We start from the raw sequence: 70821 nt of genomic DNA, 5'->3' as shown, positions 1-70821 counted from the left end.
TGGCAGAGGAAGGATACTGCAAAATCTCCATTCCCACCCCACTCTGGGGCCAGCAAGAGGTGGCATTTGCCGGTTCTCCAAACTACTCAAGATTTCTGTTAGCGGTTCTCTGAACTACTCAAAACTTCCACTACCAGTTCTTCAGAACCTGCTGGATTTCACCCCTGAGCCCAACCATTTTCAGGCTGAGGAAAAAAGCCTGGACAAGATTTATTTTTTTCTCTATTTAAGAGTCACCTTAACTTCAATCAGTTTTAAGTTTTATTAAAAAAAGCATCTGTTTTTCAGGCTTATGCAGAAGCCTAGGCCTTCCCCACCCAAGTCAAACTTCAATAATGAACAGAACTCCCAATTTTAAGGCAGGGGTGTTGCTGCCTGTTTTCCACATTTACCAAGGTAGATAAATCTATTTTAGTAGGCATAGGCAATTTGTAATGCAAAATTTCTAATCTGCCTGTTACTGGCTTTTAAAAGTAGCAGAAACAGGTCTATCCCATTAACAAAAATGTCAGTGTTTAGTACTGATGATGTTATCTAGTTTGGGTAATGAAACATCTGCAAAAAACCAACAACTTCAGAATCAAGGACTCCTCATTTCAACCCTGAGTTACAAATATTTTCTTTTATTAATATTGCTAGTTTTTTTTTAAAAAAAATCACCTCAGGAAAAAGAAGATGTGTTATGTATGTAGGCAGCCTTGAGTTGCAAAAAAGTAAATAAAAGTAGGGTAAAATAAATAAACTATAAGCAAGTTAATTATTTGCACGTGGGTGTCAACTCTTAAGAGACCAAAGTTTTCCTCGACTGCCGTGTTTCCCCGAAAATAAGACAGGGTCTTATTTTTTTACCCACAAAATATGGCTTGGGCCTTATTATCAGGGGAGGGCTTATTGTTTTGGGGTTCCAGGTGGCTGCTCTCTTGCGAGTGGGCTCCCAAAGAGCCGGGCACAGCCTCAGGGGCAAATGGCTGTGTTGCGCTGTCACAGCAGTGCAGCACAGCAGCCAGGAAGCGACCACGTCACGAGCAGCCACCTGGCAAACCCCTTTCAAGCTGGGCACATTCACTGACCAAGGAGTATCGCCAAGCCACATGAGCACCTCTTCGCCTCCCCCTGGCTCTCGCGGCTTGGCACCTTCGAAATGCCAGTGAATACTGCTCTGCATGGCTGGAGAGAGGGGTTGTGTGAGCAGCTGTTCTGCTTCCGCTCGCGCACCTCCCAGTCTCACGATGCTCTGGCCCAGCTCTCCCTGCAGAGCCAGAGTACCTCTGCTGCTGCCGCCGCCACCATCCCAGCATGGCTTTTTGGCAGCTTCCAAACTGAGTCTTCCGGCAGTGGCTGCTCTGGGCGTACGCTCTATGGTTGTGGGCCAGCTGACTGCAGAGAATACTCCCAGTGAATGGCTCTGTGCCCAACTGGAAAGGGGGTTTGCCGGGTGGCTGTTTGTGAGCGTGGTTGCTGCTGCGACAGTGCAACACAGCTGTTCACCCCTGAGGCTGTGCCTGGCTCTTTGGGAGCCTGCTCGCAAGAGAGCAGCTGCCCGGCAACACGCCTCTTCAGCTGGGCATAGAGCCGCTCACCAACCTAGGGTATCCTGAAGGCGACAAGCAACGTGATCACCTTCGCCCCCCCCCAGTTCCCGCAGCTTGGCACCTTCGGGATACCGCTAGGTTGGTGAGTGGTGCTCTGCCTGGCTGGAGGTGGGGGGTTGTCCAGGGGCTTATTTGCGGGGGAGGGCTTATATTGTGGCCCACCAGAAAAATGTGGCAAGGTCTTAGTTTCAGGACAGGTTGTATTTTCAGGGAAACACGGTATATTTTAAAAACATTACAGAATAACAGAATTGGAAGGGACCTTGGAGGTCCTGTAGTCCAACCTTCTGCTCAGGCAGGAAAGCCTATAACAGCGATGGTGAACCTTTTTTGGCTCGTGTGGCATACCTGGGGGGAGTGCAGAGGGGGTGGAGGTGGATGTGCCGCACTCATAGTGCAATGCATGACCCCCGTGCGCATACGTGCATTACAGGCGCGACCCCCCATTTTTTGCATGCTTTTTTCATCCTCCCTGGAGCCTGGGGAGGGCGAAAACAGCCCCCCCCCCCAGAAGCCCTCCAGAGGCTTCAGGGAGCTTCAGGAGGCTTCCCTGAAGCCTTTGGAGCAGTCAAAACGACCCTGCAAGCAAACAGGAAGTCGGTTCCCAAATTTACGGTTTGCCCGTAGGACTGTTTTTTTGCGTTCCAGAGGCTTCAAGGAAGCTCATGAAGCCTCTGGAGGGCCTCAGGGCTTTTTTTGTCCTCCCCAGGCTCCTATAAAGCCTCTGGAGCCTGGGGAGGGCGAAAAATGGCTTTAAAAAAGGGTGAACTCAGCTGGCCAGCGCACACATGCGCACTGGCCAGCTGACAGGGCAGCGCCTCGCGTGCCCTGACAAATGGCTCCGCATGCTACCTGTGGCACACGTGCCATAGATTCGCCATCACTGCCCTATAACATTTCAGACAATGTTGACTATGTGTCAGAATGGTCAAACAATTGGCAACTTCAAATCTCCACCAACAGATGCTCTGTCTTACACATTGGCAAAAAAAATCAGAACACAAAATACAAGCTGGCTGGACACAACCTTGTAGATGACCCTCACTCTGTCAAGGACCTTGGAATACTCATATCTAATGATCTAAGTGCCAGAGTCCATTGTAACAACATTGCCAAAAAGGCATTAAGAGTTGATAACCTAATCTTGCATAGATTCTTCTCTGGTAATATTGTACTGCTAACCAGAGCATACAAAACATTTGCTAGACCAATTCTCGAATACAATTCACCTGTCTGGAACCCCCACTGCATATCAGACATTAATACAATTGAGCAAGTCGAGATATTCCACTCTTCTGCTTGCAACAGAATACCTTATGCCACCAGACTTGAAATTTTGGGCTTCGACAACTTAGAACCACGCCGCCTTCAGTCTGACCTAAGTGTAGTACATAAAATTATCTACTACAATGTCATGTCAATGACTACTTCAGCTTCAACCACAACAATACAGGAGCACACAATAGATATAACTCAAGGTAAACTGCTCCAAACTCGATTGCAGAAAATACGACTTCAGCAACAGCGTGGTCAATGCCTGGAATGCGTTACCTGACTCTGTGGTTTCTTCCCCAAACCCCCAAAACTTTAACCTTAGACTGTCTACTATTGACCTCACCCCTTTCCTAAGAGGTCTGTAAGGGGGGTGCATAAGTGCACCAACTGTCCCTGTCCTAATGTTTCTTTTTATTCGTACTCATTTCATGTATCCAAAATCATGTTAATACTTATATCTGTTATGTAATACATGTTTGACGAAATAAATATAAATATAAAATAAAATGGTTGTCCAATCTCTTCTTAAAAACTTCCAGTATTGGAGCATTCACAACTTCTGGAGGCAAGTTGTTACACCGATTGTTCAGTCAAATGGCAACACTTCCACATTTTCCTGGAGAAATACCAGAATGTGGGGTGCCACCACCGGAAGCCGGTCAGCTATTTTATTTTTGAAGGTACACGGGGAGTTTAATGACCTGAGACTAGATTGCAAATCCTCTTTAAGCATTACTTCTGAACCAACATAAATTAAATCTATACAATAATGCTATTTGAAGATATGAACTCTCTTCAAAATTAGCCCTCCTAAATTTCTGTCCCTAAACGAGGCCTGGAAAGGATCAAACAATAACTTTTTTCTGCAGCAGGAAGTTTTTCCGAAGTTTTGTCCGCCAGTTAACAATTACTGTATTTTATACGTTGCAGTTAAGAAGCGATCAAAATCTCGCCACAGGCAGAGAAATTCTGCCGCAAACATCGCGATAAGTGAGATTCTAGCGCGCTAATTATCCGACTACAACTTCTACAGGCTTTATGGGAAGTCAACCGCTACCGGTTGATAAATCAAATATACCGACGTACACATTTTTGACTAATAGTGAAGTACTAGTTTTCTGCTAATAACGAAGTATCTGTTTTTATAAAATTTCCAGCTTAAATATGCAGGCGATCTCTGGAGGCAGCCATATTGTACGGTCCCGGCAACGGAACGCGTGAAAAGAAACCACTTCCGTTTCCGGAAGAAGCTGCTTCTTCCTTTTTCTCTGTAGGCCTGGGCGAGTTGGCAGGTCCGGGCGAAGGGCCTCCGCTGAATCCGACATCATCCTCCGTCCGCCGCGGGAGCTCGAGGTCTCTCAGCCGCCGCCATGACGGAGCAGATGACCCTGCGTGGTACCCTAAAGGGCCACAACGGCTGGGTGACCCAGATCGCCACCACCCCACAATTTCCAGACATGATCCTCTCCGCCTCACGCGGTAAGGTGGAGCAAGATGGGCCAGTCCACTAGGGGGGCAGAGAGGGCCCAAAAAATAGACTGGGAGAAACCATGACGGGGAAGAAGCCGTGAAAGATAGATTTTTTTTGCGTGGGCAACATGGCTTGCACGACCTGCTGAATCGGGATTTTGGGGGGGAGGAAACTGCTCGCGTTTGGGTAGAGGCAATTTAGAGGAGAAACCATGGTGTCTTAAAAAGGGGGGGGGTAGGAAGAGGATTACAACAACCCGAGCGATTGTTGAGTTCAGAATGCGGGATGGTTGCAAATCTTAGGGAAGAGACGTCCGTCCCAATGATTACATCTGACATTGTCTACTGATCTTTTCAATGAGATCTGAAGACACGTCCTGCAATTATGATGGGACAGGAGAGGATCAAGAAAGAAAATGGGAAGTTTTTGTTAGGGTTTTCTTCGTTCAAAAGCAGCATGTTTAAACTCTAGCAGCGGCCCACAATTCAGGAAGATGTGGCTGTTAGAAATCTAAGGCTTGTGCATTAGTGCAGGGAGGAAAGATTTTCGGGCTTACAACGCATTTTTTAAAGTTGGAATTCCAAGGGGTATGGTCAAAATCCGGGTGTGAAATGGTAAGCCTCCTGAGCATGTGCTTAGCCCTAGTAATTTGTGATCAAGTGCAGAACTGAAACAACAAGGATTTTCATGGACAAATCTGTTCCAGGTGTCCTCCCCCCCCTCCCCATTATATAGTAACTTTCTTAGTGGTTTGCTATAGAAAGCTTTATTTTCCAGTTCCAGCAATTATCAAACAACTGGGATCACAAGTGTTTACTGAGATCACTGTGTCTATTGTCCTGTCCTGGATTACAGGAAAACTCCAGTGAGTATTTCATATTAGGCAACTCCATTTTAGGGTAATTCATTTCTCGCTTGAGAGCAACTGAAGTTATATCCTTGGAGGATTTACAATAAGTATGCCTCTCCTCCAACAAAGTAACCTCTTTGACACTAGGTTATAGCAGTGTTTCTCAGCCTTGATGGCTTGAAGATGTGTGGAGTTCAACTCCCAGAATTCTCCAGACTGGGGAATGATGGGAATTGACCAATCCATACATTTTTGAAGTTGACATAGTTGAGAAATAATTATTCATAACTCCCTTAAGCATCAAGCTTTGCTCAGTGACTTTGGGCCAGTCACTCTCCCAGCTAAACACACCCCATAGGTTTGTTGTGAAGAAAATAAGTTGCTGGAGAATTAGTTAGAATAGAATAGAATTCTTTATTGGCCGAGTGTGATTGGACACACAAGGAATTTGTCTTTGGTGCATATGCTCTCAATGTACATAAAGAAAAATAAAATAATACATAAAAATCATAAGGTACAAGGTTGCCACCTTACCTTATATATTTCAAAGAGCTGAATAAAAATATAGTAACAAGAGTTTAGACAGCTGCAAAGATGGAAGTCCAAAAAACTGCTATTGAGGGTGTTTTTCTATGTTTTTATAATGCACAAAAGGAGGATGAAAAAGAGGACACTTTCACTGCAATGTAAGGAATGAGAGTTTCTTCTGCCCTGGATGTTAAGTTTTGCTGATTGAATAAGTAGGGATGTACAAAGACTTTCGAATATGAAAGTCCTTGATTAATTCATGTTGAAAATGAGATCAAGATAGCTTCTATTTAGAAAATCCCTAAATGGTTAAAGTCACCCATTTTTACTTGAAGATGCTTTAACTAGCCTTCTACCAGCAATGCATGGAAAAAGTCCTTTCCTGATCAAGGGGAGATCTTAATCCACTAAAACTGCTGTACTTGAAGCATGGACTGTGGAGTCCCCATGGGCTTTGTTGCCACCCTGAGAATTAAGCTTGGGAACAGGTTGGCATTCACGACTGAGGATGCAGAAGGTTGTGGGCAGAGAATCCATTGTTTTGCTTTTGTGGGTAATTTTCCTGGTTCGAGATTTAATGTAAGTAACCTTTTGTGTCCTCTTACAGATAAGACCATCATCATGTGGAAGTTAACAAGAGACGAAACGAACTATGGGATTCCCCAGCGAGCCCTACGAGGCCACTCTCACTTTGTGAGTGATGTGGTCATCTCTTCAGATGGGCAGTTTGCCCTCTCCGGCTCTTGGGATGGCACCCTGCGCCTCTGGGATCTTACTACGTGAGTGCAAGTTGTAAATAAACTTCTTGTTTTCTATTTTCTGATTGCTTCCTGCACTCCCAGTGATTAAATCTGATAGTACATATCTAAAGACTCCACTCAGCTTCACTGATATATGTTGCCATTGTAGCAAGAGGAGAAATAATTTTGATTTGTTTTATATATGTTGCATAATTCAAGTGCTAAGTAGCCTGAAAAGTAATACTGTGACAATGTATTGATAATAAATTAAAACCCCTAGGGATGAGTTTGGCCTTCACTTAGCACAGTACTAGGGTTTGCTCTTTAACAGTGAAATGGTGAAGAACAAAGTTTTGTCTATCAAGGGCTCCTCCTCTAGCACATTCCAGTGCAGGAAAATAAAAGTATCAAATTGACTTCCTTTTAGAGGCACAACCACTCGTCGTTTTGTGGGCCATACCAAGGACGTACTGAGTGTGGCCTTCTCTTCCGACAACCGCCAGATCGTCTCAGGTTCCAGGGACAAAACCATCAAACTCTGGAACACCTTAGGTGTCTGCAAGTACACTGTGCAAGTAAGCCCCTTCTTCCAGTTCTTGGATTGGATGCTCTTAACCTTCAATTAATGTGAGTCTTTAAATTAGGTGATACTAAAGTTGGTCTCTAGATACATTTACTATTGGCTCACGACCACATCTGACCCGTAAAGCATCAAAAAAATTAGCTGTTAATAGAAACAGGTCTATTCAATGCAGAATCAACCAAGTGAAGTCATATAACATTTCCTCAAAGGCTTCTCTGGGATATATCCTAGGGGGGAGAAATTTCGTTGGCATTTAAGTGGGTTGTTTTTGGAGAAGGAAGTGTGATGCTTTCAGTTAATTTTAGTCATCTTTTAGTTAATATTTGTGTAATGCTATGTTTACTAGAATTTCATAGATAAGGATGTGTTACCACTTGAGGAATGTATTCATTATAAATTTCTACCACACAGAAGGCAGGAATTGCAGGAGCAAATGTAATGGGAAGAGAATGTTGAAATACAATTAATTACTTGATAAGATGTACAGTTTAAAATAATGAAACAGGTGGAGTTAAAAATGATAGCTTTGTTAAGTTGCTAGTGAACTAGCCCCAAAGGATTGCTTTTCCATCCTTCTCTTTTTCTCTCTCCCATAGGACGAAAGCCACTCTGAGTGGGTGTCTTGTGTACGCTTCTCCCCCAACAGCAGCAACCCCATCATTGTTTCCTGTGGCTGGGACAAGTTGGTTAAGGTGAGGGGAATTTATGCTTGGGGATCTTCAGCCAGTGTTCCTTTTATTTGGGGCATCCCCCCCCCCCAACCCATGAAATCGTGAAAGTGAGACTCCTTGCAGATTTATAAACAATGTAGAATCTCTTCACTTCATCTGTTATATTTCAGAGGAGGGAGGCCGGAAACAAAGGTGGGGGAGTACAATGATCTTCTAAATCTATCAGATCTGTTGAAGAGGTACAACAGATCCGTTGAAAAAAGTAAAAATTTAAAAATAATAGCATGTTCCATTATCCTCCAAGAGTAAATGTTTACAGATTCTCCTTTTTTGTTAATCTTAAATAGATTTGAAACTTTTTGGGGTGCAATTTTCTTCACTTGAAAAGTTATCTTGGAAGGTGCTGGATTTTTTTTTGATTTTTTTTTTTGCATGAAGACAAAACTAGGGCATCTCCAAAATACTTTGCCTACTGACAATCATTTATATTATTTTATTTCTTAAATGCATAAATTTCTAAAATGCATATGCTACCCATTGCATTGTTGCAGCAACTCTGGTTGGCTTACAAAATATTAAAAGACAATGCAGAATGATTAAAATTAATAAAAGTTAAAAATATACTGCGTGTCTGCTTTTCTTCATGCCCTGAAATTAGGAATAAACCTTCCTTATGTTTCCTCTGACTTGTAGGTCTGGAACTTGGCCAATTGCAAGCTGAAGACTAACCACATTGGGCACACTGGCTACCTGAACACAGTGACTGTCTCTCCTGATGGGTCATTGTGTGCTTCCGGTGGCAAGGTAAGTCAGTCTGGTGATTTAAAAGACCATCTTGTTTTCTCCTTCCGATTTTTAAAAATGAGAATTCTAATGAAAATTGGTTAGACAGATAACTTTCTACAGAGAGGAAGAATCTGGTTAATACTTACGGCCTGTCCCTGTTTGACTCAGGAAACGTAAGGAGAAAGTACTCCTCCCAGTATTTTTAATTGCATCCTTGGAATAGATGTCTGCTGTTATTGGCTCAGAAGCTGAATTCCTAAAGAGAGAGATTTAGGTCTTCACTTGGGCCAATTCGTTTCCCTTCCCTAAACAAAGAAAGGAATCCTCACTCATATACCTCAGTCTGTCACACATTTTAGTTTTTGTGAATAATTATTTTAGTATGATCATGTTCTTAGAATGAGCAGTGAGAACCACTTCCTAGCTAAGAATAGGGAGGGATTAAGACCAGTGTCTTAGGTTCTTCCTTGATGATTTTCCTAGAAAGGGATATTTGGGGTGTACGCTCCCTTAAGGGGGAAGGCTGGACATTAGTGGCTTGCAAAGGCTCTGTGACCTTTTTCATCCTAGCTGTTTTCTTGGTGGTTGAGGATTACAGGAAATCTGGCTCAGCTGTGATGAAACACACGAGCGCCATCTGACTCCCATGCAGATAACCCACACTCTGTTTCTGAGCTGCCCAAATTCCCTCTTAGCGTCAGGGGGAATTTCTCAAGGGGTGTTGTATTATGACGGGGGATTATATGATGTATGGAGAACAGCTTTATTTCTGAAGTTGCGTTTTGAATCTTTGAATGGATGATGTGATTGTTAAATTTTAGAGAAAGTTTGCAACTTTATAAAGAAGGAAGAACGACCATTGGTTGAAGTGGGCTCTATCTATTGACTTCTTTCTCCATTCTAGGATGGACAGGCAATGCTGTGGGACTTGAATGAAGGCAAGCACCTTTACACATTGGATGGTGGGGACATCATCAATGCCTTATGCTTCAGCCCAAACCGCTACTGGCTGTGTGCTGCCACTGGTCCCAGCATCAAGATATGGGTATGTTGAAACAGCCAATAATTTGTGCAAGTAATAAATATGACTCAGAAGGCCCCAAAAAAAATCCACTCCCTTTGGAGTTTTAATTCTACATTAATAGAAGATTTTTCCTTCTGGAACACTTAGTGTCATATTCAGAGAGGTATTTATGTCTGTCTCTGATGTCTGTAGACATCAGGTGGCGCAGTGGTTAAATGCAGCACTGCAGGCTACTGCTAGATCAGCAGTTCAGCGGTTCAAATCTCACCGGCTCAGGGTTGACTCAGCCTTCCATCCTTCCGAGGTGGGTAAAATGAGGACCCAGATTGTTGGGGGCAATATGCTGACTCTCTGTAAACCGCTTAGAGAGGGCTGAAAGCCCTATGAAGCGGTATATAAGTCTAAGTCTACTGCTATTTTGTTTGTTATACCAGTCCCAAGAGTGGTGTAAATTTTGTCCCGGGCATAGAGATTGGACACATAGTGTAAACCCAATCTTGGCACCTTTTAAGACTTGTAGACTTCCAACTCCCAGAATTCCTCAGCCAGCTTTGCTTTGAATTCTGGGAGTTGAAGTCCCCAACTCTTAAAGTTGCCAAGGGTAGAGACCCCTGGTGTAAACAATGAGAGAAGAATGGGAAGGATCATCCAAGGACATGGGCATATCAGAATAGATATTAATTTTTGTTTTGCTGATAGGGAAAACCATCTCTTGAGTTATCATTGTATGCTTTTGAGCTATTGTTGTAACTATGTTGTCTGTTCAGTAGCTTACGGGCAAGGAGTTAAATTTTTGCTGTGATGAAACACCTAATGCCATCTGACATTACTTCCCATGTGGAAAACCAGAGGCTGTTTCTGAGCCCATTGCTCTCAGAGTTGGGAATTGAGGAAACCCAAGGTTACCACTCTGATCTCTATCTCCATTCTTATTTTCTCACAGGATCTGGAAGGTAAAATCATTGTGGATGAGCTCAAACAGGAAGTGATCACCACCAGCAGCAAGGCAGAACCCCCTCAGTGCACCTCATTGGCCTGGTCCGCTGATGGGCAGGTAAGAGATAAGATTCCCAGCGACCTCTGGGAGAATCATGTAATTGCCTTCTCCACTAGGTGAGGCTTGACCAACAGTTGGACTTTTGAGTTGGGAACTTGTAAGGATTTTGCAGCATGGGTTCTTTTTGAAAGGGAATCATTTAAGGGACGTTGTATGTTGGGGGTAAAAAAACCCATATGCTTGGTCTCTGCATTCCTAAATCATTGATATGTTTTCTATGATTCGTTTTTGTATACTACATTAAGTAAATAAAATCACTAAGTTATTAAGCAAGGATTGAAATCATGAGCATGCTTACATTGTATGCAAAACCCAGGAAGATGAGAGAACATTTGAGCTAGCAGCCATTCAAAGTGCTTTAGTTAGAATGCCTTGTCTTAACTGGGGGAGTTGCGAATGTTGGGAGTAACTCGGAGCACTAAGAGCTTGCAGATGTTGATGTAGACGGTGGGGATAGATGGCTCCTTTATGATTTGTGGACTTCAACTCCCAGAATTCCTGAGCCAGCAAGTCCACAAGCATTGCTGGCTCAGGAATTCTGAGAGTTGAAGTCCACAAGTTATAAAAGGGCCATCAGTCCCCACCCCTGAGGTAGACAATGGGCAGTTTTAGTGTTTCTTCCCTTAGTTTTGGGTGTGTTTTAAGAGCTGAGTGGTGGAGCTAGATCTCAAGAAACAGCCAGGATATTTATTGTAGGTTGCCAACCCCACAGGAGAGTTTAGCACACAGGATGCAGATTACAGGTTGTGTTTGTTTGTTTTCTCACTTTCAGCTCCTTTTAAGAGGAAGAATTGCACTTTTATTCCCCCCCCCCCCCCCAAAAATATTTCCTTCAAACTGAAGCAGGTCACTTCTGTCAGGCTTAAATAATGTGTCGTAGTGTATTCTCTGACTCATTTTGCTGGGTTTAGTGCAAGCAGTTGATATGCAACATCTGCATTTAGGATGTGTGAAAAGGGATTGAATGTTGCTGTGTACCACAGGAATGCTAAATCAGCCGTTCATTTCATCCTTTAGCCTTCTTCCTTATCCTGTGTTAACATTGTGTTTTTTTCTCTTTCTCTCTCCTTTCAGACTCTATTTGCTGGCTACACAGATAACCTGGTCCGTGTCTGGCAGGTCACTATTGGGACCAGATGAGAGCATGCAGTTGTTGACCCACAAGGCATAAACTATGTACAAATCATTCAATTAAAAACAAACAAGGATTTGTGTGTTGGAAGTGACGTGCTTTTAATAGGGAACTTAACAGCCAACATTTATTTTCTTTTTCCCTGCAGAGGTGGTTTTTTTGGCTAATCCTTACTGTATTTTGGAAGATCTGAAGGATCAGTAGGGACAGATCATCAAGGAGGAAATTTATGTCTTCCCCAAAAGTTAATACTGACTTGATGGCACATAATCATTGTATTAACATCTGCTTGAATAAGGCTTTTGTATTTACTATTGCAGTTGTCCTGAAAGGCGTGAATGGTAAAACTAAATCTGCAACACAAAAGATCTGCCCACTTTTTATATGTGTTTGGTTTCTCACACACATACAAAAAAGTGACTCTTATTTCAAGATAATCATTTTGCCATTTTATGAAAGTGTTGAGATTCTATACACACCTTTATTCACCACTGTTGTTATCCCTTCAGTTGGTCCTCACAACATCCCTTTTTTTATTAAACAAATGTGAATTCCTCTCATTCACATTCAGCAAAAGCCTGGTAAACAGTCTTTCAAAGGTGAATTTATAGCCACCGATCTTATCTAGCTTGGAAAGCTGCTGTGTAAATATTTTCCAAACAGTGCTGTGCAAGGAAAGACTTGGCACAGAGTCTTGAGATTCACGGACAGATCTTCACACTCCTGAAATGAGTGAAAAAATGAATTGTTTTCTGCAAAAGGCTATTCCCCTTTTGCTCCTTTTTTTACTTCCTATGGGAGGGGCCATTCACTGTCCACCTGTGGCTTTATTCCCAAGTTGACCCTGATTTCTTAGTTGTTCTTTTTTTCTGGCAACTCTGCACATGTGCACACTGGGAACAGGCTCTAGCTGTTCCTCTGCCTCACTGCTGTCTAACTCCAAAGGCAGCTGAGAACTACCAGACAGCCTTGGCCCCATCTCTGCCTGTGACACAGAGTCCTCATCAGAGCCTTCCCCAGCCTCCAGGATTGGCCCATGTTCCTCCCCAACCTCCTCACTGTCCGACTGCTGGCAGCCCTGCTGGCGGGCCACAACAAGTAGATGAAATCTAGTTAACCTTGGGTAATCATAAAATTAGGATTGGTACTAGTTAAATACCAGGATGATACGTGAGCTGGAATATGAAGTTGAAAAAAATGCAGAAGGCAGCAGTAGCAAATTTTGTCTATTAAACAAGAAAATTGTGACTGACTACAAAGGAATCGGGCGTAACTTGAAGGAGTCTACTGGTGGCTGGAGGGGATTCATAGATAATTTGGTATGGGATTTCCTTCCTTTTCCCATCATTTTCTATAGCTGCAATCCGATCCTGGCTACAATCATGCGATGGAACCTAATTGAACCAAGCAACCCTCACTGGCCTGGAATCAGGCTTGTAGAGTCCCTTCAAATGCCCAAGAACACCTCCAGTTCCTCCCATGCAGGCGGTTTCTCCAAGGAAAAGGCCAGAACCAGAACATTGGCTGTTTGCTCTGGTGCCGTATGATGCCCACCCCAATGAGTGCACTTGAGTGTGCAAATCTACCAATCCTAGAAAGTATGGGCAAGAGTAATGAAACTAGTAGCTCACTTCCATAATGAGAGCCAGGTCCTGATTCTTCAAGAGGACACATACTGGCATGAAATTAAGGAATTCCAAGGGGTGTTCTGTAAACTTGAACAAAACATTCCCTCTCAAGTTTGCTAAGATAGCGCATCTTCCCAAAAGACTACTTAAAGGGGCTCCCTCGGGTTGTCATGAATACATGGGAAGAGAACACTTGCACTGAAATTGGAAGTGAGCAAAAAATGCAGAAAGCCTTTGGAGCAACTGCTGAAAAAAGAAGCCCAAGGTCATCTTTTGTCTCTGCACCTCTGCATCTGACTGGAACCAGATGGGTGGAAATGCCAGTGTGGCAGAAGAACATTGGACCATGTGATGGATTTATGGTCGTGGGGACAAGATCATGAACTTTCAACTGGGTGGGAATCCCTGGAAGCTTTCAGATTCGGGATTCCCACAGATTTGCCAACATGTCTGTCTTATTAAATTGGAACTTTAAGGATAGCTTTGCCTTGGACTCTGATTTAATTCTGCATGATATTTGGAACACTGACATAACTACAATGCAGTGACAAAGGACATATCAGTTTGGCTTTGTTCTTTTTTTCTTTTCACCTAGGGAGTTCTCTGCACTTACATAACACTGGAAGTGAGTCCTCTTTCCACATAGGGGAAATGGGAGGCTTTTCCATTATAGAAAACCTTCATAGTAAATGTATGTCCCAATCCTTTTTTATAAAGCATATAATGGTGATATAATTTCTGACTAGCTTTAGGATATGAGTTTTGAACTTAACACAGTCCAACATATCAAAACATTTGATGGCTTCATTAAAAAGATACAGATTTACTGCGAGGCAACCTAACACTGATTATATTTAACACAATAAACAATTGTGTGTATTTTGAGATTCATACATTCAATGAGTGGATCGGATTTACATGTAGACTACGAATAAGGAGGAATTTCCTGACAGGACAATCAATCAATGGAGCAGCTTGCCTCCCAGAGAAATTTTCAAGAAAAGATTGGACAATCATTTGTCCAGGATGGAATAAGGACTTGGGCAGGAGATTGGACTAGAAGGCCTCCAAGGTCCATTCTAGACCTATAATTCTTAAAAGATGTTTTGCTCATTGCATTTGAAAAAATATTTGCCCTTGTCTGGGATCTGCCCGGCAGGTGAACAATCAAACATGCTGCAGAGACTCAGCCCTAACAGCAGAATTGCTAACAAGATTTACAGTATTCTACTCTAGACTTCAGGCTTGGTTTTAACTGAAACTATTGGATTGTGTAGTCCTTCCAGAAGAATATTCTAAGAATTCTTCATATCATTAAAAAGCAACAACCCTGAACTGCTTTATTAAATAATTTCAAAGAATCTTCTCATTTTCAATGTTCAAATAAGCCACAACAGCAAAGCTTTTAACATTTAATTGTTTATTACTTTATCTCGCAAGCTTTTCACAAAAAAGTAGATTTCCTTTTAATATTGTTAGCAAAAAATAGTTTAGAAGCAGCTCTGTCAAGCCAAAAAGAATTTAAAAATACCCAACATATGGCTGGCATAGCTAAAGCCTTCAGAGGTTCAAGGCTCCACAGTGAAGGCTAAAACTAGTGAATGACTAAAATAGGTTATTTAAAGCAGATAGTGAGAAGACAGGATGAGTAAGATAGCAATAATGGGATCTTAGCATCTGATGGGATAGCACACATACATCTACAATCATGACTGACATTCAACAGCTCAACAGCACTAGGTACTGTCATTGCTCCAAATGGCCAGCATGACATTTTAGAATAGATAAATGGCAGGAAAGATAGAAAAGAGCATCAAAGATTAAGAGACAGTTCAAATGGAACATTACATGAAACAAGCGTAAATAAGAACATGGGACAGAACTTGCAATTGGTTTTTTTTTTTTTTCAAAAGGCTATTAGTAAATTGCAAAAACAGGAAATCAGAATACTTGTATTGGAGCAATTGAAGAGGAATAGTAGCATTAGGAATCTCTCAAAAACGTAATAATTTACAGATCCTTACTTTAAAATGCAAAGCTATTGTGAGGGCTTCAGGAATCTGGGCTGTGGTGACAACAACACGGACGTAACACTAGGGCTATTGATTTTCCAGATGTTATTGAATCACAACTCCTATATCCTTCAACATAGGCTATGATTGCTGGGGCTCTTAGAAACTTTCCTTCAGTAACATATGGAGGGCCACATGTTCTTTATCCCAGTTGAAGCATGGACTTTGATCGAACCCCAAGAACATATTGGAACAGTCCTCTTGTCTGATCAGGGGAATTCAAAACAGAAAAGTTATCACACATAGGTCTATTGTTTAAGTTGTCAAAGCCTGACTATAAAGTTTTGAGTAATCTCAAGACAGTCAAGAACAAGCTTTGGCTTGCTTAACCCAAGTCAAAAAGCCATGGGAGGTCCCACCAATCATTATAATTGCATGCTCAATAAAGTCTAAGTTCTCTTTTGAGACATGGAAGGTCAGGGTCTCAGCTATCTAAAAATGAGAATAGTATAATCAGGTGACGTGTGATCATACCCCAAAAGTATAAGGAAAGAGAAAGAAGCAGGTCTCCCTCTCCCTCCCTCTCTCTTGCCAAAATGGATCTGAACCATAAGCAAGATAAAATCAGACCCATGACCTGGTCAAGTACCAGAGAAGTAGAACTGTGCAAAACTGAACTCACTGAAGGGAAGAATCCCTGTCAAAAGGAATCCAATATAAGAGCTAGATAAGGAATCTACCAAAGTCCAAGGATGATGGGAAACTCTTATCAGCATAATTTGGTGGGGAGTGGGGGTGGGATGAAGCAGAGGCCTCAAGGGATAAATTCAGCCATATGCAATAGCCGCAATGGCATCAATTGCAGATTTTTATGCGGGTCCCCTTAGAAAGAATGCGGAAAAAGGGGAAGATGCGCTCATGAAATGAAGCATTGAAGGTGTGAATATGAGCCATGTTTTCAGCATTGTAGAATCCTAGCTGGCCTCGTTCATAGTCAAGGTAGACACAAAAGCGCCGTAATTTCTCAGCTGGAGAGAGGGATGTCTGCTCAGTGCTAGTCAAAGCCTGGTACTTCTTACCATTGGTTCCTACACACCAGATCTCCCGTTTCTGGTGGGAACCACTGCTGGACTTCTCTTTTCGTCTGGCCGATTCGCGGGCTGCCCCTACAGCCCACCCTCGCCGGCCACCCACCTCCACTTCCCAGTAGTGGCGACCGTACGTAAAGCCCTGCAAGGCCAACACACAGTAGTCGGAATCAAAGCGTTTTGGGTTATCCGGCAGATCCCGCCAACGTTCCCCAAGTCGGACGCTGCGACAGTCTGAGGAAATTGTGAGCCGTGGATGAGCTGTTTCAGGGTCCAGAGTCAAATCCACTGTAAGAGAGAAAAAAAGAGCAAAACGGTTTAAGTAGGGAGCAGAACTTTGGTCTCTGTAACAGTGTTATTCAAAATTTGAAGATGTGTGGATTTCAACTCCCCAAATTCCCCAGCCAGCATTTGTGAAGTTTGAGAAACACTCATCTATTTGAACTCCTGCAAAACACTAGGGTAGGTCTAAAAAGAAAAGGTTTTCACAGCATGGATTATATGAATAACTATTTCTGCAGTTTCTATTCCTCTTCTAATGACATTTTTACAATAAATAAATTCTTAGCTTCCATTGCACAGTGGATGTATACATCTGTCAGGTCCCTTAGATCCCTATCAGGACACTGCCATTCTGGCAGGGAGGTGGGCCCTGGATGCTCCTTTACAAACCTCTTTCCTGTTTCTGGTCTTCCTGTCACTTGGGAAAAGCAGGGGGAGGGATTGGTCTGGGGCCATTTGTTTTATCTCAGCTCCAAAAGAATGGGCAAAGCGGCGCCATGAGAACAGCTTCTTATCCACCTTCTCAGCTCGAGTTGTTCTCCCAACTTTGCACCTGTGGATTAGCTCACCTTGGACTGGACATAGGTTAAACGTTGCAGAAAACCCCTCCCTATTGGGAAGGAACTTCAGATCCTGCCTTGCTTTACTTGCTATCACTTTCTCTCAATAAAAGTTTTCTTTTGAAATAATGCCTGATTCAAGAGTTCTGCTTTCTTGAAGAGAGAGGAGAGGCAAGTATGTACAACATGTCTAGGATCAAGTGTATTTTTCTCTGCATGTCTAACTGCAGTACAAAAGCATCTCAGTTACTTTCTTACCTTGAGGGGCTTTGCTAAAGACCTTCTCCATTTTCTTCATTAAAACATCTATAAGGAAGTAGTTTCGGTATTTCTTTCCTGTGTCCACTGGCAGCATCTCTGGATCTTGGAATGTGATATTCTCACACCTGACAAAGGGACCATATAGAGAGCAAACATATAAGACAAGATAAATGGCATGTCAGCCAAGTCATCCGCATCATCCAAGGCTGCCACACAGGTGTGCTGGGTTCCTACCGTTATCCAGCTGCTCCTCCGTTCTGGCTGCATGGGACTGCTGGAGTCTCGCTGCTGTCAGGCTTGAAAGCCATATTTTCCTTTTTGGACTTTAGGCCTGCCACACTTTCTATTATTCTATTATGCATTTTCTATTGTGGGAAAGTGGGAGGGGGGAGTTGGGTGATATGTAGCCATAACAAAATTCTTTCTAGAAAGCCAAGGACATCCTTTGTCTCTACACCTGGCTGGAACTGGATGGGTGGAAGCTACCAGCGTGGCAGGGGAAGATTGGACCATGTGATGGATTTGTGGGTTTAGGGGCTGGATCTTGAACTTTCAACTGAGTGGGAAAAATTGGAAGCTTTCAGATTCGGGTTTTCCCAGGTGTGACAACATGACTCTCTTAATAAATTGGAACTTTGAGGAATGTTTTGGTTTGGACACTGATTTACTTTTGGATGCTATTTGGAACCCTGACATTAACCCGAATCTCCTTTAAAATACTTCACCAGCTACCCCGAACCTTGGGGTGCTGTCCGGGGTCCTGAGCCCCATCATCGACCCGAACCCGGGCGACGCAGCGAAGATGGAGGAAGAGAAAAAATCCACCGAGGGAGCCGTATATGACGGCTCGGTGATCTATGTCGAGACCATCTACTCGCCTTCCCAAGCTGTGGGGGAAGTTGTGGAGCCCGCAGAGAGGGAACACCAGCTGGGATCCCAGCGCAAAGAGCTGGTTCCTGAGCAAACCTCGTAGCCGGACCATACCCTGCAGAGCGAAGCCGTGGGAGTCACCTCCCCTATGGAGATGCTGTTGGAGCCACAGACGGGTGCGATATCAGCCTCAGCCCATGAATGGAGGCTGCCAAAGCAGACACCAATCCGGCACTCTGAAGATTGGGGATTCCCACCACCGTCACACAGTCAGTCGCTGGCCGGCCTTCCAGATCAATTCAGACAACTTAACGTGAATGGGGCGACTGCTTGCTTTAGCACCAAGCCCCTCAGGTGGACTCTGGCCCAGCCAATGTTCACCTTCTCGGGTCGAGACTCCGTAGTGCTCCGGAATTGAGATACTTGCTCATTCCACACAGTGAAAAGCGGGTCAGCCCACAACCTTGCCACTGGAACAGGACCAATAGCAGCCCCCCTTAACCCCAGGGTACAGAGGACCCAACACCAGGGCTGGAGGGGTCAACCTAGCCAGCTGGTGACCAGCCCACAGCAGAGTTTTGGGCGGATTCCAAACCCAAACCAATTGCCAGCAAATGGGTTGCCGCCAGTGAGTAAAATTCCGGCGGGATGGGCTTTCTACCCCGGCCAAGGATGGTGCAGTACCAGTGGACACCAGCCCCTTCTGCAAGTGGCACCAATGCAGGCGTCTGGGGCATTCCAACCCCAAGCTGCTATTCCCCAGCAGGTCCCTGCCCAGCAGCAGCTGCCAGGATTAGCGCCGCAAGGGGAGAGGGGTTCATCCCCAAATGCCTGCCCAATTGCCTGCACAAATTCAGGCTCCAGCCCCACCGGCTCTTTCACCTCCCTGATTTTGGGCGACGTTTCATGAGACTTCTGGAAAGCTAGCCTATTTCCTAAATCGAGTTTGGGTACACATCAACCAATATGGAAGTCAATACCCTTCCGACCAGGAACTAGTTTTGGCCATAATGGAAGGAATGAATGAGGGGGATGTGTCCAAGTAGGTAGTGGAGGTCCACGATGAAGCAGCTCCTAAATTGGAAGATGCTGATGGATTTGTTCAACTGATGCAAATCAGATTTAGCAGTGTGGCTGAACATGTGGAAGCAGAAGCGGAAATCCAAGGGTGAAAGGCAAGCTTAGTGAAAGAACTAGTGCGGCAATTTAGGAAACTGGCTGGAAAAGTACAAGACTGGCCAGAGCGATTCCTAGTCCATATGTTCAAGAATGTCTTAGATCCCGAACTGAGAAGGGTGTGCCGTATCTGAGGGGTGCTGGAGCACATCCAGAATTGATACACCACCACAGTTATGCTGAACCACGACCTTCACCCTCACCGAAAGCCGACCACTGAAAAGCCAGCTAAAATACCCTTGGGACGCCAAACCCAAACGAAGCAAGCCTATCCAAAAATCGTCTGGAGCAATAAAGTGCTACAGGTGTCGCCAACATGGGCAGAGAGCGTCAGAATGTTTGGCCCTGGCCCCAGCCTCACAAGCACATACTTCAGCCACTAGTGGGATGAAGAGAGCCCCACGAAAACTACCAAAAAGAGTCATCTTGCTCACCAAATGGATGAAGCCTCTCCCCAGCCTGAGAAGAGAGTCCACCAGAGGGTGAAACCCCTCCAGGCTCGGAGAAGGAAAACAGCAGCAAAGAGGACCTGATGAACATGCTTTTCTTCTGAGGGGAGGCTGCCTGTCAGGCTTGAAAGCCATTTTTCTCTTTTTGGACTTTAGGCCTGCCACACTTTATATTATTCTATTATGCATTTTCTATTGTGGGAAAATGGAAGGGGGGTTATAAAGAATTGGGTGATATGTAGCCATAACAAAAAAATTTCTAGAAAGCCAACATCATCCTTTGTTTCTACACTTAGCAGGAACTGGATTGGTGGTAGCTGCCGTGTGGCAGGGGAAGATTGGACAATGTGATGGATTTGTGGGTGTAGGGGCTGAATTTTAAACTTTCAACTGAGTGGAAAAACCTGGAAGCTTTCAGATTCGGGTTTTCCCAGATGTGCCAACATGGCTCTCTTAATAAATTGGAACTTTGCGGAATGCTTTGGCTCGGACTCTGATTTACTTTTGGATGATATTTGAAACCCTAACAGCTGCCTTCCTCTCTGGCTCAGCATGGGGGAGTTCTGGAGTAGCTTCAGTGTGCCGCAAATCTGCTTCTGCGAGCCGCCGGACAGCTGGGATAGCAGCCACCATTAACTGCAAGATAGGACCACTAGGAAGCATGACTCAAATGTGATCAAGGCTTAAGAAGGAGGTGGGCATTGCTGACATTCCTGGAGGCGTGTCCGAATGCCAAAATTACACTATTCATTAATGGACGGAGGAACAGACCAGAGGGGAGAAGGTTGAATAGGGAGTCTTTGATTGCATGTATTCTTATAGGACACTGGTGATGGACTCAGGGGGAGGGAAGACAGAAACATGGGAGGGATTTGTCACAAGGGTGTTGGGTGGGGCCAAGGGAATTGGCTTATAAGGTGGTGGGAGCATGGAGCAGCAGCTCCAACAATTATTCCATTTTTCAAGAATTTAGTGGTCAGTTAGTACTGGTGCGATAAAGAAGCATTCAAACCAGGAATGGTGTCTTGGTTTTTTTGTTGTTTCATTGGAACCTTCAGCTCACTTTACTTCTACTTATGATGGCTGAAAGTACTGTCTTGGGACTGGAGGCAATAGATTTGGAGACGTCTGATACCACCACGAAGACAACTGTGGTGGAGGCTGGAACAGCAGAGGTGGTGGTGAAGGACATATGTCCAAAGGAATGCCCTGAATGCCAGGTTCCATGTGAAGATCCTGGGCGATTTGCTGAGGGTCGGGATGGTAAAGCAACATGGTGGCTGGGACCTTTGGATACTGGGAACTCTTGGGGGTTACCTGTCTCAGGACCTGTGCTGACCCCTTTGGGAACACATTTTTCCAATGGAGAGAAAGGCACATTTCAATTGATGACAAATGGAACTACTCCACAGCAGTGGGTAGCCAAACCATCGAGGCTTTATAAGAAATGTTTGAGGCTAGAGGGTTTGGAGGTCCAGTGCAGAGTAGTCTTTGGCATGATACACCCCCAGCATTTCGTCCTCCTTCGCCTAAGTCTCGCCAGTTGAGAGGGCGTCCCGCAAGAGAATTCCGGTCCCTGGGAGAAGGCATGAGGCGCAGAGCCTCTAAGAGCAGCTGTCCAGTGTCCATCCACAGAATCTGTACGGGCTGGTGAGGATACCCATGGGTTGGGGTCCGCTGGAGTGAGACCAGGAATTATAAGACCCATCCCTCACTTGGCCAACCAGCAGCGGGTATAGGCCCGATGCCAGGATCCTCCTGCATTAAGAGCAACATTTAATTGGAGTTTGGGGAATGTGGCTTTGTTTATCAAACAAGTATTAAACCACATGGACAGGTATGGGCACCAGTTCACCTCCCAATGGGACCGAGTGATGACTGTAACAGTAGTATAGGATGAGGTTGCGGAGTGAGTGGCCGATCTTTATGGCGACCACGTGGCAGAACTGGAGGACCTAGGTCTCTCCTTAACTGTGCTGCAGGAAAGGTTTGAGGACGGGAGTAGGTTGTTACAGGTGGATGGGGACCTGCTGGTTATCAAGCAAAGAGGTAGGCTAGTTAAGGAGTACATTCGAGATTTCCGACATTTAGTCGGCAAGGTACGAGGATGGCCTGAATGGTTAGTTATACATCAATTTAAGGGGGGGCCTTGACCGGACATTGTGACAAGCCTTCTTGTGTCAGGGGTTACCCTATCACTTCAGGTTGCAACTGAATTGTAGTTTTGAGATGACCGTCTCTAGGGCTCCAGAGGACAGAAGCCTAATCCTTGACCTATGGGTCCATTACAAAACCACCATCGAGTCATGGGATTCAGACTTCATTGGCAAAACCCCTGCCACAGCGCCGACTCAAACTTGGGTGGCATAAAGACTAAAGGAAGATGGAGGAAGAGAAGAAACCCACAGCGGAAGCAGCAGATGACAAATTGCCTATCTATTTTGAGACCATCTACGTGCCTTCCCAAGCCGTGGTGGAAGCTGAGGAGGCCTCGGAAAGGGAACGCCAGCTGGGAGCCAGGCACAAAGAGCCAGCTCCAAGGCACACCTTGCAATCGGACCTGGTTCCGAAAGACGGAGCCTCGAGATTCACCTCCCCTAAGGAGTGGCTGTTGGACTCACAGATGGATACAGGATCAGCCCCAACCCATGAATGGAGGAGACCAAAGCAAACGCCAACCAAGCACTCCTAAGATTGGGGATCCCAGCCACTGTCACGCAGTCAGTCACTGACTGGCCTTCCAGACCACTTTGGACAGTTTAACGTGAGTGGAATCAACCCTTGCCCTAGCTCTGAACCACCCAGGTGAACTATGGCTCAACCAACATTCGCCTTCTTGGGTCAAGACTACACAACGCATTGTAGTGGGAATTTATGCTCCTTCCATACAGCAAAAAGCGGGTCAGCCCAAAACCTTGCCACTGGAATGAGACCAATGGTAGCACCCCTTCACCCCGAAGCACAGATGGCCCATCAACCAGGATAGGGAGGTCAACCTAGCCAGCAGCAAAGCGTTTGGGGGATTTTTTCCCCTAGCCAGCCACCCATGTTTGGGTTGCAGCCAGCGAGTCAAGTTCCACTGGGGTGGGCTTTCTTCCTGGGCCATGGATGGGTGCAATACCAGTGGATGCCTACCCCCCCTTCAACAGATGGCACCGATGCAGACGATTGGGGTGGTTCAACCTTAAGTAGTGACTCCTCAAGTGGTTCGGGCCCAACCGCCACTGCAGGGGTAATCCCAAGCTGCAATGCTCCAACAGGTTCCTGCCCAACAACAGCCACCAGGAGCAGCGCCGCAAGGGCCCTCCCAGCCCCAAGTGCCTGCCCAACCGCCCGTGGAAATCCAGGCGCCAGCCCCGGTGACTCCCACGCCTCCCCGATTTCGGGCAACGTTTGATGGGACCCTTGGGAAGCTAGCCTACTTCCTAAATCGAGTCAGGCACACATTGATCAATTTGGAGATCAATACCCTTCCAACCAAGAGCTGGTTTCAGCCATAGCAGAGGGGATGCACGAGTGAGAAGCGTCCGAATGAGTAGAGGAGCTTCACGACGAGACAGCTCCTGAATTAGAAGACGCCGACAGATTTGTTCAACTGATGCGGATCCGATTTAACAATGTGGCTCAACATGTGGACGCAGAAGAGCAAATCCAAGGGTTGTGCCAGGCCATCTGTCCCGGAATTAGTTTGGGAGTTTAGAAGGGCGGCTGGAAAGCTACTGGACTGGCCAGAATGACTCCTTGTACACATGTTCAAGGATGCCCTAGATCCCGAACTGAGAAAGGCATGCAGCATTAGAGGGGTGCTGGAATGTATCCAGAATTGGTATACTGTGGCAGTTATTTTGGATCATGAACTTCACCCCCATTGAAAACCTACCACTTAAAAGCCTGCTAGAAGACCTTTGGGCCGCCAAACCCAAACAAAGCAAGCTGAAACACCTTCCCCAAAATAGTGTTGGAATGCTAGGACCCAGCCCCAATCCCACAAGCAAGAACCCAAGCTGCCAGTGGAACAAAGAGGGCTCCACAAAAACCACCTGAACAAATTGAAGGAGCTGTTCCCACCAGACGGTGACTCCACCAGACGGTGAAACCCATCCAAGCTCAGAGGAGGAAAACAGCGAAGAGGACCCGATGGTAAGTGCAGCGATCCGTCCCTTTGCCATCAAAGCCAAACTTATAGTGCCCGAGATGGAGGTAGAAGGGGAAATTGAGGCAGTTGTTGACACAAATTGCACCCAGTGCTTAATTAGCATGTCCATTGTAGAGCACCTGGGAATACTCTCAAGATCCTTAGCCCATCCCATATGGTTTGAGCAAATCGATGGGACGCTAATCGGAGGGACCCTGGCCAAGCTAATCCCCGAGTTGGTGTAGTTACAGATAGGGCGCCACCATGAACTCCTCAGAGTCATCATAGCACCAAAAATGAATGAATCAATCATCTTGGGGCTTGCATGGCTGGACAAATGGGCACCTACCATAAAGTGGGAGGACGGCTATTGAAAGTTGACCCTAGGCATTGGGCCGCTACACCCCATGAAGCCAGAAGGCCATCCGGGGACCATCATGCCCCGTAAAGCAGACAATCCAGAGCCTGCAGCCCCTGCAATAGACGCTAAACTTCCAGGCATCCAGCAAATTCTAAAATAAGCACCTTTACAAGGGGGTGCTTCTTTAGTTTGATGATATTCTTGTCTTTACGGAGACCTTAGAAGAGCATGTAAAACTGGTGCAGCAAGTCTTGGAAAAAATTCTGGCTGCCAAGTGCTACGCAAAACTATCGAAGTGTGAATTCCACAAAACCTCCCTGGATTATCTTGAGAATCGTATTTCCAGTGAAGGGATAGAAATGGACCCAGGGAAAGTGAAAGCTATGCTAGAATGGGAACCTCCACGCACCCGCAAACAACTACAAAGTTTCCTGGGATTTGCTAACTTCTATTGGCAATTCATCCCGGCTTTTGCCCTGACTGAACTGTTAAAACCAGAGCCATCCCCAACAAAGCCAAAGCCAAAGCCAAACCAATCTATTAGGTGGACAATGGAACTGTAAAAAGGAATTTGAGAAATTAAAACGGCTCTTTGCCTAAGAGTCCATTCTGCAACACCCCGACCCAGAAAAGCAATTTATAATCCAGGCAGATTCTAGTGAAGTGGATGTAACGGCAGTGTTGTTGCAGAAGAATAAAGAGGGACAACTCTTGCCATGCGCTTATATCTCCAAAAAACTCGCTGCCACGGAAAGAAGGTGGGCCATTTGGGGGAAAGAAAGCTATGCGGCCCGTTGGGCACTACTCACCTGGAGACATTTCCTAGAGGGAGAGGGAGTGCCATTTGAGGTCTGTACTGACCATAAAAACATCGAAGCCCTAAAAAGCCCCCATAAGCTGTCTCCAAAGCAAGTCTGCTGGGCACAATACTTCAGGAGATTTAACTTCGAACTGAAGCACATCCCTGCTGGGAAGAACTTGCTGGAGGATGCCTTATCTAGGAAACCGCAGTATGACAGTTGGAGGGAGGAGGTGATTCATGCCATAATTCCTCCCAACCAAATGGCAGCTCAAGTCACCACCTGAGGCCAGACCAGAAGGCAGCCTACTCTCAGCCAAGACAAGCTGACCGCAGCAATGAAATCAGCACTGCCAACTGACCCCTGGCTCAACGACAACAAAGACATCCTGACAATGACAGACAGCTTTGCCTGGAAAGGATCCAAACTGTACATCCCTGCGAACATGAGGCTGGAAGTACTACAGCGAAGCCATGACGAAAAGTTGGGAGGTCACTTTGGATTCCTAAAAACTCTCCACCTTGCCAGACGTCAGTTTTGGTGGCCTAAAATGAAAGTAGAAGTGGAAGACTACGCGAAAAGTTCTGCCACTTGCACAACCATGAATATACGGCCAAGCAAGCCCCCTGGATTACTGCAACAGGTGGCCAGCCCCAACTGACCATGGGAAGAGATTGCAATGGATTTCATCGTAGAGCTCCCAGAAAGTGGCGGAAATAAAATAATCTGGATAGTCATTGACTTATTTTCCAAGCAAGCTCATTTCATCGCTTGCTCAGGATTACCATCTGCAAAGAAGCTAGCAAAGATGTTTGTCAAACACATTTACCGCCTACATGGAGTACCCAGGAGAATCATCTCTCACTTCAGCGCCAAGTTCTGGAGGGAGTTCCTGAGGGCCATTGGGTCCACGCAAGGACTCAGCTCAGCCTTCCATCTGAGCACAAACAGAGCAGCGAAACGCAATAGTTGAACAATAAATCTGTTATGTTACATTACCAGCAGGACTATTGGTCGGACCTGCTACTGTTCGCCGAAGTCGCATATAACAACACTGTCCACAGCAGTACTGATTTAACTCCTTTTCAAGTTATCAGCGGCATGGAATTTGTTTGCTTGCCTAAACTGCCAAGAGGACTCCCTCCTCCATGTCTCTGACTGAATGGATGGACACTCTCAAAAAAGGGTGGGAGAATACGAAAAAAGCTCTGGCAGAGGAAGCAGAAAAGTACAAGAAACAAGCTGACAAGCACCCGTGTGGGGGATAAACTTTTCTTGTCTACCAAATACATAAGGTTAAGGATGCCTAGCAAGAAATTAGGGTCAAAATTTTATGTCCCTTCCCAATAGTGAAAATAATTAACCCAGTTACAGGTCAGCTACCCAGAATTTTAGGGAAAATTCACCCAGTCTTTCATTGTAGGTTACTGAAACCTGTGATTGGGTCTAATCTAAGACCTCTGACCCAACCAACCCTTCCTCCAGTGGTGATACAGGGAAAAGCTGACTATGAAGTGAAAAGAAATTTAGATTCTAGATTGTATAGAGGTCGTTTGCGATATTTAGTGCATTGGAAGTACCCTTTGTCGGAAGCCTTACACAGGTGAAAAGGTGGAATGTAAAAGCTGAAAAGTTAGTAAAACAATTCCATGATAAATTTCCCGATAAGCAAACGGGCCCCTCTGGGGGGAGGGGGGTGATTAGTTATGCTTATGTTAACCCCCACATTATTCTCTTTTCAGGATACACTTTTCTTCTGAGGAGAGGCCGCTTGTCAGGCCTGCAGCATCTTTTCTTTGGGATCTTTGGCCTGCTACACTTTCTATTATTCTACTATGCACTTTGTATTGTTGAAAAATGGGAGGGGGGATTGTATGGCGTTAGATGCTATGTAGCCATAACAAAATTCTGTCTAGAAAGCCAAGGTCATCCTTTGTCTTTGCCCTTCTGCACCTGACTGGAACTGGATGGGTGGAACTGCCAGCATGGCAGTGGGAGATTGGACCATGTGATGGACTTGTGGGCATGGAGACAAGATCTTGAACTTTCAACTAGGTGGGGAAAAATGGGAAGCTTTCAGATTCGGGTTTTCCCAGATGTGCCAACATGGCTCTTTTAATAAATTGGAACTTTGAACAATACTTTGCCTTGGGCTCTGATTTACGTTTGGATGCTATTTGGAACATTGACAGATTGCAGAGTAGAAATTCTCCCTGGACCTGTTCTACCAAAACCCAGAATGTATTCCATGACTCCGCAGCAGCTCAAGGAGATGAGGGCTTACATTGACAAAAATTTAAAACGGGGGTTTATCCAACCTGCCAGGTCAAGGATAGCAGCACCGGTCAGTCCTATTTCAGTAGATGAACGATGGGTGTCTTTGCTTATGTGTAGACTTTAGAGGACTTAATGCAGTGTGCATGGAACATTTCTATCTGCTTCCTTTGATGACGGATATGACCCGATTGGCAGAAGGGTGAGTTTTTACCAAACTAGATTTGAGAGAAGCGTATTACAGGGTAAGAGTGAAAAGCTGGGGAAGAAAGGAATATCGCATTCAATTATCCCCTTGGTAGTTACCAGTTTCAGGTAATGCTCTTCGGGCTACAAGGTGCTCCTGCGGTGTTCATGCAGCTTATTAATAAGGTATTGCATGAACACCTCGACAACAGAGTTTTGGTGTATTTAGATGATATACTTATCTACCCCAAAACAATGCAAGAACATGTGATTTTAGTGCTTCAAATCCTCAAAAAATTATTGGACACCCGATTATATGTGAAACTCCATATGGTTCAAATGTGAACTTCACCGTACCCAATAAGACTATCTTGGGTTTCATATATCCCAGAGAGGGATCAAAATGGACCCCCCAAAAGTCCAGGCAATGATCGACTGGCAGGCACCCAGAACACGAAAACAATTACAAAGTTTTATAGGATTCACCAATTTCTACTGCCAGTTCATCCTGTCGTTTGCCCAAGTGGCACTGCCACTTACTGACCTGTTAAAGACAAAACATTTGACTAAAAAATCTCATCCTAGTTTTCCACTACAATGGGCACTTAAGTGTCAACATGCCTTTGAGCAATTAAAAACACTGTTTGCAAAGGAGCCGGTGTTGCAACATCCCCAGCCAGATGAGTCTTTTGTAATTCAGGCAGATGCTAGTGATGTAGCAGTGGCTGCAGTCCTGTTACAAAAGAACAGGGAGGGAATTCTCCAGCCTTGGGCCTACACCTCAAGGCAATTGTCCAAGACTGAGAGAAATTGGCTGATTTGGGAGAAGGAGGCCTTTGCAGTAAAGTGGGCGTTGACCACTTGGCAACATCTCCAAAAAGGTTTTTTTTTTACCATTCGAAGTCTGGACGGATCATAAGAGCCTAGAGGCCTTACAGACTCGCCAGTTGTCGCCAAATTAGGTGAAGTGGGTGTTATATTTTTGTAGATTTAATTTCATGCTTCGGTACATACCAGCAAGAAATAATTCTCTGGTGGATGCACTGTGCAGAAAAATATGACAGTGCCAGTGAGGAAATAGTACAAGCCATCATACTCCCAGGTGATTCCTAGGGAGACCTTGAGGCTCCGAAGTCCCAAATGTAACATGACTTACCTCATGAGAGGACATTACCCAGGCTATTCAGACAGCAGTTTTATACGGAGAATCAGTCCTTATTTATTTACAGAGATGGATTCGTATGGAAGGGTCAGAGGTTGTATGTGCCCTTAACTGTTCGGATAAATGTTCTAAAACAATGTCATGCTATCCGGTCCTTTGGTCACTTTGGATTTGTAAAAACCCTTCATCTTGTCAACCGCCAGTTTTGGTGGTCACAGATAAAAAAAGATGTAAAGGATTATGTACAAAGCTGTATGGTGTGTGCCACAACGAAGGTTCATCTTGATAAACCACTCTGTTACAAGCAGTGGCCAATCCTGTAAGACCATGAGACCAGATTGCGATGGTTCATCGTAGGTTTACTGGAAAGTAAGGGTCATAACGTCATTGGGATCATTATAGATTTGTTTTCAAAACAGGCTCACTTCATAGCCTGCTCAGGTCTCCCTTCCGCTAAGAGGTTAGCTACACTCTTTATAAAACACATATACCACTTGCATGGCATCCCACAGAGGGTTATATTGGATCGTGGAGTCCAATTTATTGCCCGGTTTTGGAGGGAATTTCTGACCAGAGTAGGGTCAAGCCAAGGTTCGTTCCGCATTTCACCCAGCAACCAATGGGGCTGCAGAGAGAGCAAATGCTATGGTAGAGCAATACTTATGGTGCTACATACGTTATCAGAAGGATGATTGGGCAGATCTCCTCCCATATGCTGAAGTAGCTTATAATAATACCGTCCATGGCAATACAGGATTCACCCCATTTCAGGTAATTACAGGTAAAGAATTTGTTCCAATACCTGAGTGTCCTAGAACACCACTAGAGGATATAGGAGTCCAAAAGTGGGCTGAGCAAACACAGCAGGTGTTGGCAAAAGTGCAAAATGCCTTATGGCAATCAGCTGTGGAGTATAAGAAACAAGCAGACAAAAAACGTAGGATGCAAAATCTTTTCTATGTAGGACAGCTGGTATCTATCAGCAAAATATCTGAAGCTCGATGTGTCCTGCAAAAAGTTAGGCCCTAAATATATTGGCCTTTCCCTATAAAACAGATAATCAATCCCGTAACTGTACGGTTAAAGTTGCCAAAGTTGTTATGTAAGACCCATCCGGTCTTTCATTGTAGCCTCCTACGACTGCTTAAAACAAGCCGAATAAGGGGCCCTCCAGCTGAACAGCCCAGTCCTGTTGTTGATGGGGGGGTAAATATTACGAGGTAGAGGAGATCTTGAATGCCCGGATGCGTGGGGGATACCTGTAATATCTGATACTATGAAAGGGTTAGCCTCTTGCTGAGGCAACATGGGTGCCTAGCTATGATGTCAATGCCCCACGATTGGCTACAAGATTCCACCGCAGGTATCCAGTGAAGCCGGGGCCATCTACCCCTACTCACCGTTGTCTTTGTGTTCCAGACACCAGCTCCATGGTAGAGAGGGCTGCATGTCAGCCTCGTCGTCTGCGTTGCCGAGACTGCCACTCGGGTATGCTGGGTTCCTACTGTCGTCCAGCTGCTTTTCGTTGCCCTGTTCCGGCTGCCCAGGACTGCTGGAGCCTTGCTGCCTTTCTCTCCGCTCGGCTCGGCATGGAGGAGTTCCAGAGCGGCTTCGGCGTGCCGCAAGTCTGCTTCCACGAAACAGCTGAGATAGCGGCCGCCATTATCTGCAAGCCAGGACCGCTAGGAAGCATGACGCAAGTGTGATCAAGGCTTACAGAAGAAGCATCCATTGTTGATGTTCCCTGAGGGCGTGTCCGAATACCGAAATGACACTATTCATTAATGGACGGAGGAACAGACGAGTGGGGAGGGAGTTGAGTAGGGAGTCTTTGGTTGCATGTATTCTTATAGGACACTGGTGATGGACTCAGGGGGAGGGAAGGCAGAACCCTGGGAGGGATTTGTCACAAGGGTGCTGGGTGGGGCCCAGGGGATTGACTTATAAGGTGGTGTGAAGCACGGAGCGGCAGTTCCAACAATTATTTCAAGAATTTGGTGGTCAGTTAGTACCAGTGCAATAAAGAAGCATTCAAACTAAGATTGCTGTCTTGTTTTTTTGTTTTTTCATCGGAATCTTGACATGGCAACCAGCAAGAAAAGCATTTAGTAAGTAGAACAGAAAATACAACATACTGGGACCTGATAAGTCTATTCCTAGGGTAACTCTGCTGCTACAGTAGTACTTTTCTATTTGTATAAGTTCTCCATATTATTTTCACACAGAAATGGACAAGAAGCCAGGAGATTAATTCATTAAAACTGTAGGAGAATGATAAAAAAAACAGGGGAAAGATTTGTTGGCCCTCATCAAATCTATTTGCAGTATTGCACTCAAACTCTGCCCAATGCTTGAAGTTCAGTTCTGACAGGGCTTAGGCCTTCAGCCTTCCATCCTTCTGAGGTCAGTAAAATGAAGACACAGATTGTTAGGGGACATATGCTGATATTGTAAACCCCCCAGAGAGTGCTGTAAAGAATTATGGGGTAGTAGCAATGCCTTTGCTATTGTTCTCTCTACAGAATCAAACCATTCTGAACACATGCATATGAAGATTTTTTCCTGGATCTACTTATTCTGTTCTCAATAAGGGAACAGTTGATTAGCGGCCAAGTCAGGTCTACCACATTAACAAACTAACTACTTTGCCACAAATACCATCCTTGACCACAATAGAGAGAAGTACTGAAATACTGCAATTCCTCTGGATCCTAAATTAGCTAGGGGTAGAAATTCTCTGGATAGTCCATGCACACAGAAAAGATATTAAGTGAACAGGTTTCCAGTAAATATTCTAACAAAATCTTTGAAAAGCCACAATTTTAGCTTCTTAAATTAACTTTGCTAATGATGTTTTAATGTAGTCTAATAGCCGCAGCAGCTAGACACAGCAAAATAATTATAGCTGCATGTTACCAGTTACACAATCTTTTGAGCTGAAACTATTAACATACTTCCACATATATTGCCCCCCCCAATGGCCAAGCATAAATAAATGGATCTAGGTTTCCCAGGCAAACTGCCATACATGCATTAACCAACCTCAATGCTATTTAACTTCGAACATTGATCTATCCCAAGTTTTCATACCATTTTTTGAGGTATGTGTCTTCCTGTTGATGGGCAAATAGTAAAAAACCCTCAACTAATACTAAACTCAAACCAAGTGAAAATATGATGAGATTTTCCAGATATTCTGAAGTACTCAGCCTGGTCATTTGCAGAATTGGCTCAAAAGTATTTGTGAAAAGCCATTACATTCTAAAGAGACTTTCAGATACAACCTGGCTAACAGTGAAGCACAAATTTCAGGAATGTAAACCAGAAATAACCAAAAGAAATTCAACCAACCTGACTAAAGTGCCTTTGAAGTCCTAGGGGGGGAAAAAGAAGAAAAGAGGTTAGGATGCTTACACACCTAGATGTTATAAAACACAACAAATAGATTGAAAGAAGACAACCAATTTTCTGTACAATTTCCTGTAGATGTTTTCTGGAAAGGGGCTTCTTGCTTTTTTGGGGAGGGGGTAATTTTGTGGGATTCCAAATCTTGTGTTTGTTGTCAAAAAGCTTTCTTTGAAGAAATACTACTTGTCAGGCTTCCTGACTTGAATGTGACAGATGCTACCCAGATGCTTGACACTGTATGGCTAGATCAGGGGTCGGCAATCTTAAACACTAAAAGAGCCACAAAGGTCCTACCCGGAAGCCCCCCATTCAATTCTGGAGCCGACCAGAATTCCGGTTCCCCCACCAGAGAGTCTCCTCCTAGCGCGACATCCCTTTTCCTCTACCGGTCCTGAGAGTCCTATCAATTGTGGAGTTGACCAGCAACAGGGAGCCACAGCAGAGGGATGAAAGAGCCGCAGGTTGCTGACCCCTGGGCTAGATATATTGCATATCAGGAGGATTCACTTTAAACAGGTAATTGCCACCTTAGTATGAAACTGCTCATAGAACTTTGTTATTGCACCTGGGATAAGAGCACCCCCCCCCCCCAAGATCTGGATGGTTAAAATCCAGTTGCCCTTTCTGAAGGCATTAAAATTTTTGATATTACTCCCAGCATTAACCCTGACATCAAGCTACATTGCTTGATAGCATATTGTTGTTCCAGTGATCTGAAGTGGAATGGTGTTTTTTTTTAACTCCAGGTATGTTCTACACTATAGGTTTTGTTTATTTAAAATATTTGTATAGATAGCTGTTCATCCTAAATCAAATTCTGGATGTCTTATAATCAAACATGTACATAATGGAAACAAAAAAGAATAAAATCAACCATCAAAAAACAGAAAAACATTCTACTGCCATACTTCCCTGATGCAATCCACACGTTATCTTCCACTTTAACATCACACTATCCCAAAACTTGGGAAAAAGCCATGCCTTAAGTGCTCTCCTTATGCTATATACTGATTTTATAAACTTTAGATTTGGGGATTTAAAAAAAATCTTTATATGTCATCATCCTTTGGTGAGTGGGGCAAATATATAAATTATTTAAATAAATATCTCTTGCTGTTGAAATCTAAAATTTCTCTTTCAACCTTTCCTAAGCTTAAAGGAAACCTAACTTAGTGCTTCTCATAGTGTCAGAGGCAGTAAGGACTGTTGACACAATCAGCATTCTTGCCCTCCCCTAGGAAACTAGCCTCCACACTTTGAGCATCATTTAAAAGTTTCATGAACTTCTTATAGGATATATAGGTATTAATAAATCATGGGGACCTCTGATCCAGCCAGTCTTTCTTTCTCTCTATGGCTGCTCATCTCAAATTTGGCAGCTGACAATATGAAAACAAAGAATAAAAAACAAAAAGATCAGAAAAACACACAGAAGCAGCAGAGGGGATAAAAAGGAATTCAAATCATAAATCAGCATAACAAATGCAGAGGCTCAGTCACTCCTCCAGACCCCCATTTCTTTAAGGCCTTATGGAAGGCTGAGAGGATCCCTGAAAATATCTTTGTGGCTCTAGCCCACTTTTGCTACCAGAACCACTCCAGCTTTGGAAAAATATTACCTGCTATCTAAATTAGCATAAAAATGATTTTTGTTATCTCCTACATTTAATAGCTCTCACCTCCTAACCTGTTTTAATTCAAACATAGATATAAAAAAGCCATTTCCACATATGTGTAATACCATCTAAATCATACAAACTAAAGTGTGGGACATCTAATTTAATGCAATAATCTGGACAGGTTACTAAATTCTGGTTCTCTCCAGTTGAACAGAATATTAATCAAAACCCTTTCCAAAGTGAATGTCTGAATATCTACAAACCCCAATATATTATTCATCTGAGACTCCAGTTTTCAAACATATAATGTATCACATGTACTAAATTTCACACATTGCAACGTGAGAAACAATCATTGTAGGAAATAGTCCTAAGCAGCTGAAAAAAAAATCCTTAAAATCCACAGGCATTTTAGCATTCATATTATAGACCATTTCCTATTAAACAATTGAGTGTTCAAATACAGTAAGAGGTGTTGTATCAGATACCCAGACATACTCCTGAAATAAAAATGGGAAATACTGAGAGGTCAGATTTTCTGTAGAGGTTATCTAATTATGCCATATTTTGGGCCCTTTCGTTAGGCTAGCAATAATGGAAATGGAACATCCTTAGAAAAGAAACTACTTTCGCTAGTATCCTTAACTATCCCTAAAAAGCAGCCCGAAATCAGGCTGCCAAAATTCAACTGCCAAATGTCAATAATACAATCTGAGGGTTCTAAGTTCGAAATCTCTGTTTCTCAAGGCTCAATTTCAACATTGCTTTCTTTAGGCATGTCTTTTAGTTAATTGTTATGCTCTTATTCTACAATCAGGATTGTTAAAATCATGCTTGATTTCGAAAACAAGCAGGATAGCTTTTAAAGCAATGCATATTCCACAGGGTACATTCTTATTTTTAACAGATTAAGCAATTCCAGGGCTTATATCTTTGTGTTTGTTCTTAATATAAATATATATATAACAGGCAAGTATGCTTGGAACCAGTCACAAAAAGGAATCCAGGCAACTGGGAAAAGAGATTTTACCTTGAGCAGCTGCAAACCATCTTGCTTGCTCTTGTCTTCTGCTTCTGTAATAAGACGGCTTAGTGCAGCACCTTGCTCCTCCAGGTGAGAGATGTTGCTACTCTGGCTGCCTAGTAGTATCTCATAGCGATCTTCCAACTGGTGAAGCAGTGTAGCTTGTTCTCCAACCAGGAACTGATGCAGCCGCTCAAAGTCTGACTCAAACTCTTTCATATCAAGTTTCATCTTGTTCTGGGGCAGATGAAGAAAGGAACAAGAAGGCAACACTAAGAAGGTACACAGCCAAGATTTGGGATTATACCACTTTATGGCACAGAACATTAAATCTATTTCAGCTTCCTTAACGGGCAGCAGGACCAGACAATCCTGCCTGATTTTATAAATAACAGCAATCATAGCAATCTGTACAACTGGCAGATGCCATATCTGTGCTTGTCTATGATGGAAAGACAAAAAAATCTATTCCCACTTCCAAACTCATGCTTGAGGCAAAATCACAAGGAATAAATCAACCCTCACTGACTTTATTAAAATTCTTTCTTCATAAATGCTGTATGAATGTTTTAAATCAATAAAAACAATTTCAATCGTTATACAGTTTACAAGGAAAGAAATAAAAAATGACTTTCTACAAAGGAAGAGAGCTCTGCTGATTTCAACTATTTTAAGCATTTTCTAGGCAGAACCTGAAATTCTACTTAACGTCACCTCTGTTTAGACCATGAAGAATACTAAAGAAATTAGAAGACGAGACCAATTCTAATACTGATGGACCCATATACCCTCAGACTGAGAGGAAATATGAGCAGATCCTCTGAGATATATTTAGAAGAATGGGATTGCACAATTCTCATGACTGGCAGATAAAGCCATCTATATACTTTATAGTTAAAATCAGGCCTCTAAAATTCAGACTGAATCCTAGGCACGTCAGTTAAGAATCTGGGATTTCTACTTCTCTAAATCCTTTACTTCAGGATAATTCCAAAGGAATCATTTGCTTAATGCAAAGACGACCACACACTCTTAAGACCAAGACATTTCTTCACCAATCTTTATTAATAAAAATATACACTAAAAATAAGGTGATCCTTCAAAACAAGAGATTGATTGGAAATGTAAGAGAATTAAGGAAATATTGAAGTTACCTTGATATCTGTTATCTTCTCCTCTTCACTTGACTTCTGCTTCAGAACTGACTCAAGTTTCTTTTTCAACGGATCCAAGTGACCCTGGATTTTAGCCTAAAACAACCCGAATAACAAGAATGCCACAACTTAATTGTATTTATGTTTTACATTCATAAAAAAAGCAGCTGGCAGAAACTTTTTTTGAAGTTCAAATCCAACGTCCAGAGAAATAAGTATTAAATCCTGACGTCCTGGTAACATAGTTACCTGTTCTGACCCCCCACCTGTGAACAAAATAGAACACAAGCGTGGCGGTTTGCCACTGTTCAATTACTGAGATAACGAATCCTTTGGATGGGAGCCCAGGCAACTCACGTTCAAGAGAGTAGCTCTGCAGCAACCCAGATAGTTCAAATGAAGCAATGCAGATAGTCCCAAACGAACAGACACCACTAGAATACAGAGATAGATTTTCTTAACTACAAATTTGAACGGTTGTGTCCTGCAAATGTCCCCTCCCAAAGCCTCACCTATAATCTCTCTTGGGATGGGCCAATCAACCACCACCTGTGCTTAATCATCTGTGAGTCTGCCTAGGAGTTGCTGCTTCCCTTTCTCAGCCCTTCTCAATCTAGCATCAGGGACAAACTACCTTTGATCCTGCCCACTGCTCCATGCCTCAGGCACCTCCTGGTGGCCAACCAGTCTCTCTGGTCCCTGCTCTGAGTCTGAACCCTGCACAGAGTCCTCCACATCGTCCAGGGCAGACTCATATGGTTCCTCGCTATCCGAGTCCATCAGCAGCTCAACCAGATCCTGCTGGGCCACAACAGTTACCACACTGTATTTGGATATTTCTGATGCAAACAGATTTCCTATCTTTAGAATACAGCTTTTACACAATTCCATATTTCTCTTATATCACTTAAAATTGTAGCTTCTATGGTTAAACGGGGAAATGAACTATATTCTGTTTTGACAAAAAATTACAGAGCAGCTAAATAAGAGAATGCTTACTAAATATCTTTTAGTGATCTATTTATATTTACATATTTAAATAAGCACATCACCCAGAGTTTTTTTCTGTAGGCAAAGCAGGGACTCCATATATATACTAGTATGTCACTAATGTTTCTCAAAGCCTGGCAAAATTTATAGTACTATAAATGCTTTTATAACACAGAAGGCTCCAACTTAACAAGATTACATAGTAGTATTTACACCATCTGGTTGTTTTCCATACCTTATATTCTTGCACAACTTCCTCTAGTGGCATAACACTGTGGTGTTTATGGGTTCGTGACTCTCTGCACACTACACAGATGGGCTCTTCATCTGCCTCACAAAAGAGCTTAAGTGGCTCCTGGTGTTTTTCACACAGCGCTCTTGGAGCATGACTTGCAGCTAAAATAGATGGCACCCCTGAGGAATCCCCTGCTGCCTCCATCTCCACCACATCAGCTGAAGTATTGGCAGGCTTCAGTGGTTGTGGATGCATCTGTCGGATGATCTGCACCATATTAGCCAGCTGAAGATTGGGTCGGAAATTGCGATGAGGAAAAGTTTTGCGGCACTGAGGGCAAGTGAAAGATTGTCGTTGTGGAGTAGGCGGAGTTGCCGGCACTGCATATTCTGCCATTTCATCTGGCTCTTCATCCATTACTTCCTCATCCTCATCATAATTATCAAAAAATAAATCATCCCCCATAGTAGAATCCCATATGTCCTGCTCCCAGTAGTCTCTGTCATCATCCTCCCAGGCATCTTCATCTTCATCATCGTACCCGTCCCTGGATACATCATCATCATCATCTTCCTCGTCGCCCATATCTCCATCATCTAAATAATCATTGTCCTCCAGGTCGTTCTCATCGTCGTCGTAATCCCCGTCTTCCTCAGGGCCCAGGTCATCGATCCCCCTATCATCATCATCATCATCATCATCATCAGCCCTCTCCGAGCCAGAGGCTCCCACGTCGTCGCCTTCTTCCTCGCCACCCGCACCCCAAAGCTGAGTGATGCACACGCGGCAAAAGTTATGGCCGCATCCAATGGACACCGGGTCTATGAAGTAATCCAGGCAGATGGCACAGACGGCTTCCTCGTGGAGGGTAGCAACGGCGTTCAGAGGGGCGCCGGAGGTCCCCGCAGCTACTGCGGCTGCCATGGAGACCTCCAATGTCTCCACGCCCCGAAATACCAGAAACGCCGAACGGCCTAGTGTTTCCTCTCGGCCCTACCAGGGCTTCCAGCCCCTTCCCTGCTTGCTCGCCGCCGAAAAGCTCCCTCCCCAAAGATACTCGGGAGGAGGCCGCGGCACTCCACTTCGGCCCACGCAGCCCGCTCGGCCAATCCCGGGATCTGCCAGTCCTGCGAGGCTCCCTCCCTGCTCCCCAAGAGCTCGCGCCTTCCTTATCCTCGCTCCCCCTCAAGGGTCCCAACCGCCGGAACCAGGCTGACAGTCCGTACCCCTCGCCACCGACCGAACTATATCAAACTATGACCTCCCCCCACCACTTCTCACACCGGAACTGAAAGAGAAAACCCGAGGCGTTCTAGACCGTCTGTTGGCTCCACTCTATGATACGGCGCCTCCTCTCGCGGGTGTCCCTAACGAATGCGCTGGGCTGAGTTTCGCGTTGCGAGGTCTGCCTGCCGCCCTCGTTGGGTTTTCGCGGCCCGTTTTAAACGAGCCCAATTGAAGCCCGTATCGATCTTCACAATCCCGATGTTTCCATGTCGGACGTCGCTATGGTCATACGCCGGAAAATCCGGCTTTACAGGTTTCCGACAAATGGCACTGGAAGTCTGGATGCGCTCTGTATTGTTATTATTTTTAGTCTCTATGGTTGCGGAGGGTTCAGCTTTCGAGAGAGGAAGTATCGCGTGAAGAACGGGAGCCCTCCCCCAAATGCAGTGGCATTTGCTCCGTTCCTTTTTCTTCTTCCTCCTCCTCCTCTTCGTCTCCGCCTTTTTCTTCGGCCTCCCCTCCCCCTCTTCTTCCTCTTCTTCCTCCCAGTGGTAAATTTCCGAATAAAGGTTTATCTTTGGGTTACAGATTTAAAGACAACTTCTTTCATAAACATTTTTTATCTAAATACTTGGTTTTTCCTTAATCTTAGAACAACTCATTTAGCGGATAAAGGGAATTACATCTCCTTAAAGCTGTGTAGCATGTGACAACAAAGCAAAAATGAACTGTGAGGAAGCAAACATGGAAGAGAGAAATCTAGGTGGCAAAATCTTTCTCTTTAAAATTTCATGTTCCTTCACCATGTTTTGAACAAAGCACATATATGAAGGCAGATGGATTGATTATGTGCCACGCAATTAATGTTGGCTTAACAACCGCATAAATAGGTGTTCATATGGAGGCAGATCTGATCATTATTATGAATAAAAATGGAAGTAAAGCATATTATATTTTGGTGATATGTACAACAATCTTGGCAAGCCATCTTTCAATGTTGTTTCAGGTTAAAGGAACAAAATTGTCACACTCCAGATACAAATTACATAGTATGAATATCTCTGGATATTGTTGCAAGGCATACTAAGAATATACTATGAGATAATGTAGTTCATCTTGATATGTCATTATTATGACATGCCAGTTTTACTGTGTAGGAAGTTATCACCCAGCCCTCTCCCAGAAAAATGACATATCCTAGGAAATATTGAAAAGGCAGAATATTTCTCTGGATGTGAAAAGAAAGAAACATGTTTTAAAAGACAGAATAACTGCCTATAGCTTCCTGCCCATCCCCACTTTGTTAATGGGTCATTAAGAAGGCCAAGCTAGTCCACTTTACATAATAAAGACTTCTCCACTTCAGCTACAGGAAAGCATGATAATATTGGCTCTTTACTCAACTGACCACATGGCATCTGGGAACTCAACCAAACCTGGATTCAAAACACAGCCTAGAGAATTGCCCCTGCATGGCCCCATGGGAGTCTGACAACCAATCAGAATACATTTCTTACACAGGAACAGAAAACAGAGAGGTGGGACTGAACAGGTTATAAAAAGCCTTAGCAAGCTCCTTCCTCACCCTTCTCTTCTTCTCCACCAACATTGAAGCATGTGATCACCTTTTCTGTTCAGGGCTCAAGCCATGGGGTCCTGTCCAACAATAAACCATCTTTCCAAGCAGCCTCCATGTCTCCAGTGTCTTTTTCCCCACTTGGAGCCGAACCCAGAAGGAGATTTCTTTCATCAACTGCAAGCTTGTACTGCAACAGGAGTTGTAGAGTTTTAGGCTTGAATGGCATACAAGGCCTTCTAGACAAATATAGATGGCAAAACCATGATATACAGGTAGTTCTCTACTTATGACCACAATTGAGCCCAAAATTTCTGTTTCTAAGTGAGGCATTTGTTAAGCAAATTTTGCCTCATTTTATGATCTTTCTTGTCACCTTTGTTAAGTGAATCATTGCAGTTGTTAATAACATGATTGTTAAATGAATCTGGCTTCCACATTGAGTTTATTTGTCAGAAGATTGAAAAAGGGGATCACATGACACTGGTATATTGCAACCATCATTAATATTAACCACTTGCCAATCATCTGAATTTTGCTCATGTGATGCTGCAACAGTACCTTAGTAAGTGTGAAAAACATAAGTCATTTTTTTTTCAGTTCTGTTGTAACTTTGAATGATCACAAAGCAAATTGTATGTCAAGGACCACTTGTAGGTGCTTTGAAAATGTAACATATTTTTGGCAGTTTCAGGAGGAAAAAAGGCATTTGAACTTTATTATTAATTAATTACCATAATTATTCCCCCACCATTATGTATCTTAAGCCCAGTGGATGCCGTCAATTTATGAAAAACTCTTTGTAAATCACTGTTCCACTAATGCTGCCTATTTTAACCTATTTTTTTCACATGCATTTTAGACTGGAATGTTACAATATTAATTACTCTACTGCATTTATTGTATTGGAAATACATCAGTGTCTAATAAAGTCTGTAAATAGAGTAATAAAATAAAATAAAATGGAACTGAACACTGATCCTACAGAAATAGGCATGCTGCCAGAGAAAAGCAACAGCTTGTGTAAAGAGGAGGGAGTAAAACAGACTGCTGTTTTTTGACCCCATGGCTGCTTGAAAACTATGTGGATTCCAGTTCTGAGAGCCCTCTGGGTGAGGTAAAGGGGCAAGCAGCTTTGCTAACTAATAACCCCTCTATTTTATATAATATTTGTGGATACCTGCGGATTTTATTGGAGACTTAATAAAGATGATTATAGCCTCTATATTCCATCTTGGCTGGCTGCTTCCCAGAATTGTTTTGCAGGATAGTTTTAAAAATATCGATTCGCTCTGCGAGCTGACTATAATTACAAAAAACCACTAAAAAATTAGGAACGTCTTAGTTCCAGCACTAAAGTGTTGTAGGTTGTAGGGGAAAGGAACGAAGCAGCGGGTTTCTGTAGTGTAGTGGTTATCACGTTCGCCTCACACGCGAAAGGTCCCCGGTTCGAAACCGGGCAGAAACAGCTACATTCTTTTCTTTCACTTTTATAATTTAAAAAAAAACAATACTTCGGATGTCTATTACTTTAGTGGGAACTCTTTTTTTCCATAATGTCTATAATGATTAATGGTAATTCAGAGGAAAGTGCTCCAATAGTCTTTTGCTGGTTTTACGCTGCATTCTAAACTTCGGCGCAATTTTTCCAAACAAGATAAGATTTACTTGGTCAAGATTCACATCATCTACCGAGACAATAGTAACATAGTAGTAGTACAAATGGTAAAGTATAATGTACTAATAGAACGAACTCAGAAATATAGAATTAATACATTTTATGTTAAGTAAAACTTTGGAAAGCAGGTTTTCCAACAGCCCGGCTAGCTCAGTCGGTAGAGCATGAGACTCTTAATCTCAGGGTCGTGGGTTCGAGCCCCACGTTGGGCGCAGTGTTTTTCCTCCCCCCCCCCTCTTAATTTCACTTTTTAGAAGCAAAACACCATAAATGAATGCTGTCGTTCTTTATTTTTCCATCCTAGTTCAATCATTTGCAGCTCAAGCAACAACGGTGGGAATTAAAGGAGACGAAGAGTGCATTATTCTTTTCTCTATTTTGGTTTTCTTCACTTTTCCATTCTGCCCTGAGTATTAGACTCTGCTTGGGTACTTAATTTTGCTTCACCGTTTTTCAACAGTTAAAAAAAATTATTCTTGTGTAAGCCTCAGGTCTGGAATATAACCCCCAAATGCTCGAAATATGTGCACCTGGGACAAGAGCAGATCATGCAACATTACTTCCTACTTTTCAACGGTAGATACACAACAATCTTGTTATATAAACGGCTCACATCAAGTTGAGGTAGAGAGCTGTAGAGTTAATCTTCCTTAAAACTGGACCCTACAGATTTTGGATCTATTCTATTTTCCTAACCAAATAAATCACTTTATCAAGGTATGTTATGTTTGTATATTTTTCCCTTGGATGTCACATTCAAAAGATGAAGAAAATAATCACTGCTAAAAATAATCATTTAGCATAATCATTCACAGCAGATGAACTTTGAAAAGAAAATATTGTGTCTTATTTCTTTTTGTGCTTTTGTCCTATTTTCTAAAGTGAATTTTTAGGCCTCATAATACTAGAGTTCAGTGCTGAAACTTTTTTTCTTTCACAAGATTCCCTTCAGAGGCTGCAAAACCGTGCACCCATATGCAAGTTCACACAGCAATTTATAGGTATATACAGTATAAGTCCACCACACAGACATATATCTGCGCACAAACACGTTGGACACATTATGCCAAGACCCAACTTTTCGGAGAAGGTTCTGGTGCCGGAAAATGTGGAAAGAAAGAGGAGCAGGAGATGACCAGCAACAAGGATATTTATGTGATAATGATTGCACTATGTTAGGTTTAGATTGTTATGGAGTTGCTAGGAATCAGAAAACAACTGAATGGCACACACTTTGTGTGTGTGTGTGTGTGTGTGTGTAAGAGAGAGGGAGGGAGAGTGGGAGAGAACGAGGAAGGAAGGTAGGGAGAAAAGGGGAGAGGGGGAAAAGATTAACATTAATAAATATGTTTTTATTTCAATATTCTTTCCCCACAGTTTTCTATTCCTATCTTTTTTAAATCACTGGCATTCCTCGTTTTAAAAGAAGGCAAATTGTTGTTTGCTGAAAATTTTAGAAAATGGATTTTCTAATTGATTGCAAGGGTGGTTCCCTATAAGGAGGTTTTTTGGGGGGTACATGGGAGATCTGATGAGCCAGTTTTGCAGCGACTTGCTGAGATGGGTCTTTGTCCCCAAGTCCTTTGCTTCACTATCACCACCATCTTCCCACAATAGGATTCCTAACACCCCATCTGCAAAGTGCAATATTGTGTGGGTACCCTCTCTTAGTCAGCGGCCAACGCAGAACTACACTACCCAGAGGGCCTTCCCGCGGCATCCCACTCTCCAGACTACATTTCCCACCATGCTTATCGAGGCAACACAAAAGGCCGCAAGAATTTGGACGGAAAGTGGCTCTGAGATGGGCATCGGCGCTCCGGCGCTGCGGTTTAGAACCGCCTCGGGATTGAAAGTCAGCTAAAGCGGCGCGCCTCGCTTGGGCATGGAGCCCGGTAAGTTTCTGCGATGGGGCTAGAGGAAGGCAGGGTGCCTGGACAACTTTCCTGGTGCCTCCCGAGGAATGGGGTGCCCAGAAAGAGATGGGCATTGCGCTGGGGTGAATTACTTCTAGGCTGCGCGGACGACAGGAAAGATTTAAAAGCTGGGGAAAGTGTGTGAGACCTAGCCGGGAGATCCTTTTCTTTGTAACATGTTTGCTCGCTTTTCCATTTTAGGAAAAATAGAACCGGAGTTGGTTTCTTTCCCCTTGCATGAGCGTTTCCAATGAATTTTGGTCCTTTAATTTGGATGAGATCATCCTTTATTTATTAAATTTAGATAGCCGTTTATCTCACATACCTGACTCTCAGCGTCATACAATAACACAATCAAGTAAATAATATAATCATTAAAAATGTAAAACATTTAAAACACAGGTATAACTAAGACTGCGGGATTATGGATTTACAGCTGTACAGAGATAGCTGCCTTGGGAGCTCCCTACTTCCCTGGGATACTAAGCCTGTTGAATTTAAGATATTTAAGATATCCTAAATATCTTAAATTTAAGATATTTCCTAAATGTCATTCCAACAGTGATCTGCCAAAGGTGACCTGTGATTCAGTGAAATCCGCATAGGAAGCAGGTTGGGCAATCAATCCCGTATTTTTGATACAATTAGATGGGGATTGAATTTGGAGATGAGAGCGATTTGCTTCCCAGAGATTTCGTGAATCCATTTCCAGCAATATTGCAATGTTTTCATTCCAGAAATAAAGTTCTTGTTGCAATGTGCCATTTTTCTCACTACATTTCAACATCATAGATCATTTTCAAAGTTGTTTGGACACTTAAAGTGTAGAAACAAGTATGTTTTGTCGTAGATTTTCCAATGTTATCTTGGACTTTTTATGCCAAAATTCATCCCTCTTGAGTGTCAGCAATTTTGCCACTGAATTTTGGCAACATGAACAATTATTGGTGTATAGAACAGTGGGCTGGCTACCCCCACTATAAACTACATTATTATAGACCCACAGAGATTCATACATGCTGAAAACAAATACATTACATGATATGTAAACTCAATCAAATATTTCTTCTAAACCAAGAGAGGGGTGTTTTTTAAATGCCATACAGTCATACATTCTCACAGATAAATTTAAAGCATTAAATTCCTGCATTGCACTAAGCTTGTATATTTGGTTGTTTTGGCTTAACACATTGGGAGTACCTAGCAAGGTATAATGTTCTTTCTGTTATCTAACACAATAAGAACTAATAGGCTTGGTAATAACTAAATAAATCAATAATACATGCATGGGCAGGGCCAATCACATACACAAGATGTAGGTAAGATGCTAGACTAAAAATAGGGGGAAAGGTAAAGGTTTTTCTTGCCCAGTCATGCCTGACTCTATGGAGCAGTAGTCATCTGTTTCTGTTTCAATGGAGCCTAAATTGTCGAAAGACACTTCCATGGTTATGTGGCTGGCATTATATGCCGAGGTGCATGGAACTCTGTTACCTTCCCATTGAAGTTGTACCTATTTATCTACTCGCATTTGCATACTTTCAAACTGCTAGGTGGACAGGAGCTGGGGCAAGTAATGGGAGCTCACCCCATCGCACGGTGCTCAGGTCTCAAACTTCCAGTCGACAAGCCTGACTTCTTAACTGCTAGGCAATCCCCCATTCAAGAATAGGGAAATCCAAATTCTAAACCTCCCTCAAGCATAGAAACCATTTGGGTGAATATAGGCCAGTCACTCTCAGGTCTAAACAGCATCAGGCTCTGCAACACAAACCCTTGTCTCATCATGCATTGATGGCTTTGCCATGTGAATTAGGCAAGCAGACCCTGAAATCAAGTAAGACAAATGCTAAATAGAAGAACAATGTATAAACATACTCCTTTTACCATAGTTATATGTCTTTTAGTCTGTGATTCACTGAATTTCCCTTCCATCCTGTCTTAAGAGTTTACATGAATCATTGCCTACCTCCAGAATGGAATTTAGTACATGTACAGTAAATGGCTTTAATTTCCCCTTTGCATGCACAGAACCAGCAGTTCAACCATTGTCTCAACCTTGCAGTTGGGTGCTAAAGGAACTAGAAAAGGAATAGAGTACATATGCTGGAGCTAGACTTTGTAACTGCCTTCAGGACGGTGATGTTTTTTTTAACATTTATGATTTTAACAAACATAACACTATCTCCATCAGGAATAAGACGTACAAAGCCTTGAGTGCAGGGAGAGATTTAAATTCCCCTCTTTTTTCACACTGCCTCCCTATCTGCTCCTCTAGGATCAAAATCCCAGATTCGTTTTGGCCTCCTTTTGGTGGAGAATAAATGACCAATGGGCAGCTTCTCTTCCTTTTAGCAGGTGAAGCCTGGATCAAGAGAGAAGGTAACAAAGGATCTCTCCAGTCCCTGAGGGATGCCCTGCTGGTTGATGTGGAACAGCCACCAAAAAAACTATCTGAGCAAAGTGAAGATTTCCTGGAATCTAAACCATTGAAAACGCTGAAGAGGGATCTGGGCATGCATCAGAATCCTTTCACAGAGGAGATTTGTTTTGACTATGAGAACAGCCCTCGGAAGATGCACCTAAACGACCGTCCGTTTAAGTGTGACGTGTGCGAGAAAAGCTTCCGCCACAGTTCCAGCCTCTTAACCCACCGAAGGCTGCATACTGGGGAGAAACCATATAAGTGCACCGAGTGCGGGAAGAGCTTCAACACCAGCTCAGCGCTGATCGTGCACCGCCGGACCCACACCGGAGAGAAGTCCTACGTCTGCTCAGACTGTGGGAGGTGTTTCAGCGAAGGCTCGGTGCTCATCAAGCACTGGCGGATCCACACCGGGGAGAAGCCGTACAAATGCGCCATTTGCGGAAGGGGCTTCCGGCAGAGCTCCCAGCTGCGGGCCCACGAGCGGACCCACACAGGGGAAAAACCTTACGAGTGCCAGGACTGTGGGAAATGCTTCAGCACCAGCTCTAATCTCTCGGCCCACCAGCGGACCCACACGGGGGAAAAACCATACATCTGTCCTGAGTGCGATCGACGATTTGGTCACAAGTCGCATCTCATCTCCCACCAGAAGACACACACCGAGAAGCTGCACGCTTGCTCCGACTGCCCAGCAACCTTCCGCATGCTCCATCAGCTCCTGGTCCATCGCAAGTCACACCAGGAAGAGAGGCGATACAAATGCCTCCTGTGTGGGAAGACTTTCAGCTACAGCTCAGCCCTCTTGGCACACCAGAGGATGCATACAGGAGACCGGCCATTCAACTGCCTGGAGTGCGGGAGGAGTTTTGTCCGGAATTCAGACTTGAACAAACACCAGAGGATCCACACAGGGGAGAAGCCCTATGAGTGTCCGGAGTGTGGGAAACGATTTAACCAAAGCTCCCACCTGGTTAGCCACCGGAGAGTCCACATGAAAAGCGCTGCGAAAAATCCTGGCACAGATATCCCTGCTCCAAGGGGACGACAAATAGTGTCTTCCCGATGAGCTCTTTTGCATCATTTCTTTGTTGAAAGTCTACTCCAGAGGTCTCCAAACTTGGCAACTTTAAGATTTGTGGACTTCAACTCCCAGTTCCCCAGACAGTATGGAGAATTCTGGGAGTTGAAGTCCACAAGTCTTAAAAGTTGCCAAGTTTGGAGACCCCTGGTCTACATTAGGAAGGCTGCAGTACTGTGCTCCTTACAGGAGAGTAAACTCTCATCCCATCCCGTGGGACTTCATTGATTATAGGTAATAAACCTGTAAGACTGTTGTAGGTTTTTACGCCACACACTATCAAAGAAAATTCTGCTCCAAGTGACTTCAAATTATTCATTAAATGACAATAGGTTACATGGCCAGGATATCTTGTGAGATATACATTAGTTGTTGTAATTGGAGCTGTTTCTGTAGAAAAGAGCAAAAACATCTGCAAGACCAAGATACTATTATCTGGCTATTGCTTAGCCCTTCTCTGACTTCTGCTGTCTCATGAAGCATGTTTTTAAGCTTATCATTGCAACAATGAAGGTTTATAAACTTGCGATATTGTTGCTGTTTAATCATGCTATATTCTTAAGCTGCTACCATGTATGACCAGAGGCATTTATCTCCTTATGGGAATGCAGAATGCTGATACTGTTTAGGACAACTGGGGCAGAATAGCGTTTCTTTTTTTTTCTCTCCCTCAAGTTGGATTCCCCCCCCCCCCCCCCAGTGTTTTTAGATCTGAAGAACCTCAGTGGTTAAGATCCACTGGTTAAAGTTTAAAGACAACACACTTTCCTTGAAGTGGGAAAGAAGAGCTTTAATCGTTTTTTTCGCTGCCAAAGGTACAGAGAAATAATTTGAACTGACACTCATCTATTTTCTATAGTTCACATAGTAATGTACTATCAGCTATCTACTTTCAGAAGAAATAGAACTCCAGCTGGCTTTTAATGACAACATTCCATTAACCACATTCCCCTTGTTTTAATAAAACTTTAAAGCTGAAGAATAGTCTTAAAGGAAAGTTATTGTATTTTTAACCAAATGTATGAATGCCCTGGTTTTTGTTACTCCTTTATCAAACATAGTGGCTGATTAATTACTACTTACTTCTATGAGATGTAGTATCGGTAATTATTACAGACATTGATCAATTATGAATAATTCCCATCATCTAGATAGCTGCACTACACTCTGGATGGCTTATTTAAAAATTGTGGCATCTGAATTTTCATGTATGAAATCTACATATCTCAAAGACCTCCATGGCTTAAGTCATCCATTTTGCCTCTTGAAACTTGTAAACTGCTTCACCATTGTGGAAATACAAGCCAAATGGGTTTAAAATTGTAGTTTTATTGCAGGGTCCTATTTTACTCAAAAGTTCTTGCCATTTAATCTTGAGTACTGGTTGACTTCAATCTTTTTATTAGAGTTCCATAATTATATTTGCTCTATGACAACTGAGAGCTGTTTGGTTTCTTAATGTTGAATTCATTTTGCCAGCAGAAGATTTCACTATATACACTATATGGGCCACTTCCATGACTGCTTCCTGTTCTTGATAAAACAGATCTCTGGAATAACGAGTATATGCTGCAATAAATATATTAGTCTTTAAATTGCAACAGATGTTTAGGCCCAATTAAATATCAATTGGATCATAGTTTCAGTTAAATGGTGTTTTTCTTGACAATAGTCAGTCTGGAAAGCCTTTACAATGCAATAAAATAACCATACATACAATGAGAAATGCTATTTTGAATAAATACGTTTATGATTTTACCTCATGGATCAAATTATCTGTCGCAAAATCCAAACCTTACTCTATTGCACTGTATTTTGCACTTAAGGTAAGTCAGCCTTTCTTACTCATTACTTGATATATGAAACCAGTGACAATGCCTCTGAATTTTTATTGGTCTTATAGGAGAACTCCTTTAGAAAGTGATACAAAAATGGTCATTCAAATAATAGTGAATCAACACTGCAAAATTAAACACAAGTAGTTGCTTTGAAGCAATTTGGTGTTATTCACAGTAGTGACATGGATTTTTGTTTTAAAGTAAGTGTGTCTTTGTGCCAGATGAGTCACAAAAAATGTTAAACTTTGCAACCAGAAAACTCCAATCAGATGTATGACAGTACAACCCAAATATACGCATTGTGCAATGGAATAATAGCCTTACATAAATAGACATATGATTGTATTTGCTTGCATGATTCATTTTTAAACTTTACATGTTATTTCCAACTCAGTGTGGAGATAACTTCCCTAAGAAACGGTGGAAAAAAAACACAGCAAATTATGTTGTAAATTGAGATGCAACTTACTTCACACAGAAATCTTGGCACTGGAATAGATATAGGAAGCCTTTACAGCAGAAGAAAATGAGTGGATGGGGAAGGGTGTAGGAGTTTCAAGATACAAAGCTCTTCTGCCCCCAATGCAGGAGGAGAGGGAGATGGGAATATAAATGATCTACAATGTCCCAGAAATTTCTCTGTTGAAGGCTTTGACTTCAGATTTGCCAAAAAGACAAGTAGCCATCAGTCTGATTCTAAATTAAAAGTGCCACCTCACAATTTTTCCATAGCGCAGCCATGAGGACTAGAAACATGTTTTATATTTTGACTAGGTATCCACTCCAGTACATTTATTTTATTTTGCACTCTGTTACAGAAGTGGCATGGGAGAACAACTCTCCTGGGAGATAAGTGTCCAACTATGTAAGCATTTTAAAATCGCCATTCCCCCCCTCCCCCTCCCTTCCATCAGAGCTGGTTAAAAGCCATTTTATACCATCGCAACTCCTTCCATTAAAATATATCCCTGAGTGGCACTTTCAGTGATCTTTAATGCCTCACTAAAAATTCGAAAAAATAATTATTTCTCTGCTGACATAGTTAAACCTATGTGGTTCCGAAGCAATTGTCACATCGCTGCTTTACGTCCAATATTACACAAGGCTGCTCAAATTGCTGAAATCCCAAATGCCTGGAATAATCTCAGGGGCACAAGGTGAGCTGGGATCCAGACGCCACCCAGAACCAAGGGTGAATCCTCTCTCGCTTGAACGAGGTGGGCGGAAAAGTAAAAATGGGAGCATCCAGCTCTGCATCGAAAAAGGCCACCCACCCTCCCTCATAATCCAGATGTACTCTGATCCTCTTGGGCTTCCTGAGCAGAAACAGGGTAGTCCAGCGAGAGGTCAGCGCTTGCAGCTGGCCCCAGCACTGCTGTACTGCCCAAATGCCTTGCTGTGGGCTGAGGCTGAGGCTCCCCTTCCTCCTCACAGACTCCCGGGCGATGCCAATGGCCCAGTTCTGCCCCTGCTCGACGTTCACCACCCAGGAGTGCTTCCCAGAGCAGAAGCTTTCGCAGCCCAGCACAAAGAACTCGGCATCAAACCTCTCAGGATTGTCTGGCAAGGTCTGCCTGTGATCCAGGTGCGTGACTGTCTTCCGATCCGATCCGAGGAGGAGATGGGGATTGGCCGTACGTGGATCTAGGGTCACGCTGACTGGGGAGACTGAGAGAAACAGAAAAAGAGTAATGGTTCATGCTGTCTTCTCGGCCCCCAACCTGCCTTCTCAATTATCCAATTAAATCCAAACCGATGTTTCCTGCCAGGAAAGCGATACAAATGCTCACACGCAACAGCGAGTGTTCATTTGCCCAACAGCTTAGCTTCAGCGTCAACCGCACAATCTCGACATCCGTTGGTTATTTTGGAGATCACCTATTGACCTCTGCACCTTTGAATCTTTCTCTCCATCATCTCTTAAGCAGGGTGAGACTCCTGCGAACACTTATGCAAGTTGCATAACATATGTGTCGGGTCTATGCATAATTTTGTATTTATTTATTTGCTTATTTTGTCATGTTTATGTAGTGTATATTGGAGGTGGAGGCCCTTTGAGAGCTGTGTGCAATGAAATTTCATTTTAAGGTATACTGATTAGTGTACATTTAAAGTGACAATAAAGATATTCTATTCCATTCCATTATTTCTATTATGTGAAAAATAAACCATGTGATTTTTAAAGATTTTGTTTATCCCGCCTTTATTATTTTTATAAACATAGTCCTTGACTTACAACTGTAATTGAGCCTGCAATTTCAGCTGTAAAGTAGGTCATATCATGTGACCGCACCCAATTTTACAATTTTTGCATGGTTATTGAAGAAACACTGCAGTCGTTAAGCAAATGCCATAGTCATTAAATGAGCCGACTTTTCGCTATGGGCCATTTTAGTTGGATACTGGAAGCAAATGCCGGTTAAAACATCATAAATCACAATCGCAGGACTGCAAATGGCCATAGATCAGAACCAGTTGCTGAGTGTCCAAAATATGGTGATGTGATTTGTAAGGACAGATGTCAGAACTTTGAATCAGGGTTGCAACTCCCCTTTTCAGGACCGGTTTAACTTCAAATGGTCACTAACCGACCCGTTGCAAGTCGAGGATTATCTGTAATTCAGGGCGGTAAATACACCTAATACTTCTTCTTCCTTTTATTTTCCCCACAACTACCACTGAGGTGAGTTGGGCTGAGAGAGTGAGACACCCAAGGTTAAGGTGGCTTTGTGCCTAAGGCAGGACTAGAACTCACAGTCTCCCTGTTTTTAGCCTGGTGCCTTAACCCCTTGACTAGCCATCTATAGTAGTGATGACGAACCTACGGCCCGCGTGCCAAAGGTGGCACACAGAGCCTTCTCTATGGGCACGAGCACCGTTGCCAACTGGTCTTCGTGGGTTCTGGAGCAGTAGAAAATGGCCTGGAAAACAGCCAACAGGCTGTCTTCTGGGCTGTTTTTCAGCTGGTTTGGGGACAGTTTTTTGAGCCATTTGTGGCCCTGAAATATGGCCCCAAATGTCTTGAAAAATGGCTCAAAAACAGCCTGAAAATGTCCTGAAAAATGGCCTGAAACCACACCTTTTGTCAGGCCCTTTCTAGGCTGTTTTGGAACTGTTTTTCGAGCCAAAAACGGTCCAACAAATGACTCAAAAATGGCCTCAAAACAGCTTAAAACTGGCCAAAAATAGGCAGATGCACACTGGCCAGCTGGTCTTTGGGTTTTCGGTGCTCTGGCGTGCAGACATGCACGCGCATGCACACGCATTCTGGTTTGGTCTCTCAGTGCTGAAAAAGTTCTCCATCACTGATCTATAGACTAGCCATCTATACCTCTACAACATGAAGATTCTCCAAAACTTAGAAGCAGCAAACTTTTAATCCTACCCAAGTTGCAAGTTCCAAAGGTATTGTATGCAAGAGTGAAAAAAAAAAAACAAATTAAGAAAAGGCAGCTTCACCTTTCTTGTCTGCTCTCACGGCATCATTATACAATCGTGGCCAGAAGATTTGGGGCTGATCGGGCTGAGCAGTCTGACTCAGGAGGACAGCGTTAAGCCCTCTGGTCTTGCTTTTTGACAATTCATCCATCAGTGATTCTAGGCAAGAAAGAAGAATGAAGATTTGGTCCTTCTATCAAGAACACACAGGAGAATTTGCACTTTTTACACACACACAAACACACCTGTTTATCCTTCCTTCCTTCCTTCCTTCCTTCCTTCCTTCCTTACTTACTTACTTACTTACTTACTTACTTCACAGTGGAAAGAGTTTAAAAATTTATCCCCATAGAGGCCTAGGACCTATAAAAGAAAGAATCTAAAAATTAGAAAGATTCAGAGAATTTCTGCTCAAAAAATTGCCACATTCAGAAGATATTGCTAGCTGCTTCGGCAATAGAATTAAGAATCAAATGTGACATCAGGAGCTCTGAGCATGTCTTTAAAACTGCCTTGTTTAAAGGTAACATAATCCTACACACCATGCTCCAGAGCTGAAGTGGGATACCTATGATTCTCAGCATTCCCCATCACTGGCCACACTGGGTAATGCTGCTAGGAAGTTTAATTCAGCAACATCTGGGTGGCTTTAATTTTTTCTGTCTCTGCTCCAGAAAAGGAAAATTGAAATTTGTTTGCACAACGTCTTGCCACATGCTTGCCACAAGTTCATTAGTAAGAAGTGTATAATCTCTTGTTTCCTGAAGTGTAACAGGACCCATAGATCATCCTCAAGGAGATGTCTGCCTTGGACCCACTCCTCTTTTAGAATTTCAATTTTTCTTGTAAGTGCTGTTCGTTCCAATCATCTTTTTCAAATGGTTGTTTCTCAGGTTGAGCAAAATATTTTTCTTGGATATGTTCTGAGTATAAAACAAGTAGCAAAACTTTTTTTTTTCAGCTAAGAACGGTAGTGAAATGCTTAAAACGGCATTTTCATAGTCAAAACAGCAGATCCATTCATTAAAATGGACCTTTTGGAAAATATCTTGGGTAATGGCAAGTCAATATCAGGAGTTGCCATTTAAATTTCCCATAATACCCTCAACCAATGTTTCTCAACCTTGCAAACGTTAAGAACTGTAGCCTTCAATGCTCAGAATTTCCCAACCATCATGTTGGCTGGGAGCTGAAGTCCACACACCTTAAAGTTGCCAAGGTTGAGAAACACTGCCCTCAACATTACCATAATACTTCCGGACAATGTGAGATGGACATTTCAATGTAAATACTTCTGCCATTCCTCCATAACTTCTTTCGGTATTCATGAAAATAGAAATTCTCATCAAATCTAGAGTAAGTCCTCAGAATTAATCTATTCCTTCTTTCTACCCTCTCTACTTTTTCCCCATTTGGAAGAGATCATTTCACAGGAACAAGGTTTACCCTACAATTACAGAAACGTGCATTTCTTATGTAGCTTCCGTACCTCTAAATTTCTTGAAGTTTTCCATTAATAGATCACTTTGCTGAGAGATGGCCCTGAGATCTTTTTCCAGGTTAACAGGTTTCTCATGGAAGCAAAGGAGCTCACCCTTTTTACACCTAGATCAGAGAAGTACCAAACTATTTTAGTTCTGTGGCTTCCTCTGTTGTCTGGCTGCCTCCAAGCATCTGGTAAGAGAAAAATCAGAAGCAAAGCCAGACTGTTTCCAGATTAATTTCCAGCTCGCCTTTTTACTTTTTCCCTCAAAAAAGAGGCTGAAAATCTGGGTGCGTCTTATATACTGAATACAGCATGTTTTGCCTCCCGAAACCCCGTTCCCTTCACCAAAATAGTCCTGCATAGCTTTTAGGAGGCTTTCAGAGAGCTCCTGGGGGCTGGGGAAGGCAGAAATCCCCCCCAGCCCCCAGGAGCACTCTATAAGCGTGGCACGACATAACCGCGAACGTCAAAAGCGCGCCGACAACACCGCGGCGCTAAAACCGCGATGTCAAAAGCGCGCCCACAACAGCGCACCGACAACAGCGTGCCGACAGAAGCGCGATTTAACTTAAGGTAAGGTTTAGGGTTAGGTTTAGGGTTAGGTTTAGGGTTAGGTTTAGGGGTAGCTTTAGGGTAGCTTTAGGTTAAGTTTAGCGTTAGGTTTAAGGTTATTTTTAGGGTTATGTTACAGCGCGCTTCTGTCAGGGCGCTGTTGTCGGTGCGCTGTTGTCGCGCGGTTTTGACGGTGCGGTTTTGTCACCGCGCTTTACTCACACGCGCTTTAGTCTACCGCGGTTTTGTGGTGGAACCCTCTATAAGCCTCCTAAAGGCTATTAGTGCCCTTTTTTGGGGGAAAAAGGCCCGTTTTTGGGAGGCATGCAAAAACTTTTTTTTTTAATTTGCCTTTTCAAAACTTTGGTGCAATCTTATACTCCGAAAAATATATATGTATATGTATATAAAAATATATATGTATATTTTTCTGTAACCACTTAAATTCATTATTAGCCCCAAAAGATTATAAATCACATACCTGCTTAAAGTTTCCTTGAGATTCTAGAGAAACCAGAGACATTTGAGTTACTTTGTGAAGAGGAAAACAATGATCAGAGAACAACTTTGTTCAGGAGGATTTTGCAATTTAAGAAAAAAGAAAAATAGCATATAACTAAGGGACCTAAAGGAGATAACCTGAAGCAAGAAGTGGTTACTAAAAGCAAATAATAATAATAAAAATAATAATAACAACAACAACAACAACAACAACAACAACACCCGGAAAGTGACAAACAACACACGGAAAGTGACATAACTGAACAAAGATTAATGGATCAAACACGCTTCATCATCCATAATAAAGTTTTCACACAAGCGGAAATGCAATATCTAGAAATATGGTCTAAAAAGAAAACAACAAGTGATGATGAACAAGCTGAAGAAATTGGTCGAACATCTGAACAAATTCACCAGCCAGTGGAAGAAACGAACATACAGGATGAAGACCCTCCTGTGCAACAACTTGAAAGTGTAGAGCTACCGGTAAGTGATCTACAAAAATGCTGAAAGAAAAAATTGAAAACCATATCAAAGATAATGTAGAAAGAAAAAGACTACCTATCATTCGCGAGGGGCATAGCAAACAAGTGAAAGATCTGCTGTTAACTGCCGTGAACAACATTTTAACTTTCATCCCATCCAGCACACTATATGAAACCAACCAATTAATGTATAGCACAGCAGCCATTATAACTGCAGAATTAGGTTATAGAATGCCAAAAAAGAAACCCACTGGAACACCAAAATGGAAAATTCGACTTGAAAAAAAAAAAAAACCTACGAGGGGATATCAGCAATCTGAAGTTCTTAAAAGAAGGAAAACTAAAGAACTAAAATCTGAAAAATAGTTTACACAAAAAATACAACCTGGAGGAAAAAACAATAACGGAAATTATGGAAGAACTAAAATAACATGCAATAGCAACAGCAAGGAAAATTGAAAGACACGAAGGAGGAATAAAACAATATTGTGAAAATGTCCAGTTCAGAAGAAACCAACACCTCTTTTACCGGTCCCTTGATGAAAATCGAATCCAAACTAATATTCACCCGTGTAAAGAAAAAACTTTAAACTTTTTGAAAGAACTGTGGGAAAACCCAGTGGAACACAACAACACTGACTCCTGGATCAAAGATATTCAACGACAAACAACACAAAACAAGTTGGAAAATATTGTAATAAAAACTGACATGGTGGCAAAACAAGCAAAGAAGATCAAGAACTGGAGTGCACCTGGCCTGGATGAATTGCATGGATAATGGCTAAAACACCTGACAAGCCTCCATCATCGCATGGCCTCTCAATTTGATCAAATGCTTCAAAATGCAACAAGCGAATAATGGTTAACAGCTGGCCGAACATACTTGATAATGAAAGATCCAGAAAAAGGCACAGAATCAAGCAACTATCGCCCAATTACTTGTCTGCCAACAACGTTCAAACTTTTTACAAGGATACTGGCAAATTCAGTATTCAATCATCTGATGGAAAACAATTTGTATCCAGTAGAACAAAAAAAAAATTATAAAAAATCAAGAGGAACAAAAAATCAGCTGCTCATAGACAAAATGGTACTAAAAAAATGCAAAACGAAGAAAAACAAATTTAAATATGGCGTGGATTGATTACAAAAGGCATTTGACTCATTACCCCACAGCTGGATTAACACCTGTCTGGAAAACTTTGGAATCAGCAAAAATATCTGTACATTTTTGAAAGCAAATATGCAAAAATGGAAAACAGTTCTAACAACAAATGGGGAGAGCACTGGTGAAGTTAACATCAGATGAGGAATCTTCCAAGGGGATTCACTTTCACCACTACTGTTCAACATTGCATTAATTCCACTGACAATAATCCTACGAAACACAAAACTGGGATACCAAATCTCAACCCAACATGGCAAGATAAACCATCTACTATACATGAACGACTTAAAAATGTAGGCAAAAAGCCCCACTGAACTTAAATCAATACTCAACACAGTTCAACTGTTCAGCAGTGACATCAAAATGAACTTTGGGCTTGAAAAATGTGCTATATTATCCACGCGGCAAGGAAAAATGGAAAAAACAGAAGGAATAGAACTGGGAAATGGAAATATAGTGAAAGCATTAGCAAAGGATGATGGTTACAAGTACTTAGGCATATTGGAAGCAGATAACATCTTGAATGGAAAAGTCAAAGAGTCAACGCAAAAGGAATACATCAGGAGGGTCCACAAAATATTAAAATCAAAGCTGAATGCTGGAAACATAATTAAAGCCATTAATACATGGGCAGTTCCAGTGATACTCTACTCAGCTGGAATCATCAACTGGACTCTGGCTGAACTGGAAAACTTGGACCGGAAAACATGCAAACATTTGAATATGTACCATGCTTTACATCCACGAAGTGACATTGATAGGTTGTACCTGCCAAGAAAAATAGGGGGCAGGAGGCTATTGCAAATCCATCAAAACTGTAGAAAAAGAAAAACAAAGTTGGAATGATTATGTGAACCAAAGTACAGAAAATTGCTGCAGGCTGTGAAAACAGAGAACACCATAAAAACAACAGAAACAAAGGCAGAATATAAGGAAAAACAGCTAGATGACAGATTAAATAGATGGAAAACCAAAGCTTTGCATGGATAGCACTTGAAAAACATTGAAGGAAAATGTGATGACAACTTGACAGAAGGTTTAATACTGGCTGCTCAAGAACAAGCACTACAAACTAATGCCATGAAAGCAAAGATACAAAAATCCACTGACAACCCAAACTGCCGACTTTGCAATAACAAAGTCGAAACTGTTTCACATTTAATATGTGAATGCAGCAAAATCGCAGAAACTGATTACAAAGCTAGACATGACCAAGTTGCTAAATTAATCCACTGGTCATTATGTAAAAAATATGATTTACCTGTATCCAGAAAGTCATGGGAACATAAAGTGGAAAAGGTTATCGAAAATTAGAAAGTGAAGATCTTGTGGGACTTTCAAATGCAAACAGATCATCATTTGGAGCACAACACGCCAGATATAACGGTTGTAGAGGGCCAAAGTATACAGTTTATTGATAGTGATGTTCCTGGAGATGCCAGAGTGAAAGAAAAAGAACTAGAAAAAATAATGAAATATCGTGACCTGGCCATCGAAACTACATGTCTATGGATGAAGCATGTAACAATGATACCCATTGTCATCGGGGCACTTGGCACCATGTCCAAGAATTTTATAAGATATATCAACAAATTGCAGCTTCCTGCAATACCACCAGTGGAACTACAAAAAAGTATGCTACTCGGAACATCTTACTATATTTTAAGAAGGTACTTGGTTGATAACAGGATGCTGGCAGCAAACCGTATCAACCATTAGCACCAGTCACTGGTATTTGTAATGCATTTTGGAATGTTCAGTTATTATTATTATTATGCGGTTAATCTTTGGTGAGATTCACAGTCTTTGGGCCTGGTTGGCAGCTCAACAGCTCGAGTCCTAACCAAGGACCTAGGAACTGTTAAGGTAATGTTGGAAGATATAAGCTGTTCCAAATAGGGTGGCTTTTTGTAGAATCAGAATGTTCAAGTCTGATAAATTTAAAATTTCCAAGTAGCGGGGTAGCCCTTTAGGTATTGCTCCATGGGTTCCAATTACAATCGGGACAACACATGATTTCTTTTTCCACAGTCGCTCAACTTCAATTTGCAAGTCTTGGTACTTTGTGATTTTTTCTTGCTGCTTATCCTCAATTCGTGCATCTCCAAGTATTGCAATGTTAATGAACCACACTTTTTTTCTTTTCAACTATTGTTATGTCAGGTGTGTTGTGGGCAAAGTGCCTGTCAGTCTGAATTCTGAAGTCCCATAAGATCTTGACTTTCTCATTCTCTAAAACCTTCTGAACCTGATGTTCCCAGTGGATTTTGCTGTACTCAAATCCAAACTTTTGGCACAATTTCCAGTGAATGATCTTAGCAATGCGGTCATGGCATTGTAGATAGTCAGTTTGTGAAATTTTGCTGCACCCACTGATCAAGTGGTCAACTGTCTCGTCTTTCTCATTACAGAGGCAACATTTGCTGTTGGTGGTAACATGTTGAATTTTTGCCTCCATGCAGGTTGTGGCTAAGGCTTGTTCTTGAGCTGCCAAAATAAAGCCTTCTGTTTCTTTTTTCAGTGCTCCTGATCTTAACCGGTTCCAAGTTAGCTTTTGGTCAGCTTTGCCTTCAATACTTTTCAAGTATTGGCTATGCATAGCTTTGTTTTTCCAATTTTCAGCTCGCTTCTCAATTACTTCTTTCTTATATTCAGCTTTTGACTTAGTTGTCTTTAAAAGGCCTTCTTTATTTACTTCCTTAATCATTGGTTCTTCACTTTTCTGGATGTAATCATTCAAGCTGTGTTTTTCTTCTTCCACAGTCTGTTTTACTTGTAGGAGTCCTCGACCACCCTCTGCTCTTGGTAGATATAATCGGTCAACATCACTTTTAGGGTGGAAAGCATAATTCATTGTCATAAGCTTCCTTGTTTTTCTGTCCAAATTGTCCAACTCCATCTGTGTCCAGTCAATTATTCCTGCAAAGTATCGAATCACATACTTTGTGATTCGATACTTTGCAGGAATGTTTGTTTGTGTTTGTGTTTGTCAGTGTTTGTTAATTCCTCTGGAAATGCTTAGAAATATTCCACTGAGTAGAAAGAGGTTTGGTTCAAAGTTCTATATCCCTGCATTTATTTTGTAAAGAAAGAACATCTGTCAGTGGGATTCTGAGAAAATCCAGTATCACAAGATTCTTACTGAAATTACGACTGAATTCACAACGCAGATTATCATCTTTGTTTTGCCACCTAAGCATCTTTGCAAAGATGATAATCTGCGTTGTGAATTTGCAAAGATGCTTAGATTCAGGGAGAAACAGCCCCAACAATTTATGTTTAAAAAAGCAACAACCCTACATCCACCTGCAAAAATTCACCCGCAGGCCTCTGACAGTGCTTCTCCAGGTCACAGATCAGGTCACTGAGAAGCAAAATGTTGTTTGAAAGTCTGGTGCTACTTTCATCCTCTTGCTTCTCCAGGTCACTCAACCGAGCCAAGAGGCCACATTCCTGCTCTTCTAGAAATGAGCGGAGTTCCTGGAAGGCCTGCACAATCTTTCTTCTCTGTGCTTTGATGTCTTCCTGCAGTCGGCAGAGAAAGAAAATAAAAAGTCAATAAGACTAAGGTTGTTTCTATATTATTAACCATATACTTCAGCACCAGCATTTTATGTAAAGGAACATTGCCACCATATCACAATATTGCTGTTATTAATTAATACTAAATTGGTCAATATATTGCTAATGCCTATCATTACAGATACCCCTCGGCTTACAACCTTAACTGAGCCCAGAATTAGGTTGCAAAACTTTTTGGTCATAGAGGCACCCTTGTGACCAAAAGTAATTTTCCAGCCTTTTTCACAATAATTGTTAAGTGAAGCCATGGCTCTTGAGCGAATTCATTCATTTGAATTAGTGTTTTTTGCCAGAGATCAGCAAAAGGCATTACAAATCACCGTTGTGTTACTGCAGAATTTCTCTGACTGGTCGTAATGCTGACCTGCCAAACAAGCAGTCGATGAATGATGAACACAGGGTGGAAGGGCATTTACGATGGCCAGGGTACTTTACAAGCCATAAAGCACCTGTCCCATGGCTGTTAAAAAGTCAAGTGGTTGTAAAATGACTGGTTGTTAAACAAGGAGTACCTCTATGTGCCTGAATGCACATGGGGGGGGGGATGATTAAGCAGATTTCTGTTCTCCTCCCCCTGGAGAGACACATACACAAAGCAATTATATTGAATTGGAAAGACAAATCACCCCTTGGGTAGACTGTGATACCAGGGCTACAGGAATCAGGGTCAAGTTCCTACAGATTTACAAAACTCATTTGGGTGAATCAGTCACTAGAGCCTCACTTCCTTCACAGGATGAAAACTCAAGCAAACCACCTTTCCTAATGGAAAGACAAGATATAAAGTGGGGGGGGGGGGAGACAAAGTTTCCCTGTCCAGTGCTATCCAACTCTGCACTGCTGACCTCTGTTTCTTGGCTGAGGGAGCCAGCATTGTCTGAAGATATTTTCTGTGGTTGTGTGATACACCAAAGGTTCACCGAATGCTGTTATCTTCCCACCAAAATGGTAACTCTTTATCTACTCACATTCACATGTTTTCAAACTGCTAGGTGGGCAGGAGCTGGGGAAAGGAATGGGAGCTCACCTAGTTGCAGCACTTGGGTCTTGAACCTGGGCTGTCAGCTGTCCAGCTGTAAAACTCAGTGTCTTTAACTGCTAAGCCATGATGCCCCAAATGCAAAATAAAATTAAAAAAACAAAGTAAAACAAATAAAACAAAATAAATAAATAAATAAAATAAACAAATATATATATATATATATATATATATATATATATATATATATATATATATATATATATATATATATATATTAAAATAAAATAAAATAAAGGCAACTATAGGCTATAAACCTGCATTCTGTATTTAGTGGACAAAAATTGCTCATGACTATTTTTCAGACACTCAAATCTACTTTATTTTATGAAATATGCAACAAAGTGGGGGATGTATTTCAGTGAAGAGAAACTGCTATAGTTTTCCTTAGTACTGTATATGAACAAGTTACCTACCAAATACGCAGCCCTTTGCTTCTCCTGAGTCTGCTTTGATCCTTCAATGGCCTTTCTCCCCAGCTTCAGATTCTGTAGCTTGATCTGGATCTCTTTCTGAACAAACAAAATCTGTCAGGATTATTCCCCAACAATTATTGAAATGCTAAATCACTTGGGAAGCTGATTCTATTGGGGGGACTGAAGGAACCAATTCTAGGGCACCAATTCTTAAGGGCATCAGTCTAAATTTCCAAGGGGGGGGGGAGTTAGAATAATTAAACTGGGTTTGCACAGTACCCTAGGCATAATCTGGCATACAGTCAGTCCTGGGGAATCCAGCTGCTGCCTTCCCCATCACATTAAATCCTAATGGGGTGGTTGGGTTGCACAGCACATATTTACTGCAATAGTGTTGTTCAAATGGCTTTAGAATTAAGAATATTGTGCAATGTCAGTTTTTTTTAGAGGTATCTAATCAACGCACAAGTTCAGGAGGAGGGCTCTCAAGGTGCCTGCAAGCAGGGCAGAAGTCCACCGCCTCAAACAGGGAAGAGTGACAGCAACCACCTCCCCTACGCCAGCTAAAAGTAAATTCGTTACCCTGTATTCTTGAGCTGCCTCCTCGGCGGGAAGTACCAGGTGGGCTCGGTGCTTCTTGGATTTGTCGCATACCAAGCAGATGAGGTCGCGGTCCTCCCAGCAGAAAACCTTGAGGGGCTCGCGATGTTTCTCACAGAGGGCTTCTCCCCACAACCCTTCGACGGCTTGCAGATGCAGCCCTTCCGACGCCCTCGACTCGGAGGTTCGTTTTTCAGGGCTGTTCTGAGACCCGGGTCTCCCCAGATCCCCCATGGTCTGGACGAGCAACACCTAGGCAGGGACCTCCCCCTCTCCAGCCACTCCTCTGCAACACTCCGGAGGGCGAAAACGGCACAAGGCGGGGGTCGGAGAGGAGCGTTTCGCTTTCAAACGCCCAAAATTTCCTAGATAACTTTCGTTTTCTTCCAACCAACCTGGCCGATGGGAGGAGTCGTGTTCCCGAGTCTCTCGCGTCTGATTGGTGGAAGGGGCCCTCTGGCGTGTGTGAACGGCACGGGAAGCGTGTGCCAAATGTTAGCCCCGGTCTCTATTTGAACGCTGTTAAGAGAGGCGGTGCGCGGTGGGTAACTTGAAAGAGCCTAGCGGGGATTTTCTGCCGACTGAAGTCGCAATTTAGACTTAGAATAACAATTAGAATAATTGTCACTTTGAATGTACGCTAATCCGCATACATTAAAACGAAATGATGTTGCATACAGCTCTCAAAGGGTCATCACCTTCAGTATAAACTACGTAAACATGACAAGATGGGTAGAGATAGATAGATAGACGACAGACAGATTGTTGTTAATTGCGAAGTCGTGTCCAACCCATCGGGGCCCAGTGGACAACGTTCCTCCAGGCTTCCTGTGCTCTACCATCCCCTGGAGTCCATTTAAGCTCATACTGACTGCTTCGGTGACTCCATCAAGCCACCTCATTCTCTGTCCTCCCCTCCTTCTTTTGCCCTCAGTCATTCCCAGTATTAGGCTCTTCTTCAGTGAGTCCTTCCTTCTCATTAGGTGGCCAAAGTATTTGAGTTTCATCTTCAGGATCTGGTCTTCTAAAGAGCAGTCAAGGTTGATCTCCTCTAGGACTGACCAGTTGGATGGCCTTGCAGTCCAAGGGACTCGCAGGAGTCTTCTCCTGCACCATAGTTCAAAGGCCTCAATTCTTTGGCGCTCAGCATTCCTTATAGTCCAAATTTCACAGCCGTACATTGCAACTGGGAAAACCATAGCCTTGACTATACACACTTTTGTTGGCAGGGTGATGTCTCTGCTTTTTAGTATGCTATCTAGATTTGCTTTCCTCTCCAGGAGCAAACGTCTTTTAATTTCTTGGCTGCAGTCCCCCATCTGCATCTTGGAAGCCAGGAAAATAAAATCTGTCACTACCTCCATTTCTTCCGCATCTATTTGCCAGATGCCATGATCTTAGTTTTTTTTAATGTTGAGTTTCAAGCCAACTCAGGATAGATAGATAGATAGATAGATAGATAGATAGATAGATAGATAGATAGATAGATAGATAGATACCTATCTACCTACATACATAGAAAAATTATGCACATACCCATATATATTTGCAGAGGTCTTAAATGTAGAGGATTAGTTGTAAAGTTATTTTTTTCATCACCATCACCAAAGGTTGCTAAATAAGGCAGTCACTAAACAAGGGCTACTTGCACTAGACAATGCAACTTTGGCAGAAACTGTCTCTACGTGGATTGATTAGAGTCATTCTGACAGTGAGATGGGCAGCAGATGAATTTAATAAATAAAAATGATTTTTGAAACTTTCCTGGCAGGGGAGACAAAACTTGGTCATTCCACTGTCTCAGAAGACTTGTTTTCATGTTTCTTTCTGTGAGAGAACCCATAAATCTTTTTTCTGCCTGGATGTGTCACTTTCTTCCATGCTCTGGTGTTCCTTAGAAAGGCGTCTTCAGGGCATGCTTGAAAAAATTAAGTCCCTGCAGGCTCTGAGAAGGAAGTTGAACTTATTCCAAACACACACATTTTGTGGCAAGAAGGAAGTCAAGCTTGTAATTTGAGTTAGGCCCAGAAATGTAGCCAGATGCCTTGTGGCATGGCCTGCAGGAGGGCTAACTTTGCTGAAAGCAGAATGACAAACCGACTTCCTGATTATTATTTTTTTAATCATCAGTGGGTCCTTTGCTTTGGGGCAGTGATCTTGATAGAGGATGTTGTGTATTTTTGCCTTTTCACCAGTACTTTACAAAGTAATATGGAAAGGTGGTGGTAGAAGGAGAAAAAACAGGAGGGAACAAAATGCTTTGTATTTTAGACTTAACCCCAAATTTATGTAGACTTGAATTGGTGCCACATCATATGCTACAGCCCAGGGGTGTCAAACTTGTGGGATGCGGGTTGGATGCGTTACACGCAGGCCACGCCCACCCCAGCTCCGCAAATGGGAAAACGTCACAAAACGTCATGTGACGGCACCGTGATGTGGCGAGTTTGACACCCGTGCTATAGCTTATAGACCTATGACGTCCCTTAGAGGATCCTTTTTAACTGCTCAGAATTGGGACTGCTACAACTGAAGGAAGACTTTGCATTTAATGGCATTTGAAGGAATATATAAAATCCCAGTTTAGCTAACCTTTTGTAATTCAAGATAGATAACATTGGCTTAATATAGTTAAAACCGAGATATAAGTTTATGTCAAGGGCATTACTATTCAGGAACAGTAAACAGATTCCTACTTAAGTGCTTCTAAGCAGGAATGTGGAAGTAGAAATGCAATTTCTTAACTCCTACATAGTAATGGCAATCAATGTCTAAGAATACACACACACACACACCAGTACCTATCCCACAAGATGATATATCAGGAGGCCAGGAAGAACTGCAAGGTTTGCTAAAGCATAAAGAGTTTAAGATAAATTATCCTGAACAGCCAAATGAGTTTTAACAATGACTGAATTTAGTCCAAACACATTGTTTGTCTTTGCATGGCTACATCAAAGAGAACTATCAGGAATATCAACTGATCACTGGGCTTTTTTGAGATCATCTGATAAATAGGACATGAACAAATTAGACAAATTCTCATAAATTCATCATTGGTAATCTTTATTGAAGAAAAATGGCAAGCCATAATTAAAGAATTGTATTGACTGCAGTGCTTTAAGAAAAAATATAAACAAACAATATTTAAATGTTCTTATGCTTCTTTGTTATTCTACTCTATATAATAGACTCTTATTTTGAACACGAGTTCTTGTTTCTATCAGTCCTTTGTTTCTGCAATGGTCAAATTTGTTATGATTTTTCATTGACTACTTAAAAATAAATTTTCATTGGGATATTGGTTGAGCACTACTGATTAGCAGTATTCTGAAATGCCACTAAACTCAGTCCAAGTGACTGCACAAAACATGCACCAAACTAAAGGCACTTTTATGGCAGGTGGCCCATGTGCTCGCATTTTGGTGCTATTTCAAAGTAGCGTTAAACCTATGCTCAAAAGCAGCTTGGGTAAGAGCTGGCAGGTGTGGGAAGAGTTTGTATAATACAGGTAGTCCCTGACTTACAACTGTACATTTAGTGACTGTTCAAAGTTATAGCAGCACTGAAAAAAAGTGACATGATTATTTTTCATACTTATGACCCTTGCCGCATCCCCATGGTCACATGATCAAAATTAAGACGTTTGGCAAGAGACTCATATTCATGAGGGTTGCAGTGTCCTGAGGTCATGTGATCACCTTTTGTGATCTTCTGATATGCAAAGTCAACAGGGAAGCCAGATTCTCTTAACAGCCATGTTACTAACTTAACAACTGCTATGATTCGCTTAACAACTGTGGCAAGAAAGGTTGTAAAATGGGTCAAAATTCACATAATATCTCATTAGCAACAGAAATTTTGGGATAAATTCAGAGGTGGGGTCCCACCAGTTCGGCCGAATGGGTAGTAACTTGCCCAGACATGCATCCAAACTGGTTCTATCGGCACCTCCGATAGGCACCTCCATCTTGTTTTGTTGCTTCTGCACATGCACAGAAGCAATTTTTTTACTTCTGCACATGCGCGGGCGCCCAAAGCGCATCCCTGAGCAAACCGGCAGTAAAAGAAGCCAAAACCCACCTCTGGATCACTTGTGGTCGTAAGTCGAGGACTACCTGTAATGCCTCAGAGAGCTGCAATGTGCAATGTTCATCCCAGTGCTGCTTGATGCTGTTTAGATTGATCCTTGTTTCTGAACTGAGGGTTGGCTGAGTGATCTAACAGGTGAGGACAAAATAGGACTCTCCCACTGCCCAAAGGAGAGTGACCTGGAAGACACATCAGGAGGGGAGAGGAAGGGACATGGCCTACATCAGCCTAACGTGACTAATACAGGTAGTCCTTGACTTACAACCACAACTGAGACATTCATCACAAAGTAAGGCAGATATTAAGTGAACATAATAGCAGTGTTCCAATATCCATGCCACCAAGAAGAGGGAGTCAAGCTATTCTCCAAAGCACCTGAGGGCAGGACAAGAAGCAGTGGGTGGAAACTAATCAAGGAGAGAATCAACCTAGAACTGAGGAGAAATTTTGTAACAGTTAGAACAATTAATCAGTGCAATAACTTGCCTCCAGAAGTTGTGAATGCTCCAACACTGGAAGTTTTTAAGAAGAGACCTAAATGGTTATCCTGCCTAAGCAGGGGCTTGGACTACAAGGTCCCATCCAATTCTGTTATTCTATTCTAAATTACAGTGGAGAGAACCTCACCCAATTTCAAACCTTTTTTGTCATGGTCATTAAGTGAATCATGCAGTCATTAAGTGAATCCAGTTCTCCGATTGAGTTGCTTTTCAGAAGTAAGCACAAAGGAAAGGTCACAAACGGCAATTAAAAGATCCTGGGACATTGCAGATATTGTAAATACAAGTGCTTGCATTTGGTCATGTGGCTGTGGGGACACTAATAGTCGTAAATGCAAACTCATATGTCTGTTTTTTTAAGTGTCACTGCAACTTTGAACAGTCACAAAATAAATGGCCGTATGTCGAGGCCTACTTGTATGTGCTGCTTGGCTACATCAACTTCTAATCCTGGCTGTAACACCAAATGAGGGGCTGATGAAATAGATCAGATTGCAACCACAGCAAAAGTGCCACAGCTCCTGTTGTGCTTAAAGAACAATAAGCTATTTTAATATTAGAAGCTCAGGACAACTTTAAGCTGCTTGGGGATCAGATGAATAGAATATTATAAACATGTGGCTGAAAAAAGAGATTGCTGGGGGAAAAAAACTCCAAAAGCACAAGACAAACCTAAAGATTTTATATATTGATCTTCCTTTCACTCTCTTATTGATGCTTAATAGCGAAGTTGTTTGGAAGGGGAAAGCAGGCAATTTGAAACAGATGTGAAGCATTTTTTATATATTATAGAAGTTAGTACAGTGCTGAAGTATCGCTACAATAATTTGTACATAATTCCACCTAGCATAGTGGACACGGAATTGATTTTCTGCTCTCTGGGCTATAATCAAAAGCTTGGTCTTCCAATCTCCTCTTTTTTTCAATAGGAGAGTTTGAATCTTCCTTTTTCTTAACAAAAGTTAGACCATCTGGTGGAAACAAAAAAGAATCCAAGAATAAACAGGGTAGTGGGTTAATATATCTGTATAATATATATAATACACCAAGCCAAGTCTCAAAAGGCTAGAGAATTCCGCAAAGCCTGGCACTCAAACAAATCAGCTATCAATAGGCACATAGAGATGGACAACATTTACATACCATTCAAAAGAGACAATAAAAAACAAAACAAAAAGGAAACAAAAAGAACAAAACACCACCCTGTTAGCAACCAACATCAGATGACCAGAGATTAACACCAATATTAACACTCTACCAAAAATCAAGAAATAAACAATACCCTAATCAAGGAAGAACTCAGACAAACTAACAATGAACAACAGCCTAATCAAGGAACTACCAAGAATACTTCCACTACCAAAGACAAAGCAAGCTATATAAGTAGACAGTAAAGTCTACTCTCTTCTAGTACTGATATAATATACATACATACTGTACATACATACATCCATCATCCATCCATCCATTCATATCTCATATATGTATAACTCTCCCTTTTTCTACACCTCACATTTCTGTCCACTGCAATTCTTTACCCCTTCCATTAATCCACATCAAATCTAACTATATAAACATGACTTCCTTTTTGCCTTTAATTCTGATTCCATCCTTTCCACATATTGCTGCTGTTTATGAATCTGATAAAGGAGAATAGTATTATTGTTTTGTTGTGTACATTTGGTTTGCTTGCTAGTGTATCTCTGTGTCTATAATGTATTGTAAACAAATAAATATTTTTACTGGCATTCATAGTTCTTATTAAGCTGCTCATAAAAGTCAAACTAGCCTGTTTTCTGATGTACAGGTAGTACAATTGACTTACAATTGTAATGAAGCCTGCCAGTGGTGGGTTCCTAACCAGTTTACTACCATTTTGCTCATGCTTCTGCGCGCGCTCATGCACGACGCTTCTGCACATGCACAGAAGCATCCGGGCGGGTGAGTGGAGCCTCCTGCTGCTCTCTACCGGTTTGCCCGAACCGGGAGCAACCCACCTCTAAAGCCTGCCCATTATCGGAAGCTGAGCTCAAGGTAGAGAGTTTATTGATTTTTCCCTTTTTTTTTGTTTTTTGTTTTATTCCTTTCTTTTTTCCTTTCTCTTTTATCTTTTAATTTTTAACCTATTTGGTTCTAATATACTCTAGACTGTGTTTGATAAAAAGCTATGCCGGGTATGGGATCTGGGAAGTCGGAAGGGGGGTAGGGAGGGGGGTTTACAGGGGGGAGGGGGGAGGGGAGAAACATAGTTTCAATTTCCAAAACAATAAGAACTCACTTGTATACTGTTGCTCCCTTTTCTTTTTTTTTCTTTTCCTTTTCTTTTCTTTTTTTGTTCTGTTTTTTTAATTTTAGTATAAAATATAAATTGAATAGATTAATGAATAGTAGAAATACACCGAAGTGAGGAGTAGAGGGAAAGAAGAGGGAGGAGTAGAGAGGGAGTGAGAGGGGAATGTAAGGAGGGTGAGATGGAGGGAAGGGGAGAAAGGAATGTTTGAGGGGGAGGGGAAGTAGAAGAGGGGAATGTTGGAGGGGAGAAATGAAAGTTGGAGGGGGAGAAGAAAGGGTGTATGGAGGGTTGAAGTGTTATGTTGGTTTTCTATGGTTTCTACTGTTTTCTTAATTGCACAGTATATAAGTGATTGTATAAAATGAAAATGAAATAAAATAGTCTTCAGATAAAAAATAAAAAAAATAAAGCCTGCCCATTATCGTTGTAAGTTGCGATGATGGTTGTAAAGCAGATCACCACATGACCAGATTCACTTTTCTTAAGGTAAGGTGACTTAGGATAACAGGTGAGTTTTAATAATTGCTGAATTTAGCCCAAACACATTGTTTGGCTTTGCATGGATATCCCAAAATTACTTTTTCAAGCGCAACTAGACTTTTTGTTTTTCCTTAGAAGATGTTTCTTAGGGTCCCCACCTGCCGTGACCTGGATGACTGAGAATTTCCATAGACATTTAGTGATACACTTTGGGATGAACACCCTTCCAATGGTGAGGGGGTATGAATGGATTTCCAGAAAAATTGCAGATTACAGGAACCATTTGCACTTCAGTTTGAGATGCAGACAGGACAGACTCATCCCCAACAGGCTGCACCTGTGCTCAACAGTAAAGGGACTCAGCGGAAAACATCCTGCAGAAAGCAGAGCTCCAACTCCTCAATGAACAAAGGCTAGAAGAATGCAAATGACCAAGTGTCTGTAAGGAGTATAAATCCATCCATTCCCCACCATCCAGCCAGAGCTGAAGAAGCTTCTTGGATAAGAAGCAAAACATCTTCAAAGAAAAACCAGAAAGTCCAGTTGTCTCTTGAAAAAGCACCTTTGGAATAACCAAGAACAGGATGACCGAGAATCTCCATAGACACTTTGCAAGGATACATCAAAGAGAACTATCAGCAATATCAACTGATCACTGGGCTTTTTGGACACCTTCTGATTATAGGAGCTAGTACAGGGGATGTGTTGCTTGTGCTGAAATATCACTGTAATAATTTGTACATCATTTCACCCAGGATAGTGGACACAGATTATTTTTGACGTTTCTTCATGTTAAATTAGTCAAAAAAGAGACAAAAGAGCATTAGAAAGGCAGAAACATACGGATTTATTTTGTAGCACCTGAAGCCCTGCTGAAAGCTGATTATTATAACTTTTTTCCCTATAGACACTGGTCCCAATATTTAAGGAGATAAAAATATTTCCTTTATACCAGTTTTCAATAATAGTATCAGTTGATAATGTCTGCAGATATAATTACCATACACAATTACATTAAGCTGGAGGGGAGCATAACAAAAATGGGGAACTTAGCCTTTGTACCCA

The 70821-nt window shown here is 42.5% G+C and overlaps 4 protein-coding genes and 2 non-coding genes across 8 annotated transcripts; 4 read left to right on the top strand and 2 right to left on the bottom strand.

Moving 5' to 3' along the window:
* Positions 1–4108: 4108 nt before the first annotated feature.
* Positions 4109–11785, top strand: RACK1 (receptor for activated C kinase 1). Of its 2 annotated transcripts, XM_032208931.1 has the most exons (9): positions 4258–4346; positions 5116–5203; positions 6324–6495; positions 6884–7031; positions 7636–7731; positions 8404–8514; positions 9401–9541; positions 10464–10574; positions 11652–11785. In XM_032208931.1, the coding sequence occupies exons 3-9, from the start codon at positions 6338–6340 to the stop codon at positions 11715–11717; spliced, it is 831 nt and encodes a 276-aa protein (XP_032064822.1). In that variant the 5' UTR covers positions 4258–4346; positions 5116–5203; positions 6324–6337; the 3' UTR covers positions 11718–11785. The 2 variants fall into 2 exon arrangements, with proteins under 2 accessions (XP_032064820.1, XP_032064822.1); XM_032208929.1 differs by lacking the exon at positions 5116–5203 and having other exon boundaries at positions 4109–4346.
* A 2955-nt stretch (positions 11786–14740) lies between these two features.
* On the bottom strand, positions 14741–38947 carry TRIM41 (tripartite motif containing 41). Its single transcript, XM_032208890.1, has 6 exons — positions 37384–38947; positions 36159–36254; positions 35011–35241; positions 32305–32327; positions 17538–17665; positions 14741–16725 (listed from the first exon to the last, which is right to left on the bottom strand). The coding sequence occupies exons 1-6, from the start codon at positions 38305–38307 to the stop codon at positions 16205–16207; spliced, it is 1923 nt and encodes a 640-aa protein (XP_032064781.1). The 5' UTR covers positions 38308–38947; the 3' UTR covers positions 14741–16204.
* Positions 38948–41581: 2634 nt separating this feature from the next.
* TRNAV-CAC lies at positions 41582–41654 on the top strand. Its single transcript has one exon. It is a non-coding gene; the product is annotated as a tRNA-Val (tRNA).
* A 349-nt stretch (positions 41655–42003) lies between these two features.
* On the top strand, positions 42004–42076 carry TRNAK-CUU. The gene has a single exon. It is a non-coding gene; the product is annotated as a tRNA-Lys (tRNA).
* A 1562-nt stretch (positions 42077–43638) lies between these two features.
* On the top strand, positions 43639–49384 carry LOC116502986 (zinc finger protein 239-like). The gene is made up of 2 exons (XM_032209066.1): positions 43639–43759; positions 46136–49384. The coding sequence occupies exons 1-2, from the start codon at positions 43750–43752 to the stop codon at positions 47272–47274; spliced, it is 1149 nt and encodes a 382-aa protein (XP_032064957.1). The 5' UTR covers positions 43639–43749; the 3' UTR covers positions 47275–49384.
* LOC116502980 (zinc finger protein RFP-like) lies at positions 48756–62789 on the bottom strand. Of its 2 annotated transcripts, none has more exons than XM_032209057.1 (7): positions 62374–62789; positions 61792–61887; positions 60061–60279; positions 55082–55104; positions 54052–54167; positions 52584–52721; positions 48756–50792 (listed from the first exon to the last, which is right to left on the bottom strand). In XM_032209057.1, exons 1-7 carry the CDS (start codon positions 62623–62625, stop codon positions 50269–50271), a joined length of 1368 nt encoding a protein of 455 aa, XP_032064948.1. In that variant the 5' UTR covers positions 62626–62789; the 3' UTR covers positions 48756–50268. The 2 variants fall into 2 exon arrangements, with proteins under 2 accessions (XP_032064948.1, XP_032064949.1); XM_032209058.1 differs by having other exon boundaries at positions 61792–61883; positions 62374–62525.
* Positions 62790–70821: the final 8032 nt, after the last annotated feature.

This window comes from Thamnophis elegans, chromosome 2 (assembly GCF_009769535.1).
Source record: "Thamnophis elegans isolate rThaEle1 chromosome 2, rThaEle1.pri, whole genome shotgun sequence".
Lineage (NCBI taxonomy): Eukaryota > Metazoa > Chordata > Lepidosauria > Squamata > Colubridae > Thamnophis > Thamnophis elegans.
The sequence above is the reverse complement of the archived record's forward strand: the minus strand, read 5'-3'. Positions and strand labels throughout refer to the sequence as shown.

Excerpts from the sequence above, each read along its gene's own strand:
- LOC116502980 (XM_032209057.1), bottom strand. The coding sequence starts at position 62,625 with ATGGGGGATCTGGGGAGACCCGGGTCTCAGAACAGCCCTGAAAAACGA. Across the intron at positions 55,105-60,060 it reads CTGCGGGTGAATTTTTGCAG|AATCTCAAGGAAACTTTAAG; the intron begins GTGGATGTAGGG and ends TGGTTTCTCTAG. Across the intron at positions 54,168-55,081 it reads CTCAAGGAAACTTTAAGCAG|GTGTAAAAAGGGTGAGCTCC; the intron begins GTATGTGATTTA and ends TCTCTGATCTAG.
- RACK1 (XM_032208929.1), top strand. The coding sequence starts at position 4,238 with ATGACGGAGCAGATGACCCTGCGTGGTACCCTAAAGGGCCACAACGGC. Across the intron at positions 9,542-10,463 it reads GTCCCAGCATCAAGATATGG|GATCTGGAAGGTAAAATCAT; the intron begins GTATGTTGAAAC and ends ATTTTCTCACAG. Across the intron at positions 10,575-11,651 it reads CCTGGTCCGCTGATGGGCAG|ACTCTATTTGCTGGCTACAC; the intron begins GTAAGAGATAAG and ends CTCTCCTTTCAG.
- TRIM41 (XM_032208890.1), bottom strand. The coding sequence starts at position 38,307 with ATGGCAGCCGCAGTAGCTGCGGGGACCTCCGGCGCCCCTCTGAACGCC. Across the intron at positions 35,242-36,158 it reads AGAAGATAACAGATATCAAG|AACAAGATGAAACTTGATAT; the intron begins GTAACTTCAATA and ends CATCTGCCCCAG. Across the intron at positions 32,328-35,010 it reads ATGGTTTGCAGCTGCTCAAG|GACTTCAAAGGCACTTTAGT; the intron begins GTAAAATCTCTT and ends TTCCCCCCCTAG.